General features: G+C 43.3%; 1 protein-coding gene across 1 annotated transcript; it reads left to right on the top strand.

The window, feature by feature from the left end:
* The first annotated feature begins 26,837 nt into the window (after nt 1-26,837).
* Nucleotides 26,838-69,649, top strand: LOC126424898 (GILT-like protein 1). Its single transcript, XM_050087731.1, has 6 exons — nt 26,838-26,989; nt 33,761-33,910; nt 46,329-46,499; nt 59,473-59,619; nt 66,865-66,924; nt 69,503-69,649. The coding sequence occupies exons 1-6, from the start codon at nt 26,930-26,932 to the stop codon at nt 69,551-69,553; spliced, it is 639 nt and encodes a 212-aa protein (XP_049943688.1). The 5' UTR covers nt 26,838-26,929; the 3' UTR covers nt 69,554-69,649.
* Nucleotides 69,650-72,089: the final 2,440 nt, after the last annotated feature.

Genomic DNA, 72,089 nt, shown 5'->3' with positions numbered 1-72,089 from the left:
GGGATGACGAATACACGCTTCCGCTGTGCGTTCACAGTGATGTCGCCAAACACGGATGCGACCATCATGATGCTGTAAACAGAACCTGGATTCATCCGAAAAAATGTCGTTTTGCCATTCGTGCACCCAGGTTCGTCGAGTACACCATCGCAGGAGCTCCTGTATGTGATGCAGCGTCTACGATAACCGCAGCCATGGTCTCCGGGCTGATTGTCCATGCTGCTGCAAATATCGTCGAACTGTTCGTGCACATGACTGTTGTCTTGAAAACGTCCCCATCTGTTGACTCTGGGATCGAGACGTGGCTGCACGATCCGTTACAGCCATGCGGATAAAATGCCTGTCATCTCGACTGCTAGTGATACGAGGCCGTTGGGATCCAGCACGGCGTTCCGTATTACCCTCCTCAACCCACTGATTCCATATGCTGTTAACAGTCATTGGATCTCGACCAACGCGAGCAGCAATGTCGCGATACGATAAACCGCAATCGCGATAGGCTACAATCCGACCTTTATCGAAGTCGGAAACGTGATGGTACGCATTTCTCCTCCTTACACCAGGCATCACAACGATGTTTCATCAGGCAACGCTTGTCAACTGCTGTTTGTGTATGAGAAATCGGTTGCAAACTTTCCTCATGTCAGCACATTGTAGGTGTCGCCACCGACGCCAACCTTGTGTGAATGCTCTGAAAAGCTAATCATTTGCACTTCACAGCATCTTCTTCCTGTCGGTTAAATTTCGCGTCTGTAGCACGTCATCTTCGTGGTATAGCAATTTTAATGGTCAGTAGTGTATTTAAATCACTAATGACACAGTTGCAAGCTTTCCAAACACATCGATTATAACAAATGAAATTAAGAAATGGGATTTCTTAAATGAGTATCACGTATGCAGATATGAGGGGCCGCACTTTCACGAGCTCAGATCGGAATGATTGTGCTCCTTTTCTCAAATAATTTTCGTTGTTCTTTATGTCCTCACGCTACGGATCACGAAGCAAATTCTGGTGAACAGTTTGAGTTTGAAATTAAAATCTTATGGGTTATTAGGCCACGTCATATTTCTACTAAAATGATCGACGTTTCGACCCCTCTGCTGGGATCTTCCTCAGGATCTTTTGGTATCCACTACTGCTAGAACACTGTCAGAGACGAGTGTCGCATCCTCTTATAAAGGGGTTTTCTCGCGTTCGTGCTTGAGAAGTGGTAGTGTTGGTTAAAGTTCATATGGCTACCATTGGTGGGCCATAGTCATAGGCTAATATTCCCGCACTGTTGCAGAAGAAGGGGCGTTGGTGGCTATCTACTGTGGATACCGGTGTGCGAGCGACATAAACAACGCGCTGCAAGTCACCTCGGCGGACAATAATATTTAGGGTAAATATTCCCCCTCCCTTGCTCTGTCCGTTTAGAATTTAGCCAATGATGACGACCAACCAATAGCAGTAGCAGGAATTTCAACCAATACCCCTTCTCCAGCGTAAGTGTGGAATACTGCCTTTCTATTCAATGACGATGGGCCGCCAATGGTATCCACAGGAGATTACCCAACAACGCCCCTTCTTCTGCATCAGAGCGGGAATATTAGCCTATGACTATGGCCCACCAATGGTAGTGCTATGAATTTTAACCAATACTCTCAGACTTCAAGAAGAATATAATAATTCCAATCCCAAAGAAAGCAGGTGTTGACAGATATGAAAATTACCGAACTATCAGTTTAATAAGCCACAGCTGCAAAATACTAACGCGAATTCTTTACCGACGAATGGAAAAACTAGTAGAAGCCGACCTTGGGGAAGATCAGTTTGTATTCCGTAGAAATATTGGAACACGTGAGGCAATACTGACCTTACGACTTATCTTAGAAGAAAGATTAAGGAAAGGCAATCCTACATTTCTAGCATTTGTAGAACTAGTGAAAGATTTTGACAATGTTGACTGGAATACTCTCTTTCAAATTCTAAAGGTGGCAGGGATAAAATACTGGGAACGAAAAGTTATTTACAATTTGTACAGAAACCAGATGGCAGTGATAACAGCCGAGGGACATGAAAGGGAAACAGCGGTTGGGAAGGGAGTGAGATAGGGTTGTACCCTCTCCCCGATGTTATTCAATCTGTATATTGAGCAAGCAGTGAAGGAAACAAAAGAAAAATTCGGAGTAGGTATTAAAATCCATGGAGAAGAAATAAAAACTTTGAGGTTCGCCGATGACATTGTAATTCAATCAGAGACAACAAAGGACTTGGAAGAGCAGTTGAACGGAATGGATAGTGTCTTGAAAGGAGGTTATAAGATGAACATCAACAAAAGCAAAACGAGGATAATGAAATTCAGTCGAATTAAGTCGGGTGATGCTGAGGGAATTAGATTAGGAAATGAGACACTTAAAGTAGTAAAGGAGTTTTTTCTATTTGGGGAACAAAATAACTGATGATGGTCGAAGTAGAGAGGATATAAAATGAAGACTGGCAATGGCAAGGAAAGCGTTTCTGCAGAAGAGAAATTTGTTAACATCGAGTATAGATTTAAGAGTCAGGAAGTCGTTTCTGAAAGTGTTTGTATGGAGTGTAGCCATGTATGGAAGTGAACTAGTTTTGACAAGAAGAGAATAGAAGCTTTCGAAATGTGGTGCTACAGAAGAATGCTGAAGATTAGATGGGTAGATCACATAACTAATGAGGAGGTATTGAATAGAATTGGGAGAAGAGGAGTTTGTGGCACAACTTGACTAGAAGAAGGGACCGGTTGGTAGGACATGTTCTGAGGCATCAAGGGATCACAAATTTAGCATTGGAGGGCAGCGTGGAGGGTAAAAATCGTAGAGGGAGACCAAGAGATGAATACACTAAGCAGATTCAGAAGGATGTAGGTTGCAGTAGGTACTGGGAGATGAAGAAGCTTGCACAGGATAGAGTAGCATGGAGAGCTGCATCAAACCATTCGCAGGACTGAAGATCACAACATCACTTCTCTAGCACGAACGCGAGAAAACTCCCCTTTATATTAGGACGCGACACTCGTCTCTAATAGTAGTGGATACATGAAGATCCTGAGAAAGATCCCAGCAGAGGGGTCGAAACGACGATCATTTTAGTAGAAATATGACTCGGCCTAATAACCCAGAAGATTTTAACTTCAGTGACAACGGCCACGAAAGCCTGCAGAATTACAGCATGAGCTTCTTTCTCATTGTCCACGGTTTCATCCACAATCGTTTCCACTTCTCTTTCTTTCCAGGAAATGCGTTCGCCACCAAGATCTGCTGTTTTACAGGCAATTAACTGTTCAGCATCCGTTCCCGAGCATCTATGACGAAAAATTTAACGTCAATGTAATAGGCCTAGTGAAGTAGCTTGATCAAAGGAGTTTGAGAAATCTGTGGCAAAGACCTTTGTCAAACACTTGTTACAGTGTAATAAAGGCCTTGAGAAGGTAACTTCCAGGAGTACTGGGTGCAAATTTCACAGACTCCTGTTTAGGTGCAAGCTTCAATGAGCGTAGTTCTCACATATCGGTATCCACTTTTCGGACATTAAGAAATATTGCATCTACTTGACCGCCTCGATCTATGGCTTTCAGGATCACATAATCTGTAGGATGGCATGATTTGATTAGATCTGATTTTTATTTGGTTCTGTCAAATTAAATTTTATACAAAGATTTTACCGAAACGTAGGCCAAGTAGATGAATACTATACTGTTGTTGTTGTGGTCTTCAGTCCTGAGACTGGTTTGATGCAGCTCTCCATGCTACTCTATCCTGTGCAAGCTTTTTCATCTCCCAGTACCTACTGCAACCTACATCCTTCTGAATCTGCTTAGTGTATTCATCTCTTGGTCTCCCTCTACGATTTTTACCCTCCACGCTGCCCTCCAATACTAAATTGGTGATCCCTTGATGCCTCAGAACATGTCCTACCAACCGATCCCTTCTTCTGGTCAATTTGTGCCACAAACTTCTCTTCTCCCCAATCCTATTCAATACTTCCTCATTAGTTATGTGATCTACCCATCTAATCTTCAGCATTCTTCTGTAGCACCACATTTCGAAAGCTTCTATTCTCTTCTTGTCCAAACTATTTATCGTCCATGTTTCACTTCCATACATGGCTACACTCCATACGAATACTTTCAGAAATGACTTCCTGACACTTAAATCTATACTGGATGTTAACAAATTTCTCTTCTTCAGAAACGCTTTCCTTGCCATTGCCAGCCTACATTTTATATCCTCTCTACTTCGACCATCATCAGTTATTTTGCACCCCAAATAGCAAAACTCCTTTACTACTTTAAGTGCCTCATTTCCTAATCTAATTCCCTCAGCATCACCCGACTTAATTAGACTACATTCCATTATCCTTGTTTTGCTTTTGTTGATGTTCATCTTATATCCTCCTTTCAAGACACTGTCCATTCCATTCAACTGCTCTTCCAAGTCCTTTGCTGTCTCCGACAGAATTACAATGTCATCGGCGAACCTCACAGTTTTTATTTCTTCTCCATGAATTTTAATACCTACTCCGAATTTTTCTTTTGTTTCCTTTACTGCTTGCTCAATATACAGATTGAACAACATCGGGGAGAGGCTACAACCCTGTCTTACTCCCTTCCCAACCTCTGCTTCCCTTTCATGTCCCTCGACTCTTATAACTGCCATCTGGTTTCTGTACAAATTGTAAATAGCCTTTCGCTCCCTGTATTTTACCCTGCCACCTTTAGAATTTGAAAGAGAGTATTCCAGTCAACATTGTCAAAAGCTTTCTCTAAGTCTACAAATGCTAGAAACGTAGATTTGCCTTTCCTTAATCTTTCTTCTAAGATAAGTCGTAAGGTCAGTATTGCCTCACGTGTTCCAGTGTTTCTACGGAATCCAAACTGATCTTCCCCGAGGTTGGCTTCTACTAGTTTTTCCATTCGTCTGTAAAGAATTCGTGTTAGTATTTTGCAGCTGTGACTTATTAAGCTGATAGTTCGGTAATTTTCACATCTGTCAACACCTGCTTTCTTTGGGATTGGAATTATTATATTCTTCTTGAAATCTGAGGGTATTTCGCCTGCTTCATATATCTTGCTCACCAGATGATAGAGTTTTGTTAGGACTGGCTCTCCCACGGCCGTCAGTAGTTCCAATGGAATATTGTCTACTCCGGGGGCCTTGTTTCGACTCAGGTCTTTCAGTGCTCTGTCAAACTCTTCACGCAGTATCATATCTCCCATTTCATCTTCATCTACATCCTCTTCCATTTCCATAATATTGTCCTCAAGTACATCGCCCTTGTATAGACCCTCTATATACTCCTTCCACCTTTCTGCTTTCCCTTCTTTGCTTACAACTGGGTTTCCATCTGAGCTCTTGATATTCATACGAGTCGTTCTCTTATCTCGAAAGGTCTCTTTAATTTTCCTGTAGGCGGTATCTATCTTACCCCTAGTGAGATAGGCCTCTACATCCTTACATTTGTCCTCTAGCCATCCCTGCTTAGCCATTTTGCACTTCCTGTCGATCTCATTTTTGAGACGTTTGTATTCCTTTTTGCCTGTTTCACTTACTGCATTTTTATATTTTCTCCTTTCATCAATTAAATTCAATATTTCTTCTGTTACCCAAGGATTTCTACTAGCCCTCGTCTTTTTACCTACTTGATCCTCTGCTGCCTTCACTACTTCATCCCTCAAAGCTACCCATTCTTCTTCTACTGTATTTATTTCCCCCATTCCTGTCAATTGCTCCCTTATGCTCTCCCTGAATCTCTGTACAACCTCTGGTTCTTTTAGTTTATCCAGGTCCCATCTCCTTAAATTCCCACCTTTTTGCAGTTTCTTCAGTTTTAATCTACAGGTCATAACCAATAGATTGTGGTCAGAGTCCACATCTGCCCCTGGAAATGTCTTACAATTTAAAACCTCGTTCCTAAATCTCTGTCTTACCATTATATAATCTATCTGATACCTTTTAGTATCTCCAGGGTTCTTCCATGTATACAACCTTCTTTCATGATTCTTAAACCAAGTGTTAGTTAGGATTATGTTGTGCTCTGTGCAAAATTCGACCAGGCGGCTTCCTCTTTCATTTCTGTCCCCCAATCCATATTCACCTACTATGTTTCCTTCTCTCCCTTTTCCTACTATCGAATTCCAGTCACCCATGACTATTAAATATTCGTCTCCCTTCACAATCTGAATAATTTCTTTTATTTCATCATACATTTCTTTAATTTCTTCGTCATCTGCAGAGCTAGTTGGCATATAAACTTGTACTACTGTAGTAGGCGTGGGCTTCGTATCTATCTTGGCCACAATAATGCGTTCACTATGCTGTTTGTAGTAGCTTACCCGCATTCCTATTTTCCTATTCATTATTAAACCTACTCCTGCATTACCCCTATTTGATTTTGTGTTTATAACCCTGTAGTCACCTGACCAGAAGTCTTGTTCCTCCTGCCACCGAACTTCACTAATTCCCACTATATCTAACTTCAACCTATCCATTTCCCTTATTAAATTTTCTAACCTACCTGCCCGATTAAGGGATCTGACATTCCACGCTCCGATCCGTAGAACGCCAGTTTTCTTTCTCCTGATAACGACATCCTCTTGAGTAGTCCCCGCCCGGAGATCCGAATGGGGGACTATTTTACCTCCGGAATATTTTACCCAAGAGGACGCCATCATCATGTAAGAATACAGTAAAGCTGCATGCCCTCGGGAAAAAGTACGGCTGTAGTTTCCCCTTGCTTTCAGCCGTTCGCAGTACCAGCACAGCAAGGCCGTTTTGGTTATTGTTACAAGGCCAGATCAGTTAATCATCCAGACTGTTGCCCTTGCAACTACTGAAAAGGCTGCTGCCCCTCTTCAGGAATCACACGTTTGTCTGGCCTCTCAACAGATACCCCTCCGTTGTGGTTGCACCTACGGTACGGCTATCTGTATCTTTGAGGCACGCAAGGCTCCCCACCAACGGCAAGGTCCATGGTTCATGGGGGGGGGGGGGGTATATACTATACTATATGGGCAAAAAGACAAGAAGAACAAGCAATACTGTAAATAATACAAATACCAGAAATAGAATACTACATTCAAGGTTTAAAAAAAGGAACTGCAGACAATATACATACAAGATATACAATATTACATACACTGCCACACAAATTACATCATTTATAATATAATACAGATTACGCAAGTATTATAGCTCTAGAATTTCATTTAAATTACGTACTGTATGGTTTATGAGCAGTTGTTTCAATTTCCTCTTGAATACATCAGGATAATGTCCTTTTTTATATTCAGTGGGAGCTTACTGTAAATTCTTATTCCAGTCTGGCCAACGCCTTTTTGTACTATACTGAAATTTAGTATTTGCGAAAACCTTGCTTCTTCCTTGTATTATGATTAGGAATATCGCAGTTAGTTTGGAAAAGATATTTGTTGTTGATTGCAGATATCATCAACAAGTAGTTTATTGACTTGCGAGTGTCAATATCCCCAGTATCTTGAATAGACATCTACAGGGTGTCCGATTTGATACACTACAGATGAACCTAACAGCTCGTTTTTGTATTCTGAAAACGTCTCCGACTCTTACAGCATTTCCCCAGAATATTGCATCATGCGAAGTCAGAGAGTGGGAAAACGAGAGGTATGACAAAATTGTTTCCCTGTAAACACAGGGAAAATAGGTCTTCGTGGAAAACATGTTGAGTTTAGTTTCTTGAGCAGGAAATCAGTATGTTAATTCTATTTTAATTTATTATCCATTTGTATTCCTAGAAATCTTTATGCGAAGTTTCATTTATTTTCTGACCATTGATATCTATTTCAAGGGCTTGAAGCTTGAGCAGGAAAACAATATGTTAATTCTATGTTAATTTATTATCCATTTGTATTCCTAGAAATCTATATGCGAAGTTTCATTTAATTTCTGACTATTGATATCTATTTCAAGGGCTTGAAGCTTGCTATTTAGCATCTGAAACTGCATTAAATTTGTTTTTGAGAGGTTAATGATAGAGTATTTGATGCGAACGATTTGCATACTTGCTGTGTTATTATTTCAGTTGTAATCTACATTGAGGATTTCACGCTCTAGTGTCATCGACGAACATTACTGTATTTGATTTGTTAGTTACTGATGCTGGTAGGTCATTAATGTATACTACGAGGATCAGTGGTCCAAGGCACAAGCCTTGGAGAACGCCGTATTTAACAGTTTCTCATTCTGATTTTATTGTTTGACCCGCACCTGCACGTGCGCCAAGGAGAAAGTGCTCTAAAGAACTCGCTCTCGATCTCTGACTCGCGTACAAATAATCGAAAATCGTTGGAAATACGACTGCAAAAGGACGGAAAGATCAGCAGAACAACTCTTGGCCCACCTAAGCTTGGTCACCCCTACAGCTCTTCGCGCCGCCGCCACGCGAAAATTGCACCTTTGTGCACCCCTGAAGCACGTCCCTCGCTGGCCGCTGTCTTTCCCCGTCCTCGGCTGCCTTCATTGATCTGCCTGCGAGCAGAAGAATTGAAGGAGAAGGACTTGTAGCAGCCGGCCTGGGGGAAGGTCGGTGTGGATTCCGTAGAAATGAGAGAACACCCGATGCAATACTGACCCGACGTCTTAAGAGATAGAATGAAGAAAGACAAACGTACGTTTATAGCATTACTTCAGACACTAAGTCCCTTAGGAAATCTCCGGTAACGTTTGGCACTAATAAATTTACTCTTGTCTTGTTCGCCATGTTCAAAAATAGTTCAAATGGCTCTAAGCACTATGGGACTTAACATCTGAGGTCATCAGTGCCAGAGATTTAGAAACTACTTAAACCTACCTAAGGACATCACACACATCCATGCCCGAGGCAGCATTCGAACCCGCGATCGCAGCAGGCACGCGATTCCGGACCGAAGCGCCTGGAACCGCTCGGCCACAGCGGCCGGCTTTATTTCTGTTTGTAACTTCTTTTCGCTCTCAGCATCGGCAGATCACTGTGACACAACATATAACATAAGAAAAAACGAATCTCCTATAAAGTGACGCAGTATACAGTGTGGTCCATTGATCGTGACCGGGCCAAATATCTCACGAAATAAGCGCCAAACGAAAAAACTACAAAGAACGAAACTTGTCTAGCTTGAAGGGGAAAAGCAGATAGCGCTATGGTTGGCCAGCTAGTTGGCGCTGCCATAGGTCAAACTGCGTTTTTTTTAAATAGCAAACCCCATTTTTATTACATATTCGTGTAGTACGTAAATATGAATATGAATGTTTTAGTTGGACCACTTTCTTCGCTTTGTGATAGATGGCGCTGTAATAGTCACAAACATATGAGTCACAATTTTAGACGAACAGTTGGTAAAAGGTAGTTTATTTAAATTAAAATACAGGCGTAGGTACGTTTGAACATTGTATTTCGGTTGTTCCAATGTGCTACATATAATAATTTTAGACGAACAGTTGGTAAAAGGTAGGTTTTTTAAATTAAAATCAGAACGTAGGTACGTTTAAACATTGTATTTCGGTTGTTCCAATGTGATACATATACCTTTGTGAACTTATCATTTCTGAGAACGCATGCTGTTACAGCGTGATTACCTGTAAATACTACATTAATGCAATAAATGCTCAAAATGATGTCCGTCAACCTCAATGCATTTGGCAATACGTGTAACGACATTCCTCTCAACAGCGAGTAGTTCGCCTTCCGTAATGTTCGCACATGCATTGGCAATGCGCTGACGCATGTTGTCAGGCGTTGTCGGTGGATCACGATAGCAAATATCCGTCAACTTTCCCCACAGAAAGAAATCCGGGGACGTCATATCCGGTGAACGTGCGGGCCATGGTATGGTGCTTCGACGACCCATCTACCTGCAATGAAATATGCTATTCAATACCGCTTCAACCGCACGCGATCGATGTGCCGGACAGCCATCATGTTGGAAGTACATCGCCATTCTGTCATGCGGTAAAACATCTTGTAGTAACATCGGTAGAACATTACGTAGGAAATCAGCATACATTGCACCATTTAGATCGCCATCGATAAAATGGGGGCCAATTATACTTCCTCCCATAATGCTGCACCATACATTAACTCGCCAAGGTCGCTTATGTTCCACTTGTCGCAGCCACCGTGGATTTCCCGTTGCCCAGTAGTGCATATTATGCCGGTTTACGTTACCGCTGTTGGTGAGGCTTCGTCGCTAAATAGAACGCGTGCAAAAAATCTGTCATCGTCCCGTAATTTCTCTCGTGCCCAGTGGCGCAACTGTACACGACGTTCAAAGTCGTCGCCATGCAATTCCTGGTGCATAGAAATATGGTACGGGTGCAATCTATGTTGATGTAGCATTCTCAACACCGACGTTTTTGAGATTCCCGATTCTCGCGGAATGTGTCTGCTACTGATGTGCGGATTAGCCGCTAAAACACCTACTTGGGCATCATAATTTGTTGCAGGTTGTGGCTGACGTTCCACATGTGGCTGAACACTTCCTGTTTCCTTAAATAACGTAACTATCTTGCGAACGGTCCGGACACTTGGATGATGTCGACCATGATACCGAGCAGCAGACATAGCACACGCCCGTTGGGCATTTTGATCACAATAGCCATACATCAACACGATATCGACCTTTTTCGCAATTGGTAAACGGCTCATTTTAGCACGGGTAATGTATCACGAAGTAAATACGGTCCGCAATGGCGGAATGTTACGTGATACCACCTACTTACACGTTTGTGACTATTACAGCGCTATCTATCACAAAGCGAAAAAAGTGGTCCAACAAAAACGTTCATATTTCTTTACGTACTACACGAATGTGTAATAAAAATGGGGTGTCTTATTTTAAAAAACGCAGTTGTATCCGTTTGATCTATAGCAGCGCCATCTAGCGGGCCAACCATAGCGCCATCTGGTTTCCCCCTTCAAGCTAGACGAGTTTCGTTCTTTGTAGTTTTTTCGTTTGACGCTTATTATGTGAGATATTTGGCCCGGTCACTATTAATGGACCACCCTGTATACAACTTAACGGAAGAGCAGGTGGAGAACAGTTGTCTGTACATGACGCAATCAGCTGAGTCACGTCCCCAATGGACACACAGTATCTAGTCAACTCTAAAACGCTGTTCCTTAACATCAGAGGTCAAACGGGATCTTGCAGTACGGCATATTACAAAATAGGCATCCTTCGCCAACAAAATGAAAAATGCTCCTATCGTACCCCAAGAAAAGGCGAATATGCCCAGAACAGAGCTTTTCGACTTATCTCGCAAGATTCAAAGACATTCAAATCAAAACATCTTGACATATTTCACGCTGTTTTACAAGTTAACCCTACTTCCCTGCCGGCCGCGGTGGTCGTGCGGTTCTAGGCGCTCCAGTCCGGAGCCGCGCTGCTGCTACGGTCGCAGGTTCGAATCCTGCCCCGGGCATGGATGTGTGTGATGTCCTTAGGTTACTTAGGTTTAATTAGTTCTAAGTTCTAGGGGACTGATGACCACAGCAGTTGAGTCCCATAGTGCTCAGAGCCATTTGAACCATTTGAACCTACTTCCCTAGTGCAGTGACCTCTCTTAGCTGCGGTACCATCAGCTGAGCATTAATTTGAGCCCCAATTTAAATCATTTGCAAAAGGAATTAATCGATTCGCACAATCTGCATACACCCTAAAACTTGAATGACACTGCCCGACATGATAAATGCGATGTTGGATGATATGACGGTATGTGTCATGTTTTACGACGTGACATCATGTAGCACGTTACTCTACTTAACGTGACGTGGCTACTAATACTAACAAGTAAAGAAGCGCGAATACGTCAAGATATTTTGATTTAAGTGTCTTTGTAGCTCCCAGATAAGTCGAAAAGCTGGTTCCCTCCTTTTACATCCCTAAAGCTGACGAGGACGTATATAACTTTTTGTGGTACGGTAGGAGCATTTTTTATTCTGATTCCCGGCTTACCATAATTTTGACATTAGACCGCCATAGCTTGGCAACCGCTGTGGATTTTTGTTGACTCAGGCCACCATTGATCTGACATAAGGTTTTACAATTGTCTTTCGAACCATGTTGCTTATATCGTGGCAACGGATAAAGCTTTCACAAAACAACAGGAGTCCCGTGTGGAGTTGCTGATCTCCCATTGGGTGCCTCACCAGGTGGCGGATAGGGTAATGCTCTCCAGATATGAAATAAAATACCTGTGGTGGACCAAAATCAGCAACTGTTGCCTTGTACCGTGATATTGACTTATCAAAGGCTTAAGGAAGGAAACCTTGAGAATAAATTACCTGGTCCTCCAGGTTGGGGGTTGTGCAGTGGGCCAGCTCCTCACTCACGTGAAAAAATTAAAATGCTGGAAACCTAACAATATGCCTCGGAAAAACTAGAATCTCGGACGACGAACTGGCAAGGAAAAAAGGAAAATGACGTTTTGATGCTGGAATGTGCAAGGTATCTCCACAATATATAACCAACAGGACCTGACAGTTTCAGAATAGATGTTGTTGTACTCTCTGAGACCAAGAGGAAAGGCAAAGGAGAAGAAGGTAATCATGTACATATCTGGAGTAGGGTCTCCAAAGCAGTAAGAGCCAAAGCAGGAGTCTCCATCATGATAAACAAAGCATGGAAAAAGAGAATCACAAATTGAAAATTTATTAAGGAACGTATTATTGTGGTAGAAATGACTCTGTTTGCCAGGGAAGTTGTAATTACTGGTATACATGCACCCACAAATGAAGCAAGAGACCAGGAGAAGGGTACTTTCTGGACAATCCTTAGGGAGACTATGGAAAAAATCCCAATGCGGTAGGAACCGATTATCATGGTGGATATGAACGGCAGAGTAGGAATTAGAGAATCATGTCCGATAGTGGGAGAACATGGAGAGACAGAATATAATGACAATGGAGAACGACTGATTGAAATTTGTGAACAGTTTGCGCTGAAAATTACCAACACGTTTTTTGAACACAGGGGTATTCATAAATATACTTGGCAACAGAATGCTAGAGTACTTCGTTCTGAAATAGAGTATATTATCATTAGGCAGACAAGTAGTTGCAAGGGGGCAGGCCCATATCGTCAACGTCGATATGCAGCAGGATTTTAGAACATATATTGTGTTCTAACATTATGAATTATCTCGAAGAAAACGGTCTATTGCCACACAGTCAACATGGGTTTAGAAAATATCGTTCCTGTGAAACACAACTATCTCTTTATTCACATGAAGTGTTGAGTGCTATTGACAAGGGATTTCAGATCGAGTCCGTATTTCTGGATTTCCAGAAGGCTTTTGACACTGTACCACACAAGTGGCTCGTGGTGAAATTGCGTGCTTATGGAATATCGTCTCAGTTATGTGACTGGATCTGTAATTTCCTGTCAGAGAGGTCACAGTTCGTAGTAATTGACGGAAAGTCATCGAGTAAAACAGAAGTGATTTCTGGCGTTCCCCAAGGTAGTGCTATAGGCCCTTGAAAGGTGGCTACACTGAGCCACTGCGCCAGAGATTGCGCCAAAGAGTATTATTAAGCCGCCTCCACAGTGCCTGTTAAGAACTCGTAGAAGTCAGTGCGTGGGCAGAGCTCGTAGAAGACAGTTCGTGTTGAGATGTGCTAGTGGGCAAGGCTTGTCGAGATGTTGTAGTAAGGAGTGTTTGTTCCATGTTTTATCCAGTTATTTGATGGGAGAGATAGCAGATGTTATTGTAATGATCAGAGTGCATTTCGTCAATATATGAGGGTAAAAACCACAATGTTCTTTTATTATTTGTGTGTCTGAAATAATGCGTCATTACAGGTTCAGTCAACAAAGCATCTGGCTTGTGTTCTTGTATTAGAGTGAATTCTGGTTTTCTTACGCAATTATCGTATTGTAATTTTCTTTTTTCACGTCAGTAAATGGTATTTGAAATTTCTTGTCTTGTTGAAGAAGAATCGTGCCAGATGTGTGCGTTTAGTCACACTCCCACACACAGAACAATTACATTTGTGCTTTGGTTTTGTAGGTTTTATAGTTGCTGGGGACTTAATTAATTTACTGTGTTAACGAAAAATTTCATTTCATTCTTGTTGTTGTTTTTTGCAGTCAGATTGCGTAATAATACTAGTCAGGGCCAACCGATTACGAAACAGTGTAATCGGACATAACAGCTACTAAAACTATTTTCAATCATATTTAATTAAGACCCCATGCACCCTTTGCTGTTCCTTATCTATATAAACGATTTGGGAGAAATCTGAGCAGCCGTCTTCGGTTGTTTGCAGATGACGCTGTCGTTTATCGACTAATAAAGTCATCAGAAGATCAAAACAAACTGCAAAACGATTTAGAAGAAATATCGAAATGGTGTGAAAAGTGGCAGTTGACATTAAATAATGAAAAGGATGAGATCATCCACATGAGTGCTAAAAGGTTAATCTTCGGTTACACTATAAATCAGTCTAATCTAAAAGCCGTAAATTCAACTATATTAAAATAACGAACAACTTAAGTTGGAAGGAACACATAAAAACACCAAAGACTGCGTTTTATTGGCAGTACACTTAGAAAATGAAATGTAACAGACCTACTAAGGAGACTGTCTACACTACGCTTGTCCGTCCTCTTTTAGGATACTGCTGCGCGGTGTGGGATCCTTACCAGATAGGACAGACGGAGTACATCGAAAAGTTCAAAGAAAGGCAGCACGTTTTATATTATCGCGAAATATGGGAGAGAGTGTCACAGAAATGATACAGGATTTGGGCTGGACATCATTACACGAAAGGCGTTTTTCGTTGCGACGGAATCTTCTCAGGAAATTCCATTCACCAACTTTCTCCTCCGAATGCGAAAATATTTTGTTGAGACCGACGTACATAGGGAGAAACGTTCACTAAGATAAAATAAGGGAAATCAGAGCTCGTGCGGAACGATACAGGTGTTCGTTCTTTCCGCGCGCTATACGAGATCGGAATAATAGAGAGTTGTGAAGGTGGTTCGATGAACCCTCTGCCAGGCACTTAAATGTGATTTGCAGAGTATACATGTAGATGTAGATGTAGATATCCTCTCTACTTCGATCATCATCAGTTATTTTGCTCCCTAAATAGCAAAACTCATTTACTACTTTGTCTCATTTCCTAATCTGAACACTATACCACTTAAGGAGTGTATAACGTCAAACGGGCCGACTTGGAGCAGGAGAGGCACCACAGGACTTTTTATTTTACACTGGTTGTACTTTTACAAATAAATTCATAAAACTTTGTCAGCATGACCAGGAAGGATTCAGAATTCAAATTCATGGCAGTGGAAGTTCAAAAACATAACGGAACAATTTTTTTTACATGTGAAATTTCATCATTTTTTCACTTACTATTCGCTGCATTTGTTGCTATAGGTACACTTTTCTTCATAAGTAAAAGAGATTCTTCTATGAATTTTGAACAGCATTCAAACCATAATTACAGGTGTATGAAACTCTAGAATTTTACAAACCTATTAAAAACTGTGGTAAAAATTGAGGTGATTGATTATAAAATTTGAGTCTTTTCTAAATACGAAATTTAAAATGTAACAGCTCAATTATTTTTTCATAAATTAAATAATTTCTATAGTTTCATACACCCGTCGGTATGGCTTGTATTCTGTGCCAAATTCATCGAAGAATCTCTTTTATTTATAAAGAAAATTGTACCTATAGCAACAAATGCAGCGAATAATAAGTGAAAAAATGATGACATTTCACATGTAAAAAGATTATTTTATTACGTTTTAGAACTTCCAGTGATATGAGTGTGAATCCTGAATCCTTCTTGGTCATACTGACATAGTTTTATGAATTTATTTGTAAAAGTATAGACAGTGGAAATTAAAATATCCTGTGGTGCCTCCCCTGCTCCAAGTCGGACCGTTTGACGTCCTACCCACTTAATAACAAGATGTGTGATGTGCCCAAAACAGAGTAGTGAACAGACATGCAACACGTCAATAACAGAACGAGTGCCCGATTCAGATCAACGAGTAGACAAAAATCTTACATAACAACGTCGAGAAATCAGCTTGCTAGAGGTAGTGAAACTTCCTTTCATGGGCAAGTGCTCTACCATCTGAGCTACCGAAGCACGACTCACGCCCGCTTCTCACAGCTTTACTTCTGCCAGTATCTCGTCTCCTACCTTCCAAACTTTACAGAAGCTCTCCTGCGAACCTTGCAGAACTAGCACTCCTGAAAGAAAGGATACTGTGGAGACATGGCTTAGCCACAGCCTAGGGGATGTTTCCAGAATGAGATTTTCACTCTGCAGCGGAGTGTGTGCTGATATGAAACTTCCTGGCAGATTAAAACTGTGTGCCCGACCGAGACTCGAACTCGGGACCTTTGCCTAAAGTTTGGAAGGTAGGAGACGAAATACTGGCAGAAGTACAGCTGTGAGGACTGGGCGTGAGTCGTGCTTCGGTAGCTCAGATGGTAGAGCACTTGCCCGCGGAAGGCAAAGGTCCCGAGTTCGAGTCTCGGTCGGGCACACAGTTTTAATCTGCCAGGAAGTTTCATATCAGCGCACACTCCGCTGCAGAGTGAAAATCTCATTCTGCTAGAGGTAGTGTTTGTTTGAGTCTCCTTTTTGCTGTGAACTGGATAGACATCAGTTCTGTTGGCTGGTACTACATTACGGCTGAAATCCTGTCCATTGGTCTGTATTTGGCACTTAACACATCATGTTACCACACTACGTGATCAAAAGTATCCGGACACCTGGCTGAAAAGGACTTGCAAGTTCGTGGCGCCCTCCATCGGTAACGCTGGAATTCAATATGGCGCTGGCCCACCCTTAGCCTTGATGACAGCTTCCACTCTCGCTGGCATACGTTCAATCAGCTGCTGGAAGGTTTCTTGCCGAATGGCAGCCCGTTCTTCACGGAGTGCTGCACTGACGAGGTGTATCGATGTCGATCGGTGAGGCCTGGCACGAAGTCGGCGTTGCAAAACGTCCCAAAGGTGTTCTGTAGGATTCAGGTCAGGACTCTCTGCAGGCCAGTCCATTACAAGAATGTTATTGTTGTGTAACCACTACGCCACAGGCCGTGCATTATGAACAGGTGCTCGAGCCTGTTGAAAGACACAACACCATCACCGAATTGCTCTTCAACCGTGGGAAGCAAGAAAGGGCTTAAAACATCAATGTAGGCCTGTGCTGTGCTATGCCACGCAAAACAACGAGGGTGAAAGCCCCCTCCATGAAAAACAGGACTACACGATAACTACACCGCCTCCGAATTTTGCTGCTGGAACTACACACGCTGGCAGATGACGCTTACGGGGCATTCGCCATACCCACATCCTACCATCGGATCGCCACATTGAGTACCGTGATTCGTCACTCCACACAACGTTTTTCCGCTGTTCAATCGTCCGATGTTTATGCTCCTTACACCAAGCGAGGCGTCGTTTGGCATTTGCAGTCGTGATGTGTGGCTTATGAGCAACCGCTTGCCCATGAAATTCAAGTTTTCTCACCTCCCGCCTGATTGTTATAGTACTTGCAGTTTGGAATTCCTGTGTGATGGTCTGGATAGATTTCTGCCTGTTACACATTACGACCCTCTTCAGCTGTCGGCAGTATCTGTCAGTCAGCAGATGAGACCTCATGTGTTGACTGTATGGTTTTGTGCTGTACATGTCCCTTCACGTTTCCACTTGACTATCACATCGAAAACAGTCGACCAAGGGATGTTCAGGAGTGTGGAAATCTCGCGTACAGACATATGACACAAGTGACACCCAATCACCTGACCACTTTCGAAGTACGTGAGTACTGCGGAGCGTCTCATTCTGCTCTCTCACGATGTGTAATGACCACCGAGGTCACTGATATGGAGTACCTGGCAGTAGGTGGTAGCACAATGCACCTAATATGAAAAACGTATGTTTTAGGGGGTGTCCGGATACTTTTGATCACATAGTGTAAGTGATACAATGTTACTATACAATCTTCATGATTCTCTTACGTGTTCGAATAAGGAAGGTATGCAAAACGTTTCCTGTGGTCACTTCTGTGCACAAACATGTGTAATATTGATGACAATGTGTCATCATCCAATCTTGTGATTAGATACTGCTCTTATTTTATTAACTGATCTGAAGGTGGCTGATTGCTCAGCGGAAACTACTCATCAGTGACTGTCAAGATACTGAGATCTGGACCACTAAAGGGTGTTATATGTAGAGTATTTAACGTTTAACATTTATTATTACCCACGAAAATGTTATTTGTATTGCCTAGGTTAGCTTCCCCCTGTAATTACCAGGTGTAGAAGTATGAAATCGAGATTTCCCTATAGATGGTGCTAGGCGTCAGTCCAGGGCGCGTGAGACCGTGTCTGCAGCGCCATCTGCTTCCTGTAATGGCTGACGACGAATGTCAGCACACAGTAACCCAAGTTCCATTCATTGGCATCTGTTTCAAACCCGTAAACATGTCGAGTTTTTGCCTGCGAACTGCGATTTGCCGACCGTATTGGTTATCTGTTGCCAGTTGAAGAAAACTGCTGCAGAAAAACACAATGTTTCGAGAGGTTCAAAAAATTCAAAACTGGTGATTCTGACGTTGAGAAATGACGAGCGCGGGAAACCACCGAAGAAGTTCGAAGACAATGATTTGCTAGCCTTATTGGATGAAGATGATCATCATCATCAGTTATCTGCTATATTAGCAGGTCCTTTGCCTCTCCATTTTCTGCGATCCATTGCTTCCTTCTTAAGGCTGCTGTATGTTGTACCGTCCATCACGTCATCCAGTATCTGGAATCTCTTCCTTCCTCGCTTCCTTTTCCCTTCTACATAACCTTCTAAAACTGTTTTTATCAGTCCGTCATTCTTTCTTAATATATGCCCAATCCAATTTCTTTTTCTTCTCTTTATTACATCTAGTAACTGCCTTTTCTCTTCCACTCTTCTCAGTACCTCTTCATTTTTTACTCTGTCCATCCAACTTATTCCTTCCATCTTCCGCCATGTCCAGATCTCAAAAGCCTCCAGCCTTTCTCTGTCTTTTTTCCTCATAGTCCATGTTTCAGCACCATATAGAAGAACACTCCATACAAGACATTTTATGAGTATCTTTCTGAGTTCTCTGTCCATACCGCTGCAGAAGATTCTCCTTTTCTTATAAAACGCCTCTTTTGCCATTGTTATCCTTGTTTTAATTTCTGTGGTGCACTTCCAGTCGGTGTCTATCCTGCTTCCAAGATACTTAAAATTTTGCACCTGTTCTAGTTTTTCTCCATTCAGCACAATTTTTAGTTCCTTACTTCCTCCTATTGCCAAAACTTTTGTTTTATTTGTGTTAATTTTCATTCCATATTTTTTTCCGTTAGTTGCAATGGTGTCCACCAAATCCTGTAATTCTTTTTCCCCTGTGGCTAGAAGGACCATGTCATCAGCAAATCTCAAGCACCCTACTCTTCTTCCTCCAATTTCTACTCCTTTGTCATCTAATGAGCATTGGTCAATCATATTTTCCAAGTACAGGTTGAAAAGAGTAGGTGATAAACAGCATCCTTGTCTTACTCCTTTCCCTAGTCTGATCCAGTTTGTACTTTCTCCTCTCACATTAACTGAAACTTTTTGATTAAGGTACAATGAGTTTATAAGTCTTTTGGTTTTCCAGTCCACTCTATTTTCCCTCATAATAGTCGCCAGCTTGTCCCAAACCACATTGTCAAATGCCTTTTCTAAATCGATGAAGGACATATATAGGTCTCTTCCTTTTTCAATAAACCTTTCTCCTAAGATTCGTAGGAGCCCTATTGCATCTCTGGTGCCCGTATTCCGTCTAAAGCCAAACTGCTCCTCGCCGAGATTCTCCTCTATTACTTTTTCAAGTCTTTTATTAATTATTCTTAACATCACTTTGGCTGCATGTGAAATGAGGCTGATTGTCCTGTGCTCGCTGCATTTCTTGGTTCCTTGTTTTTTCGGTAATGGAATCATTACTGTTGTCAAAAAGTCCTCAGGCCATTCACCACTGTCATATATTTTATTACATAAACTCAATATTTCTCTTATTCCATTGTGTTTCAAGCATTTTAGTATCTCTCCCGGTATTGTATCTGTACCTACTGCTTTGCCATTTTTCATTGCAGCAATAGCAGACTTTACTTCTTCCATTATGATGGTTGGTCCTTTCTCTTCATCACTTACACTGTTGTGTGATTCAAGTTCCAGAGTTTCTGGTTTGCTATTTGTGTCATATAGCTCTTTTATATATTCTTCCCATCTCTGGAGGACATCGTCACGATCTTTATACACTACCTCTTCGTCTTTACTCAAAATTTCCATAGTAGCACTTCCTGCTCTGTTTTGTTCCCATGTCATAGTCTTTACTCTGTTGTATAGTAAGTCGTATCTTCCTTTCCTGTCCAGTTCTTCAATTTCATCACATTCCTCTTTTAGCCATTTTTTCCTAGCCTGCTCTGTTTCTCTTCGCAGTTCGTTATTTAACCTTCGGTATATCTTTCTTGCATCTTCAGTGTTCTTGTTTTTCAATTTTCTTCTCTCCTCCATCTTGGAAATCATTTCTTGTGTGACCCATGGTTTTTTTGACCTTTTCCCTTTTACATATCCTATATTTTGCTGTCCTGCTTTAATGATTCCTTCTTTCAGCATATTCCAGTACTCGTTGGCATTATCAGGTGCTTCTTTGTCTCGTAATGTGTTTAGAAAGTCCCGAGACAGCATTTCTGTAATTTGTTCTTTGTTGGACCTTATCTTCTCTAGATCCCATTTCTTCACCATTGTCGCCTTTTTCAGTTTTTTCATTCTTATTTCTATTTCTGCCATAAGTAAGTTGTGGTCACTATTAATATCTGCACCTGGTAATGTGTGCACCTTCTTGATTCCATTCCTGTATCTTTCTTCTACCAGTATAAAATCGATTTGGTTTCTATATTTATCCCCTGGTGATTTCCAAGTGTAGAGCCTCCTCTTATGGTTCTTGAACCATGTGTTTGCCACTATCAGCTGCCTTTCCCTGCAGAAGTCAATTAACCATTCACCTCTGTCATTTCTCTTTCCAAGACCATGACTGCCTACTATGTTTCCCTCTTTCCCTTCTCCCACAATGGCGTTCCAGTCTCCCATTACTATTTTGCAGCATTTTTTATTTTCGTCCATTATTCTCTCTATTACATTGTACGTTTCCTCTACAATTTGGTCATCATGTTCTGAAGTTGGCATATACACCTGGACAATCAGTAAATCTTTTTGTGCTCCTTTCAGCCTTACACCAATAACCCGGTCATTTGCATAGTCTACATATTCCACACATTTAGCCAATTCCTTTGTCATAATCATTCCTACTCCATTAATTCCTTTTACTTCTCCTCCTGAGTAGTAGAATACATATTCATCTGACTGCAACTCTCCATGTCCATTCCATCTTACTTCAGCAACTCCTACGAGGTCCATATGATTCTTTTCCATCTCTCTTTTAAGGTTTTCTAATTTTCCCGCTTGTAGCAGAGTTCTGACATTCCAGGTACCAATTCTCGTTTTGATTTTTTGCCTCCTTTCAAGTTGTCCCCCCCGGAGATCCGAATGGGGGACTATTTTACCTCCGGACACTGATTTAACATGAGAGGAAGCCATTTTTTGTGCATAAAATGGAGACTGCAATCTGAGTATCATCTTCTCCATTTTATGAAGATGATACTCAGATTCATTATGAACTCGTGGAGTAATTGAATGTGACGCAGAAAGCCGTTTCTCTTCGGTTGAAAGCTATGGAAAAGGTGCAAAAATCCCGAAAATGGGTTCCGCACGAACAATGAAAGACAGCAAGCAAATCGAAAGACCACTTGTGAAATGCTGCTCGCCAGTTACAAAAGAGTTTCTCCAATGAATAGTGACAGGTGATGAAAAATGGATATATTTTGAGAATCCTAAGAGTTCGGCTGGTCCCGGCGGAGGTTCGAGTCCTCCCTCGGGCATGGGTGTGTGTGTTTGTCCTTAGGATAATTTAGGTTAAGCAGTGGGTACGCTAAGGGACTAATGAACTTAGCAGTTAAGTCCTATAAGATTTCACACACATTTCAACATTTTTTTTCCTAAGAGTTGTAAACCATGGGTGAATCCAGGCAGACCATCGACATCCACCACAAGACCAAATCGCTTTGGAAAGATGACAATGCTTTGTGTTTGGTGCGATCAGAAGGGTGTCATCTATTATGAGCTGCTAAAAGCAGGTGAAACCGTTAACACTGATCGCTACCAACAGCAAATGATCGGTTTAAATCGAGCATTAAGTGAAAAACGACCGGAATATGGAAAAAAGGCAACACAGTCATGTTGCTCCATGATGACGCCCCATCACACGCAGCAAAACGGGCCAGGAAAACGAGCGAAGCGTGCAGGTGGGAAATACTAGGGCATTCGGCTCATTCTCCAGACTTGGGTCCGTCCAGTTATCATCTATTTGCATCACCTGGACACGCTCTCGCTAAACAACGCTTCAATTCGTATGAAAATGTACGAAAATGGCTCGCTGACTGGTTCACTTCAAAAGAAGAACTGTTTTGTTGGCGTGGCAATGGAGATTATTTTGAGTAAAGTTTCAAACAACAGACATGTAATTATTGCAACTAAATTCCGGTTTCATACTTCTACACTTGGTATGAAGAACAAATATAAAAATTAAGACAAGAAATAAATAAATAAATTCTGGTACCGCGCGCCGCGGAATTTGAATCCGCGCCAGACGTCATGGACGTTGAAAACCCACCGTAAGCTGTGGCGGCGCGCGCCTCCTGGCCCGCTTTATATAAGCACTATCAGGTGTGTAGGATATGTGTGTTTCGTGCTATTATAATTACTTTAAGCAAAGATCTTAAAGTCAGCGACAGTTTGTAATGGTACTTGAATTACGTAACCATTACGGCACCTCAACTCAACCTCTCGATACCAGCAATATTCTACTGTGTTTCTGTAAAATAGTTAACGTTTTTCTGTGACAACATTCAGATTCGATTTCATTAATGTAGAGGTACTTCCATACATCGATATGTATGTATTGCAATGATATTATTCTTATGTGTATTTTTTCTTTTGTCACTACGATCACTGACGTACTTGTAACTCTGATTTTTGGGCGCGTAAGCGGTTATTAGAGTCAAGTTTTGGTCGTCATGTTAAAAAGACGCAAATTGTAGTCAATTTATGAAATGTGAACTTTAACAGTGAAGAAGATATTTTCAATTATGTTTTATATTGTGAAGTGATATTTTGGAGCGAGTTACGTGATATTGCAACAAAAGTAATAAAAAAAAGAAGTGTAACTTAAGTTCGGAGTGCTGATTACTTTTTTACATCACCATTGTCCTAACTTGCAAAAGTTTAATCTTCAAGAATGGTTTATGAAACACATCTATAAAACTTTTGAAAGTCGCAGAATAGCACCTAGGCCTCTTTGCATCCGAGCTTGGAATCATCACTACCTCGATTTTCGACGATTGAGCCATGAGCTCACAACGAGACCAGGGTGGGAAACACGGAAAGATGAGTGCCTAGTTTATCCATTACTTCAAGAAATGACTTTATTAACTGTGCTCTAATGACACCTGCCACATAATATAACTTTCTTGTTGCCCGAAAATGCAATATTTAGCAGCGTGAGCAACACTACAATCATAATTAATTTTTGATCTTTGTTATGGTAGGGTTGTTAGAAGTTGCAACGTAAAGTTAAAGCAATAAACATCCCTCGGTCGCAAAATGAAGTCTTTTTAACCTAGGTTTCGGCCACTTCTAAGAGTGCCTTCATCATAAATAAAACATTGAAACTGGCCTGTAACATAAGTACAAAGTTCTAGGGAAAAAAATGTTTTTTACAAGTGTAAATACTGACTAGCAGTATAAAAAGAAAAGGCATAGTACTTACATGTCACGTATAACTATCAAGCGATAAAGCTTTAGTCATAGAATTTTAAAATAGAAAACATAGAAGGCAACTAACTGTGCGCTGCTCACAGCTGTCGAGCTGCAGTAGCACCAGACTGAGGCGCCCGGCAGGTGAACATTACGCCAAAAGTACCATCTAGTAGCCGCAAATACAAACAGGCTACTTAACAGTGAAAATATAGACAGGCGAATATTGTGATGAACATTATCTGATAGATGAAGTAAGAGGCAATACTTTATCTGTCAGCAGCAGACATGGTAACAATTTGTCTACATAAGAGCTTACAAGTACTGTTCAAAGGCTGAAATCGCCATTACAGATTTACAAAGGGAGCTGAATAACTCAGCGAGTAGAAATAACGATATAATATGGAATGTAGATAATATAAACCATTTAATGAACAAGAAATTATAAATTGACTTAGAAAAAACATTTCGGTAACTGCACGAAGGAACACGAAATCAAATATCAAGCAACGGCTTCATACCGTTGAAGAAGCTTCTATTACGTAGTTGTAGCTGCTCATGAAGAAGGAGGCCATCATTTCGAGAAAGATGTTTAAAAATTTTCATTAACTCTCTAAAAGTAAAGCTCTTCAACCGTTTCTCAGCTACAGCGATAGGCATTCTCTCTTATTTCAGATATGTCGATGATATTTTAGTCATCTACAAAGGAGTTTTTGATGGCATTAACCGTATTTTCAATCTCTTCAAAGAACTTGAACGAGAAAATATCCTTCACCAGCGAATTCGAAAACGAGGCCCTTCAATTGAATTTTCTTGACTTGACGCTTACGGTAGAAGAAAGTAAAATCTCAGTTAATATTTTTCGTAAAGAAACATAAACCGATCGGATCGTACCTGGGTCTTCTATGCACCCACAATCTCATAAGAACGCTTTCTTTGACCCAGCTATTCACGGAGCTGCTTCTGTTCTATTGCCGAAAGAAAAATTCGAGGAAGAAATTAATTTAATCAAAACGATAGCAGTTAATAACGAATACGAACCTGCCATAGTGAATAGCATTCTTAAAAAGAAAACTGTTAAAAGAGTTACTACACTCGGCACCTCTATCATTGAGTCCAGTCTAAAGAAGAAGTTTTTCTCTATTCCTTTCTTGGGGTCCATCTTCTGTCAGATACAACGCCTTCGTAATAAATAAAACTGTAATGTTGCCTTTTCAACCAATAATAGTTTGAAAACAAAATGTGTTCATAATTTAAAATCGACCCGTTCCCCTTTGAAAGACTCTGGTGTCTATAAAATTCTTTGCGACACCTGCTCTTCTTACTACGTAGGACAAACAAGACGTGCTTTCACTCAGAATTAGTCTTTTGCCGACCACCTTCTGATTACAGGTCACTCGCCTAAGCTGTTCACGATATCAACATTCTGCACACTGAGAAGAAAGCCGTAGATTAAATATTCTCGAAGAATTAGAAAGTTTTTAAACATCTTTCTCGAAATGGCTTCCTTCCTAATGAGCAGCTACAACTACGTAATAGAAACTTCTTCAACGGTATAAAGCCGTTGCTTGATATTTGATTTCGTGTTCCTTCGTGCAGTTACCGAAATATTTTTTCTAAGTCGATTTATAATTTCTTGTTCATTAAATGGTTTATATTATCTACATTCCATATTATATCGTTATTTCTACTCGCTGAGTTATTCAGCTCCCTTTGTAATTCTTTAATGGCGTTTTCAGCCTTTAAACTGTACTTCTAAGCTCTTATGTAGACAAATTGTTACCATGTCTGCTGCTGACAGATAAAGTATTGCCTCTTACTTCATATATTAAATAATGTTCATCACAATATTCGCCTGTCTATGTTTCGAATGTTAAGAAGCCTGTTTGTATTTGCGGCTACTAGATGGTACTTTTGGCGTAATGTTCACCTGCCGGGCGCCTAAGTCTGATGCTACTGCAGCTCGATAGGTGTGAGCAGCGTACAGTGGGTTGCCTTCTATGTTTTCTATTTTAGAATTCTGTGACTAAAGCTTTATCGCTTAATATTTACTTTATACGTGACATGTAAGTAATATGCCTTTTCTTTTTATACTGCTAGTCAGTATTTACACTTGTAAAAAACATTTTTTTCCCTAGAACTTTGTACTTACGTTACAGGCCAGTTTCAATGTTTTATTTCTGATGAAGATACTCTTAGAAGTGGCCGAAACCTAGGTCAAATAATTTTGCGACCGAGCGCTGTTTATTGGTTTAATTTTAAGGAGAGAGTTCTTTGCACCGTTGATTGGAAAATGTAATGATACACTGACATCATTGAGTAATGCATAATTTTCCTCGTCTGGTACTGATATCTTGTTACTTTGTTTCTCTCTGTTAAGATGTCACCCGTGGCAGAACGCAAACTTCTCTATGGAAATGACACAGACCAGTGTCTTTTTATGATCGAGTGTTATTCTGTGGTTTTTGCGAGCTTCCGTTCTGGCTTGCCTAAAGGACGGTGCGGTCTTTGGTCGCGTGAGTCTGCCAGTTATCCGCTCCGCAATGGAATAAGTCTGCAGACCTCTGTAGCGGGGTGTGTTATCGCCTGCCGGCCGTGGTGGTCTCGCGGTTCTATGCGCGCAGTCCGGAACCGTGCGACTGCTACGGTCGCAGGTTCGAATCCTGCCTAGGACATGGATGTGTGTGATGTCCTTAGGTTAGTTAGGTTTAAATAGTTCTAAGTTCTAGGGGACTGATGACCACAGCAGTTGAGTCCCATAGTACTCAGAGCCATTTTTTTTGTTATCGCCTCGCGAAAAATTACAGGTTTTCCTGCTTGACACGATGTCACCTCGTCGCAGCTGCGAGTCGCGGGTCAGCGTCTGCACCCGCGTTACTACGCAACACCCGTCGGTGACGTTTTGTTTACTTTCCGACGCACACCAGCCGGCGGGCAGCGTATAAATGGACAGAGCTGCCGTTCCCTGGACTGTCGCCGCCGTCACACCTCCAAGATGTTTCTGCCACGGGGTGTTCTCTCTGCGTTCGGTTTCGCCATCTTGTTTCATGCACAAGTAAGTACCTCCCAATGTCTTCCTTCGTTCCTTAGCAGGAAATTCGAGGATCACTGTAAAAGTGATGGGCGCTTGTTTCTCCATACAATTTTATCAAGACAATGAAAAAAAAATTTACAAGATACTTGATGCCTAACAAACGGGTCCTCATGGAATCGCATAATCAAATTTACTTCCTATAGAATTAGATTAGTGCCCATAGATCTATTTTCTAATGCAGTATGCAACAGATCTTAAATGAATAAGTTCACTACTGGCCATTAAAATTGCTACACCAAGAAGAAATGCAGATGATAAACGGGTATTCACTGGACAAAAATATTATACTAGAACTGACATGTGATTACATTTTCACGCAATTTGGGTGCGTAGATCCTGAGAAATCAGTACCCAGAACAACCACCTCTGGCCGTAATAACGGCCTTGATACGCCTGGGCATTGAGTCAAACAGAGCTTGGATGGCGTGTACAGGTACAACTGCCCATGCAGCTTCAACGCGATACCACAGTTCATCAAGAGTAGCGACTGGCGTATTGTGACGAGCCAGTTGCTCGGCCACCATTGACCAGACGTTTTCAGTTGGTGAGAGATCTGGAGAATGTGCTGGCCAGGGCAGCAGTCGAACATTTTCAGTATCCAGAAAGGCCCGTACAGGACCTGCAACATGAGGTCGTGCATTATCCTGCCGAAATGTAGGGTTTCGCAGGGATCGAATTAAGGGTAGAGTCACGGGTCGTAACACATCTGAAATGTAACGTCTACTGTTCAAAGTGCCGTCAATGCGAACAAGAGGTGTGCGAGACGTGTAACCAATGGCACCCCATACCATCACGCCAGGTGATACGCCAGTACGGCGATGACGAATACGCGCTTCCAATGTGCGTTCACCGCGATGTCGCCAAACACGGATGCGACCATCGTGATGCTGTAAACAGAACCTGGATTCATCCGGAAAAATGACGTTTTGCCATTCGTGCACCCTGGTTCGTCGTTGAGTACACCACCGCAGGCGCTCCTGTCTGTTCGAATGGTTCAAATGGCTCTGAGCACTATGGGACCTAACATCTGTGGTCATCAGTCCCCTAGAACTTAAAACTACTTAAACCTAACTAACCTAAGGACATCACACACATCCATGCCCGAGGCAGGATTCGAACCTGCGACCGTAGCGGTCACGCGGTTCCAGACTGAAGCGCCTAGAACCGCACGGCCACACCGGCCGGCGCTCCTGTCTGTGATGCAGCGTCAAGGGTAACCGCAGCTGTGGTCTCCGAGTTGATAGTCCATGGTGCTGCAAACATCGTCGATCTGTTCGTGCAGATGGCTGTTGTCTTGTAAACGTCCCCATCTGTAGAATCAGGGATCGAGACGTGGCTGCACCATCCGTTACAGCCATGCAGATAAGATGCCTGTCATCTCCACTGCTAGTGATACGAGGCCGTTGGGATCCAGCACGGCGTTCCGAATTACTCTCCTGATCCCACCGATTCCATATTCTGCTAACAGTCATTGGATCCAGACCAACGCGAGCAGCAATGTCGCGATACGATAAACCGCAATCGCGATAGGCTACAATCCGACCTTTATCAAAGTCGGAAACGTGATGGTACGCATTTCTCCTCCTTACACCAGGCATCACAACAACGTTTCACCAGGCAACGCCGGTCAACTGTTGTTTGTGTATGAGAAATCGGTTGAAAACTTTCCTCATGTCAGCACGTTGTAGGTGTCGCCACCGGGTCCAACCTTGTGTAAATGCTCTGAAAAGCTAATCATTTGCATATCACAGCATCTTCTTCCTGCCGGTTAAATTTCGCATCTGTAGCACGTCAACTATGTGGTGTAGCAATTTTAATGGTCAGTAGTGAAAAAAAAGGAAGTAAAATGAAAGTATGGAAAAGTCGGAATTGAAGATTAAAAGATTTCCTATCACTGCTAAGTATCCAGCAACCAAAATTGGCGATTGGTTTCGTGATCAGAAATAAAGAAATACGTGTTTTAGCAATTGTGGAAATTTAACTCCTATGGAGGTAAATGGAACCGTCGTGTTGCTAGGGCCTCCCGTGGGTTAGACAGGTCGTCTGGTGCAAGTCTTTTGAGTTGACGCCGGTCCGGCGATTTGCGCGTCGATGGGGATTAGATGACGATGATAGAGACAACACAACACCCAGTCCCTGAGCGGACAAGATCTCTGACACAGGCGGGAATCGAACCCAGGCTCCTTGGTATGACAGTCCGTTGCGCTGACCACCCAGTTAACGGGGCGGATTTCGTATGGAGGTCTAACAGTGAATGAAAGCTTTCTTGAAATTAAATCATTATTAACCCATTTCTCGCCAAAACCCTATCGGATCATTTTTTGCAAACTTTTATACAAAAGTGCGTTACATTGAGTGATTAATTGAATAAAAAGTTGTTTTGGAAATTTTCAGTTTATTAGAACAAAAACTACAAATCGTCCCATTTTTGGGACATTGGCCAAATGCGCTATGCAAATTCACAACCTTATTCTCCATGGATAATATTGTAAGAATCAACACAAACAATAAATAAAGAATGTTTTAATATTATTGAATGTCTGTTCAGTATGAAATGAAGCAAAACACTTCCAGTGTACACCAACATTGCACCTATCACAATTTTTTTTTCTTGCAGTAAGCACATCTCTTCTGTGTTTTACTCTCTTCTGTGTTTTACTTGACACAATGAAATGATTTCGTGGATCTAGTCGTACATCTGTGCTCACCCGTCCTCCCATCAATTTGCTTCCTTGTGGTCCTCTGCGTTTTTGTACTGATCCTATTTTCTTTGATAGGCGAAACATCACTATTCTCTGTCAGGTATCCAAAAGTGAGAGCTCCTCTCTAAAGTACCGTCTACATCTTGTACATCAGACTCATTGTTCAGTACATTTTCGTCAATGTCTTCTTCATCTGTTATTACATCTGCATCGGGTGGAATAATCGCCGATTTTACGTCATCATCTTCATCGCCACTCTCTTGATGGTTCGCTAGTTCTGCTAGAATTTCTTCAAGTGTAAGTCCACGTGGCATGCTTTTATCCTGTTGGAATCTTAAAATTCGAATAGAACATGAAAAAAAGCAGATCCAAAGAACGTAAAATGCAAATCTTCTCTGTATAATACATGTATTCAAGAATAGGCCACATCAACAATAAATGATAGTGTAACATGCCATTGTCCCATTATTGGGACGCATAAAATATATCGATATTGCTCTTACTTGAAAAAATCTGAAGTATACTTAATCTTACATGGCCATCCATATGTTCATAACAAACACGCCCAGACAACTAAATCACAGCTCATTGTCGTCCAGGAACTACCAGCAGACATACTGTGCTGCCAAGTGCGAGAACAAAAAATCGGCGAGTTTATAATTTTCCTGACGTGAAGTACTTAGAAAAAAGTTATTTATTTTACATTTACAGGCATTATAGCAGTTAGTTGAACCTACAGGTAAGCAAAGCTTACGTAGAAATAAGTAAAATATAACGCGTCCCAAAAAAGGGACAATGGCCAGTAATGGGTTAAAGAAGTACTAGAGCAATTTAAATCAATGAAAATTGGAGTTTGACTTGTAAGTTAGAACTAAAAAATAAGTGATTCTGTCTTTTTAGAAATACAACCCCTAAGCTTTTATGGAAATAAAGCGTGTCATTATGAAAACATTTTCAATGCTAGAGCTGTGAAAATTTGTATTGCGCTTGTCAGTTACAAATAAAAAAATATGTGTTTCAGAGTTTTTTTTGGAAATACAACCTCTGACACATAGTGATATAGGGGATGACATTTTTATGAAAGTATTTCGTCATATAAAAAATTTTCTTTTAATTTAAATTTATGAAAATCGGTTTGTGACTTGTAAGAAAACGTATGTTAGGGGATGACACTTTCTATGCAAGTGCCACCACGAGAACTCTAGCTACCAGAACCGCTTTTTGGTCAGAAGTACATCCGGAAAAGACTCCGCTTCTATGGCCTTAATTAGCGTGGAAAGTTTAGGTGATGTTGCGTTTTGTGAAAAACATAATTCCATTAAATAAAAAAAAAACTGTTGAGACCATACAGTCTACATAAGCAAAGCAGCGGGTGGTAAGCTAGTTTACTATAAAATAGAAATTTCAACCAAAGATATTGTGTCATAATCGTCTAAATGAAGCCGTACGGAGTGGCCGCGTGGTTTGAGGCGCCGTGTCACGGTTTACACAGCCTCTCCCGCCGGAGGTTCGAGTTCTCCATCGGGTATGTGTGTGTGTATGTGTGTGTGTATGTGTGTGTGTGTGTGTGTGTGTGTGTGTGTGTGTTGTTCATAGCATAAGTTAGTTTAAGTAGTGTGTAAGCCTAGAGACCAATGACCTCAGCAGTTTGGTCCCTTAGAAATTCACACACATTTGAACTTTTTTGTCTAAATGAAAATAAAATGTTTTTGTTTCCACTCACTAATCGCATGAAAATGAACTACAATTTGCAGAGAGATAAGAAACGATATATCCTGAAAAACGTAGGTACATAAAGAAATAAAAAAAAGCATTTTTTCTATTTGATCTTACACGTTTTGGTAAGGAATTTTAATTTGTTTTAACGACTTGCATTTTCATACAGTTAATAACTGAAATTGACGAAATGTTTTGTTTATTAAAAATGATTCAAGAATATGAAGAAATCGTATTACGTAACAATTTGATCTCCTTTACAGTATGGTCTATTTTGGTCGAAGATCATGTTCCAGCACAGACTCCTACGAACAGTCTAACATTCTCCGTGGTGTCTGTCTGTTCTAAGTCGTGTCTCCCTACCACTTTCGCGCAACGACGCTCTGAGCGTGTTTTTTAGGGAATTGACTAGTTTGAACATGGGACCTGTTGCTGGTAAGGAGACGCCAGACCACACATGACATGTAGAGTTCAGAAGAGTTCAGTGAGACTAGCGATGATATAATCAAATACTTAATGATTTCAGCGTCAGCTCCACTGCACTCCATGTAAAAGAATCTTAATACTAACTAAATTTAGTGGAAGGGGTTCAACGCTTTCCTATTTTTAGTTAGCTGGTAAAATAACGTCGAAAAAGCAGTTAAGTTTACCATTGGAATTTTTATTCTACTCACAAAACATTGTTTATAAATTGCGCTATTGATAAAAGGAAATATTTTAATACAGGATGATAAAAACCAACTGCATTCAACAAAAATGTGAACGAATATTCCCTGAATGGGTTTCCAAGTTCTACAATGGATCGAAGGATGACCTATACCATATCACATCTATAATCTAGGTTTAAGTTAAGTTTCATAAAAGAGAAAACTATCAAAACGGTCTACAGTGACCCTCAATTATCTTTAATTACTTATTTAACTTGGCGTAAATTACAGTGGCTGATGTGGCTTCTCAATAATTATATAACAGAAAAATCATCGGGTTTCAGATTTTAACTTCTAGTAGCAAATGTGAATACCATGAGCTTTAATTGACGATCGACATTAGTATTACGCAAAAAGGGGATGTAACAGATGAGACTTGCGCAGTTCTGAGTGAATCCTTACGACTCTTATGCGGCATCACGTGTGTTCATTACCTTGTCGTTGGTTAGGCAGCGTCAGGGGGCTGGGGGCGGCACAGCTCCACACCCCTCGCCGTCTCGGAAGCAACTCTCTCTAACTTCTCCTTACTACAATTTACTGAAGTTGATTTAAGAAAAGCTATCTGGCTACCCAGCATGTAATATCACGAAAAATATAAGGCTCTCATCAACACTCCCTTAGTGTGTGTGTGTGTGTGTGTGTGTGTGTGTGTGTGTGTGTGTGTACTGTGCCGCGCGGGATTAGCCGAGCGGTCTTGGGCGCTGCAGTCATGGACTGTGCAGCTGGTCCCGGCGGAGGTTCGAGTCCTCCCTCGGGCATGGGTGTGTGTGGTTGTCCTTGGGATAATTTAGGTTAAGTTGTGTGTAAGCTTAGGGACTGATTACCTTAGCAATTAAGTCCCATAAAATTTCACACACATTTGAACATTTGTGTGTATTGTGTCTGTTGAACAGGGATCTAGAAACAATGGAGAGGCTCCGTTGCACCATAACCCGCAGTGGTCCACAACCCCACAACAGTCCACCCACCCTACTGCCGCCCTACACCAAACCGAGGGTTATTGTGTCGTTCCGCCTTCGGCCCCCTTTGGACACCCCATTCCCGGGAACGTTTCATACCAGACGAGTGTAGCCCCAAATGTTTGCTTGGTAGTGTACCTATGGTGTGCGCATACGTGGAGAGAGTGTTTGCGCAACAATCGCCGACATAGTTTAACTGCGGCGGAATAACGAGAACCAGCCCGCATTCGCCGCAGATGGAAAACCGCCTTAAAAACAATCCACAGGCTGGCCGGCACGCCGGACCTCGACACAAATCCGCCGGGCGGATTCGTACCGGGGACCGGCATGCCCTCCCGCTCGGGAAGCAGCGCAATAGACCGCGTGGCTAGCCGGGTGGGCTCCCTTAGGGTACTTCCACATCTAATAATTTTGCTCCGTTTAGAGCGCCGTGCAAAGTTGTATCCGCTAATAAGTCCTGAATCGATCACAAATCTGGCCGACATTCTTATTTTGTTCACTAAGCGACTGCCGTACACGGCTTTTACCTACGCCAGGGAATTCACAACCAGACCCTTGCCTTTGTCCGTCTTCAGTGCGTTTTATCGTGTAAGGCAGCTTCATCATGTATGTGTACTGCCAGTCGTTACGGAAGATATTATGTTACAGGTATTTGCTGATAACACAGCGACAGTTGGCGTCTACTATGAAACGCTGAACCTAACGTGCAAAGGATTCTTCATAGACCAGCTGCTTCCGGCTTATAACCAGGCTCCAGATCGTATCACCGTTAAACTGGTCCCATTTGGCAAAACTGTGGTAAGTAACACTTTCTCTCTACTTTCTACTGTTTAAGATGATTTAAACACAGTAAACTACACGTAAAGCTTTATTTCACACCACTCATCAGTGTTACATTATACGCACACACACACACACACACCTGCTGCAGAGGACAGCACATTCTACTCTATACATCTACATCTACATTTACATCTACATACATAGCCTGCCAACCACCCTACGGTGCATGGCGGAAGGTATCTTGTACCACTAGTACTCGTTTCCTTTGCTGTTCCACCCGCAGACAGAGCGCTAGAAAAACGACTGCCTATATGCCTTATAGTATTCACAAAATGAAAAAATTCGACACATTTCAGTCCTAGCATCATAGAAAGAGCTCATTCCTTAACAAGATCAAGCTTACGCCTGAAACAGGCATCTTAAATAACACTTGCTAGGAAATCAGCTGGAACGTTTTGTATTTCCTTTTCCTTTTTAAAAAAATGAAGGTAACATATATCTTCATATCACAGCTTAAAAGGCACTTCCTAAAATACACAGCGAACAGCGCCACAAGTAAAAGCGTAAGGAATTGCAAAGCATGAAATTGGGTATTACCCACATAATCAGCCATCTTCCCAATACCAAAACACCTGACTAGTCAAGAAATAAATTACTGTCCAAGGCAAAAGTGGATCCAAACCATTTTCCACAGCACAGCGACGCTCCAGGAGGCTCTACGGAGGGACGACCACTAGCCCAGACACAACTCACTTCAGCCTGGCGAATGCCAAATCCAGCTGCCCGGCTGTACGAAGAAGCACTCCCTGTGTCTAACCACTTAGCGTCGAATGGCGTTGCCACAGTGGTAACATCGGTTCCCACCGAATCACCGAAGCTTAGCGCTGTCGGACTTGGCTACCACTTGGGTGGGTGACCATTTGGGGTCTGTCGAACACTGTTGGTAAAACAGTGTGCAATCAGCCTGTGAGGCCAGTGTGGTGTGCGTACTGTAAGACCTTCGGTACACACACCATCAGATTATTTGACTTGTCGCTCTAACGAAGTAGGCGAGTGTCAGCAATATATCTCGTGGTCTTATCGTTGCACGTTTATCTTCTGCCGTTAGGTCAGACGATAGAAATGCCACTAGCACGCTTAGAGTAGCAGATTGACAGTGACCAACTTTAAACAGAACTTGATTAATTTTCACACACATTTATTAAAATAATAAAAAGCATAGACATTACGTAACTTGATTCTGGATGCTGTTTACAATTGACAATCTGAAGTTCCTTTGGTCTTGGTACGTTAATCTTATTCTCACATATCTCTGATACTTGACAAAAGTGTCTATTCATTTATCTTCATAGCTATGTACAGGAATATGGGTAATCTTATTAGGCACAGACTGAAACTTGACTATAGACTGGTACAGACTGGTGCAGACAAATGCAGACTGGTACAGACTGACTAATCGGAGGTCTGTACACTCGTTATAATACCTCACGCGTTCATGTATCACTGCGCGAGTGTGATCCGTGAGGAGAAAAGGTTCTACGTTAGCAGTAATCTCATTGGCTGCGTTACATATTAATACACGGATCGACGGAAGCAGAATTTGGTCCATCTCTAAGGCAGCGCCATCTCGTAGTGCGGAGACGGTCGAGCGCTGCGCCTGCGCTGTTGTGCTTAGCGGGGCGCGCTCTAGTGGGAAAGTTGTGTACGCGCTGACTACACGGAACTATGTACACAACAGCCAGTTTAAGAGCTGCTTGACTGAGAAGTAGCGGCTCTCGTCACGAAAGCTCACAACGGCCGGGAGAGCGGTGTGCTGACCAAATGCCGCTCCACATCCGCTTCCAGTAACGCCTAACGTCTGAGGATGACACGGCGGTCGGTCGGTGCTGCTGTGCCTCGAGAGGCATTTTCATACGAAGTTAGAGGTTATTCGCACCCGCCACCCGTACTCGCCATCTTCCTGTATATCAGCAAACAGCTGTTAATTGCTGCTCACCCTGTTCGTCGGGACGTTTTTGTGTGTGGAGAATAAGAGTGGTCCACCTACTCTTCCATGGGGGACTCCTGACCATACCCTCGTCTCTGACGATTCGAGAAGCTGGACGTTCCTTCTGCGATAGTTCAGCCACTGTACATAATTACTGGCAGCGCTGGTCACGAGAATGTACGACCATGCTCTGGACAGCCACTTGGCACTACCGAGAGGGAAGACCATCGTGTTTGGAGTATGGCTCTGGCGCATCGTACTGCATCTGCAGCAGCAACTGCTGGTTGGCACAACAGTGAGACAACAAACCGTTACAGATCGGTTACTTGAAGGACAGATCCGATCCCGACGCCCTGTAGCGTGCATTCCACTGAAAACCACCACCATCTGCGACTTCAGTGGTGCCAAGTGAGTACTCATTCGAGGGCAGGGTGGAGGTCTGTTGTGTTTTTCGATGAAAGCTGGTTCTCTCTCTCGGTGCCAGCGATGGCCATTCGTTCGTTAGGAGGAGGCCAATGGAGGACTTTCAACCAGACTGTCTGCGAGCTAGGCACACTTGACATACACCTGGAGTTACGGTCTGGGGTTCGATTTCAAATGACAGCAGGAGCACTCTCGGGGTCATCCCACGCACCCTGACTGCAATTTGTACGCAGCCTGGTGATTCGGCCTGTCATGCTGTCATTAATGAACAGCATTCCAGAGAGTGTTTTCCAACAGGACAACGCTCGCCCACATACCGCTCTTGTAAACAAACATGCTGTACAAAATGTCGACATGTGCCTTGACCTGCTCGAACACCAGATCTGTCTCCAGTCCAGCACAAACGAGACATGATGGGGCAGCAACTCCAGTGTTACCCACAAATAGCATTAAGTGTTCCTATATGGAACGACCAAGTGTAAAACTGGCGTGTAACTCCATCCTACAAACTGACAACCGCACCTATACAACACAATGCATGCATGTTTGCTTACTTGCGTTGAACATTCTTGCAGTTACACCTGTTGTTCATGCACCTGCTTTCACAGTTATAATGGCTTATCTCGCGCTTATATTACCTGTGATCTAGCAATGTTAATCACTTAAATTGTTACCCATACAAATGTGTTCCCGAAATTTCATTACTCTATTTTCATCATCATCATCATCATTTAAGACTGATTATGCCTTTCAGCGTTCAGTCTGGAGCATAGCCCCCCTTATAAAATTCCTCTATGATCCCCTATTCAGTGCTAACATTGGTGCCTCTTCTGATGTTAAACCTATTACTTCAAAATCATTCTTAACCGAATCCAGGTACCTTCTCCTTGGTCTGTCCCGACTCCTCCTACCCTCTACTGCTGAACCCATGAGTCTCTTGGGTAACCTTGCTTCTCCCATGCGTGTAACATGACCCCACCATCTAAGCCTGTTCGCCCTGACTGCTACATCTATAGAGTTCATTCCCAGTTTTTCTTTGATTTCCTCTTTGTGGACACCCTCCTGCCATTGTTCCCATCTACTAGTACCTGCAATCATCCTAGCTACTTTCATATCCGTAACCTCAACCTTGTTGATAAGGTAACATGAGTCCACCCAGCTTTCGCTCCCATACAACAAAGTTGGTCGAAAGATTGAACGGTGCACAGGTAACTTAGTCTTGGTACTGACTTCCTTCTTGCAGAAGAGAGTAGATCGTAGCTGAGCGCTCACTGCATTAGCTTTGCTACACCTCGCTTCCAGTTCTTTCACTATGTTGCCATCCTGTGAGAATATGCATCGTAAGTACTTGAAACCGTCCACCTGTTCTAACTTTGTTCCTCCTATTTGGCACTCAATCCGTTTATATTTCTTTCCCACTGACATTACTTTCGTTTTGGAGATGCTAATCTTCATACCATGTTCCTTACATTTCTGATCTAGCTCTGAAATATTACTCTGCAAACTTTCAATTAAATCTGCCATCACAACTAAGTCATCCGCACATGCAAGACTGCTTATTTTGTGTTCACATATCTTAATCTCACCCAGCCAGTCTATTGTTTTCAACATATGATCCATAAATAATATGAACAACAGTGGAGACAGGTTGCAGCCTTGTCTTACCCCTGAAACTGCTCTGAACCATGAACTCAATTTACCGTCAACTCTAACTGCTGCCTGACTAGCCGTCTAAAGACCTTTAATTGCTTGCAAATACTCTATTTTTTGAGTTCTAATTTTTTTCCACCAATGTATCGTCGTGGACAGTGGTAGATAAAACTTCACGATCGGTGGAGATTTCTTCTGTCTTTAAAGTCAACTTCACCAAAGATATCCGTGCATATTGATATCCGCTCAGACATCAAATCACTTGTTTGTGACCTGGTGTCTGGTGTAAACCAAATGACATATAGGAAACTTATAACAGTTACGTAACGGTCTTGCCGCAGCGGATACACCGGTTCACGTGAGATCACCGAAGTTAAGCGCTGCCGGGCGTGGCCAGCACTTGGATGGGTGACCATCCCGGCCGCCATACGCTGTTGCCATTTTTGGGATGCACTCAGCCTCGTGATGCCAATTGAGGCGCTACTCGACCGAATAGTAGCAGCTCCGGTCGGAGAAAACAATCATAACGACCGGGAGAGCGGTGTGCTGACCACACGCCCCTCCTATCCGCATCCTCACCAGATGATGACACGGCGGTCAGGTGGTCCCGATGGGCCACTTGTGACCTGAAGATGGAGTGCTATGCTATAACAGTTACGACAGGCGAAAACTGTTTTCCGACCATAAATTTATCAATTAATTTTATTAACTTTTTAATTAATTAAGCCATAGGCCTGTAACTACATAACTGAGATCGTTAGTATGTATGCAGTAAGAATCCGCGATTGGGAACAAGGTGTTTATTTTCTTAAACTCTCTTTCTTTGTTAAGTGTCCCGAGTGGAGAGAAGCTGAGGCCTTTCCACGCGGTTTATACGCCTGAGGTATGTCTGCGTTTCACACGCCGACTTCGTTTACTGCATGTAATTCATTACCACATGAGTGGACAAACGCTCTTCCTCTTTTAAAGACAGGAAAGTGGGAAATCAGCTGTCTCAGTCCTCATCCCATCTTCCTGCCCAAAATTTTTGACAGATGAATGCATTCTCACTCTTTTAACAAGAACATTGTAAATCATTTAACCCAGTCTCTCTTTGTAGTTAAGCGTTCGTACAAAGCCTCTCCCTCTAACTGCCACTATCCACATATGCCCCTTTCCCACTGTTTCCTTTACCTCCCATTGATTTACAGTATATCCCACTATCACTCCTATTTCTCTCTCTCCCTCTTACAATGTCTCCTCCTGTCTTTCTTTCCCACTACTATTGTCTCCACCATAAGTTGGTAGCTTAATAATTCTGAGTAGTCCAGCTCCTGCACATGCATCTTTAAATTTTCGGTCCAAAATGCGTCCTCCCCTATTTTACTCCCCAATTTGCCGGCCTGGGAGCGTCCAGACCCCCAAGACTATGGATGATCGACCCATCTGTATTTTTAAGTTCCACTGTCTGTTGTCTCTTTCGGTCCCAGTGCACCTATCTCCATCTATTTCTCGTTCTCTTTCATTGACGTCTTTTTGTCCTCCTTTCCCTTCCTCTCACCCTGCCACTGCCACCTCTCTCTGCCACCGCCACCGTCTCTTTGCTGCTGTGTTCCAGCACAAAAAGTTTTGGGAGGAAGACGGAATACCTGTCAGTCTTTCCGAGAGGAACATATCCGCCATATTTGTGCTCTGATAGGAGTATTTTTCTGCTACTCCCCTTCTTTTCCTTGCTATAGTAGTGTGTGCTGCTTATATAAAACGAATTATGTACGTCACCAAAGTTTTGACTGTTTGTTTATGTGCTTGGAAATACTGTATACTTTGATACATTCAAATAACAAAAAAGTTCGCATCGTAAGAGAGTAAGACAAAATAGTTTGCTTTGTATTTCTTCCGAATACTTTGCTCGCCGATCGCATTTCATCGAAAATTCGCAGTTAATGATTTGTAAAAATGTTATTAGGAATATTTCACTGAATTTTCAGTCATGCCAATTTTATAAAATCTCTGACATTGATTTTAAGTTCAGTTTGGTACGTTAAGACCTTTTTCAGCACATTTTTTTCAGCACTACGCTCGGCATATTTGTGAAGGCATGAAGTGTCCACCTTAGAGACAGCAAGTCACAAGGTTTTATTCGTGAGAAGATGCCGACTGAAAACTTAGTTTGGTGACGTCAGAACTACACTCCTGGAAATTGAAATGAGAACACCGTGAATTCATTGTCCCAGGAAGGGGAAACTTTATTGACACATTCCTGGGGTCAGATACATCACATGATCACACTGACAGAACCACAGGCACATAGACACAGGCAACAGAGCATGCACAATGTCGGCACTAGTACAGTGTGTATCCACCTTTCGCAGCAATGCAGGCTGCTATTCTCCCGTGGAGACGATCGTAGAGATGCTGGATGTAGTCCTGTGGAACGGCTTGCCATGCCATTTCCACCTGGCGCCTCAGTTGGACCAGCGTTCGTGCTGGACGTGCAGACCGCGTGAGACGACGCTTCATCCAGTCCCAAACATGCTCAATGGGGGACAGATCCGGAGATCTTGCTGGCCAGGGTAGTTGACTTACACCTTCTAGAGCACGTTGGGTGGCACGGGATACATGCGGACGTGCATTGTCCTGTTGGAACAGCAAGTTCCCTTGTCGGTCTAGGAATGGTAGAACGATGGGTTCGATGACGGTTTGGATGTACCGTGCACTATTCAGTGTCCCCTCGACGATCACCAGTGGTGTACGGCCAGTGTAGGAGATCGCTCCCCACACCATGATGCCGGGTGTTGGCCCTGTGTGCCTCGGTCGTATGCAGTCCTGATTGTGGCGCTCACCTGCACGGCGCCAAACACGCATACGACCATCATTGGCACCAAGGCAGAAGCGACTCTCATCGCTGAAGACGACACGTCTCCATTCGTCCCTCCATTCACGCCTGTCGCGACACCACTGGAGGCGGGCTGCACGATGTTGGGGCGTGAGCGGAAGACGGCCTAACGGTGTGCGGGACCGTAGCCCAGCTTCATGGAGACGGTTGCGAATGGTTCTCGCCGATACCCCAGGAGCAACAGTGTCCCTAATTTGCTGGGAAGTGGCGGTGCGGTCCCCTACGGCACTGCGTAGGATCCTACGGTCTTGGCGTGCATCCGTGCGTCGCTGCGGTCCGGTCCCAGGTCGACGGGCACGTGCACCTTCCGCCGACCACTGGCGAGAACATCGATGTACTGTGGAGACCTCACGCCCCACGTGTTGAGCAATTCGGCGGTACGTCCACCCGGCCTCCCGCATGCCCACTATACGCCCTCGCTCAAAGTCCGTCAACTGCACATACGGTTCACGTCCACGCTGTCGCGGCATGCTACCAGTGTTAAAGACTGCGATGGAGCTCCGTATGCCACGGCAAACTGGCTGACACTGACGGCGGCGGTGCACAAATGCTGCACAGCTAGCGCCATTCGACGGCCAACACCGCGGTTCCTGGTGTGTCCGCTGTGCCGTGCATGTGATCATTGCTTGTACAGCCCTCTCGCAGTGTCCGGAGCAAGTATGGTGGGTCTGACACACCGGTGTCAATGTGTTCTTTTTTCCATTTCCAGGAGTGTATTTCGATGAGCCTATAGTCCCTGCCATGTGTTCACTATGTCAGTTAAAATTACATTTACGCCTAAGACCGAATATCAGGCGCATTTTTATGTGTGTTAGGTCTGTAACATAGACCTTGATAACGGATAATGATTTCGAAAAAAGTTTCAAGGTCCTCAGAAAATTGTCTTAAAGATTTATGGTACAAATTTCGACGATCTGCTATGAATATAAATCATAAAAGTTACCATTCCCACAATTGGTACTTTTCGTACTCAAAAATCATGTTTTTTTTAGTAGTTTCCTCACGTACCGCTGATGAACAAATAGAGCCTAAGGTCGGTGTTAGACCGCTCCTAACGCAGAAGAATCAACTGATCTGCCCAATTTGGCTGGACCGGAGGACGTATGTAATGTTTAAATTTTGTCCCTGTAATGCAGGACACCTGCAGTATGCCCGTTTTTCAGATATAGATACAAACGGTCGTTAGGCAAAGGGTTCTCCAAAACATATGACCACTTACCTCTGTTATGAATAGGAGCCAAGATATGAGACCTTGAAAAGTCGCATCTTCCCGCACAGACGGATAAGTACACTAGCGGAAAAAAAAAATTAGTACACCCTTTCAGGGATTTCCAATTGACTCAAGATTTATTGTTGCAACACTGTATATGGAGTACACGAAATGATTACATTTACACATCAATAGCACAGGCGGTTCTGAGGTGTGAGGTATCGAGCCATGCTGGAACACCCATATTAGTACGTGGTGTAGCGTCCACAGGCGGCTATGCAGGCTCTGAATCTGGCATCCAGTCGATCGTACGAAGGGAAACGTTATGCCACGACTGCTCGGCGTGTTCACGTAGTTCTGTAATAGTTGTTGGTTGATGAGCCGCACCAGTCACTCCTCGTCCCATCGTAGCCCACACGTGCTCGTTTGGAGACAAGTCCGCAGATCGTAGTGGCCAGGGAAGCTGCGGCGCGTCTTGCACAACACGGGCAGCGTGTGGGCGGGCATTATCTTGTTGGAGCAATACGTTACCTTTCTTTTTCAAAGAAGGCAGAAGAATGGGTATAACAACATACTGCAAGTACCGAGCGCTGATTAACGTCCCCTCCAAAAACAGCACATGTGAGCGACAGTTGTAGCTTAGTGCACGCCACACCATAAGGCCTGGGTTTGGGTCAGTATATCTTGGACGAATGCACTCTAAGAGACAGCACTGACCAGGTCTACGTCGTACGCGCAAGCGACCATCACTTGCGTGCAGGTAGAACCTCAACATCTACGTATATACTCCGCTAGCCACCAAGCGGTGTGTGGCAGAGGGCACAATTCGCGCCAAAGTCATATTCCGCCCTCTCTGTTCCACTCGCGGATCGCGCGGCGGAAAAACGACTGTCTGAACGCCTCAGTACGAGCTCTAGTTTTCCTTATCTTTGAATGGTGATCATTGTGCGATTTGAAAGTTGGTGGTAATAATATATGCTCTACATACTCGGTGAAGATCGGATTTCGGAATTTAGTGGGCAGCCCCTTCCGTTTAGCGCGCCTTCTATCTGCAAGTGTGTCCTACTTCAAAGTTTCTATGAGATCTGTAACGTTCTCGCGATAGATAAATGTACCAGTAACGAATCTTGCCGCTCTTCTTTGAACCTTCTCAAACTCTTGAATCAGATCCCACTGGTAAGGGTCCCATACAGACAAATAATAATCTAAGACTGGACGAACTAACGTATTGTCCTTGTTGAAGGACTGCATCGCTTCAGGATTCTACCAATAAACCGCAAACTAGAGTTCGCCTTACCCGTTACTTGTGTAATCTGATCATTCCATTTGAGATCATTTCGAATAGTCACACCCAGATACTTGACGGATGTTACCGCTTCCAAAGACTGGGCATTTATTTTGTACCCGTACATTAATGGGGATTTTCGCCTTGTTATACGCAGTAGGTTACGCGTACTAATATTGAGAGATAACTGCCAGTCATTACACCACGCATTTATTTTCTGCAAATCCTCATTGATAAGTTCACAACTTTCGTTTGATACTACTTTCCTGTAGACTACAGCATCATCGGCAAACAGTCAATTCCATCAACCAGATCGTTTATGTAAACCGCGAAAAGCAGCGAACCTATTACGCTGCCCCGGGGCACACCTGAAGTTACCCTTGTTTCTGTTGAAGTCTCCCCGATCAGGACGATATACTGCTCCCTGTCTGTTAGAAAACGTTCTATCCAATCTCATATCTGATCGGATAGACCGTAAGCGCGCACTTTTTGGAGGAAGCGACAGTGCGGAACTGAGTAGAACGCCTTTTGAAAGTCGAGAAATATGGTATCAACCTGGGAGCCGGTATCTAGAGCCTGTTGTATATCACGCACAAAGAGGTCCAGCTGTGTCTCGCATGACCGTTTTTTCCTAAAACCGTACTGGTTTCTGCAGATCAGCTTCTCAGAGTCTATAAAGGTCACTATGTCTGAACACAAGAAATCGATGTCAGTGAAATGGGCCATTAATTATGTGCATCCGATTTTCTACCCTTTCTTATAGATTGCTATGATTGGGCCTTCTTCCAGTGCCATGGAACATTCATTGCTCAAGACCACGGCGCACAATTTCCTCTCCCGAGCGATCTTCTGACGACACCATGCGAATCGTGTACCTGTCCCCACTGCTAATAAACAGTTCGCAATAGTTCTTGTTGACACGTCTGGGCTCACAAGCTTTCTCATGAGCCACTTGGTAGCTGTACCATTCGCCTCTGCTGCCCTTGCAATACCACGATCCTGGTAGGCGTCTGTGCTGCGTCAACGTCCAGAACGTCACCTACGGTTCATGAGAACGTTCACGTGACTGCTGATCTCAGCATCGTTACACAACTGACGCAGCACGTCCAACGTGTGTGGTAATTCTCCAAAAGAACCTCCCCGCCACAATCTGATCCCTGTCACTCACGCTCATTTGGCTGTAGGTGGCACGAGTGCCTGTCCGTGGCATGGTTGCCTGCCTGCTTCACACTTTTGCACCATACTGAGCCTTCTGTGTGGGAGCATTCCCGATTAAAGTGCAGACACAGACGGCGCTCTCGTAGCTACGCCACTTGCTGTGGGATGACATTCAGTGTCGGTACATCTACACTCACGCTCATAAATTAAGAATAACTGAAGGATGTGGTGCCACACAACGTGGCATTAACGCAAAACTGGCGCTGATAGCATAGGCACATAGGGAATACACACCACACAGATCTGTAAGTCCACGGTATGATAAGTTGAGAAAACTGTCCAGAAACTCATGTGCTACAAAACGCCACTGTTTCCTGCGCATGTACCCCGACATCAATATGGGATATGACCACCATGCATACTACACAGGCCGCACAACGGGTTGACGTACTCTGGATCGGGTGGACGAGCAGCTGCTGGGGTGTAGCATCTCATTCTTGCACCAGTGCCTGTCGGAGCTCCGGAAGCGTCGTAGGGGTTTGAAGACGTGCAGCGATACGTCGACCGAGAGCATCCCAGACGTGCTCGATGGGGTTTAGAACAGGCTGGCCACTCCATTCGCCTGATATCTTCTGTTTCAAGGTATTCCTCCACGATGGCAGCTCCGTGGGGCCGTGCGTTATCATCCATCAGGAGGAAGGTGGGACCCACTGCACTCCTGAAAAGGCGGACATACTGGTGCAAAATGACGTCCCTATACACCTGACCTGTCACAGCTTCTCTGTCAAAGACATGCAGGGGTGTACGTGCACCAATCATAATCCCACCCCACATCATCAAGCCACGACCTCCATAAAGGTCCCTTTCAAGGACATTAAGGGGTTGGTATTTACTTCCTGGTTCACGCCAGATGAAAAGCCAGCGAGAATCACTGTTCAGACTATACCTGATCTCGTCCGTGAACATAACCTGGGACCACTGTTCCAGTGACCTTGTACGGTGTTCTTGACACCAGGGGACAGTGGAATGCACCTTGTAGGTCTCTGGGCGAATAAATTATGTCTGTTCACTCTTCTGTAGACTGTGTGTCTGGAGACAACTGTTCCAGTGGCTGCGGTAAGGTTCTGAGCAAGGCTACCTGCAGTTCTCCGTGGCCGTCTGCGTGCACTGATGGTGAGATATTGGTCTTCTTGTACACTGTGGACGTCCCGTACTGTAGCGCCTGGACATGTTTCCTGTCTGCTGGAATCGTTGCCATAATCTTGACATCACACTTTGTCGCACACAGACGGCCTGTGCTACGACCTGCTGTGTTTGACCCCTCCTAATGTCATCAATATGTGCTCTTTGAGCCATTTTCAGCACACAGTCACCATTAGCACGTCTGAAAACGTCTGCACACTTATTCGCTGCACCGTACTCTGACACGCACCAAGACACCTCTGCGTATGTGGACTTCTGCCAGCGCCATCGTGCGACGACCGCAGGTCAAATGCACCGCATGGTCTTATCCGGAGGTGATTTAAACCCGCAAAGCGCCCACCAGAGCGTTGTTTCATCATGTATCAGCATTATCTTCAATTTATGAGCATGAGTGTATCCCAGGTCTCATATGCCGTCATGGATGGAAATCGACGTCGTCTTTCTAGGTGTGTGAATTTTTTTCTTTTTTGTTTTTTTAGCAGTGTACAGATACTCAGCTACAGATTCGATGACTTGTTACTAATTAATGAAAAGCACCAAGAAATGACGGAAGATTCTCTTAACTTTGTTACTAACTTATACAGTTTTTACTTGCTTGTGTTTATTACAGACTGTGTGTGTCAATTGCTTTTACTTTCACAGGTTAATAGCACGGTTCCTCTCACTTTCACATGCGAGCACGGTGAAAGGGAGTGTGAAGGACTCAAAATCCACTCGTGTGCCATAGCCCACGTCCAAGACCAGACCTCGCTGCTAAACCTGGCGGAGTGCACCATCCGCAACCAGACAGACCCACAAGCAAGACTGACTGAGGTAAGCCAGCCGTGAATTCTGACTGAGGTAAGCCAGCCGTGAATTCTGACTGAGGTAAGCCAGCCGTGAATTCGTATCGATTATTGTTCAGTCGACTCATATTAGCTGAGCTCGGGCGGTGAGAACGACTTAACCAAGCGCTCCCCGCCTTTGTAGCCTTGCAGATATTACTTCTTATTTTTATAGTTTTTTATCTTCTTATTAACCAGCTGTGGACACGTAATAAATTCAGACCCTCTCCTTTCCTTGTATTCTGTTATTGCAGTAGTCCTTCACCTTCTCCCTATGTTGCCTTCTCCTTTCTTCTTTCCATGTTGTTCCGAATTTCTTATTTTATCTCCACTGCAAGCCTTCTGAATGTAGTATTTTATTGTTAAAAAGATTTCGTTCTGCTATTTCCGATTTTTTATTCTAATTTTTTTCTACTCCTTTCCTTATTTCTATAATTCATGCTGTTGTGATTTCTTCTTCTAGAAATACAGAAACATTTACTTCGCGAGCCTGTTCTCATTTATTCGGTAGAGGTGTCCAAAAAAGATTAATCTTCTTGTAACCATTGCTTCTGATATTTCCTTTGTGTTTTTGTCTATCTCCTCACTATTTATCATTTTCCAGGTATCTGTAGTTTGTATTGCGTCCATCATTTTTTTTCAACAATGCATCTTCCAGGGACCTCTATCCTATCCAGCTTATAGTTCATTGTTAGGCATTCAGATCCATATAATATTCTGGTAGTATTATTGTGGTAATGTATTTTAGTTTTGTTTTTCTAGATATTTATTTCTTGTTGTAAGTATTCTTTGTCAGATCATATGCTCCCTCCTTATCTTTACCTCTTACATATATTTAAAAATTTTCTAGTCCCTTCTGTTGTATAGCTTCTCCAAGATACACTCCTGGAAATGGAAAAAAGAACACATTGACACCGGTGTGTCAGACCCACCATACTTGCTCCGGACACTGCGAGAGGGCTGTACAAGCAATGATCACACGCACGGCACAGCGGACACACCAGGAACCGCGGTGTTGGCCGTCGAATGGCGCTAGCTGCGCAGCATTTGTGCACCGCCGCCGTCAGTGTCAGCCAGTTTGCCGTGGCATACGGAGCTCCATCGCAGTCTTTAACACTGGTAGCATGCCGCGACAGCGTGGACGTGAACCTTATGCGCAGTTGACGGACTTTGAGCGAGGGCGTATAGTGGGCATGCGGGAGGCCGGGTGGACATACCGCCGAATTGCTCAACACGTGGGGCGTGAGGTCTCCACAGTACATCGATGTTGTCGCCAGTGGTCGGCGGAAGGTGCACGTGCCCGTCGACCTGGGACCGGACCGCAGCGACGCACGGATGCACGCCAAGACCGTAGGATCCTACGCAGTGCCGTAGGGGACTGCACCGCCACTTCCCAGCAAATTAGGGACACTGTTGCTCCTGGGGTATCGGCGAGGACCATTCGCAACCGTCTCCATGAAGCTGGGCTACGGTCCCGCACACCGTTAGGCCGTCTTCCGCTCACGCCCCAACATCGTGCAGCCCGCCTCCAGTGGTGTCGCGACAGGCGTGAATGGAGGGACGAATGGAGACGTGTCGTCTTCAGCGATGGGAGTCGCTTCTGCCTTGGTGCCAATGATGGTCGTATGCGTGTTTGGCGCCGTGCAGGTGAGCGCCACAATCAGGACTGCATACGACCGAGGCACACAGTGCCAACACCCGGCATCATGGTGTGGGGAGCGATCTCCTACACTGGCCGTACACCACTGGTAATCGTCGAGGGGACACTGAATAGTGCACGGTACATCCAAACCGTCATCGAACCCATCGTTCTACCATTCCTAGACCGGCTAGGGAACTTGCTGTTCCAACAGGATAATGCACGTCCGCATGTATCCCGTGCCACCCAACGTGCTCTAGAAGGTGTAAGTCAACTACCCTGGCCAGCAAGATCTCCGGATCTGTCCCCCATTGAGCATGTTTGGGACTGGATGAAGCGTCGTCTCACGCGGTCTGCACGTCCAGCACGAACGCTGGTCCAACTGAGGCGCCAGGTGGAAATGGCATGGCAAGCCGTTCCACAGCACTACATCCAGCATCTCTACGATCGTCTCCATGGGAGAATAGCAGCCTGCATTGCTGCGAAAGGTGGATATACACTGTACTAGTGCCGACATTGTGCATGCTCTGTTGCCTGTGTCTATGTGCCTGTGGTTCTGTCAGTGTGATCATGTGATGTACCTGACCCCAGGAATGTGTCAATAAAGTTTCCCCTTCCTGGGACAATGAATTCACGGTGTTCTTATTTCAATTTCCAGGAGTGTATTTAAATTTACTAACTCGCTCTATTTTACCTACCAGTTTTTCTATGAATTTTTTTGCATTTTTTTATATTTGTCATGAATTTGGTTTTTTTTTCAGCTAAAATTTTGAGACCAGATTTTTCACTATTTCTTCCAAAAGATTTATTTGAATAACTGCGTCTCTTGTGTTCCAAATTGGGCTCCAAAAGCCAGGCAGTTTACCTTAATACCATTTGTCTTCCTTCGTGGAATTATTGATTCAATTTTGTGATCTTTCTAGCTCCCAATTCCAGATCCTTACTACACTACTGGCCATTAAAATCGCTACACCAAGAAGAAATGCAGATGATAAACGGGTATTCGTTGGACAAATATGTTACACTAGAACTGACATGTGATTATATTCTCTCGCAATTTGGGTTCATAGATCCTGAGAAATCAGTACCCAGAACAACCACCTCTGGCCTTAATAACGGCCTTGATACGCCTGGGCATTGAGTAAAACATAGCTTGGATGGCGTGTACAGGTACAGCTGCCCACGCAGCTTCAACACGATACCACAGTTCATCAAGAGTAGTGACTGGCGTATTGTGACGAGCCAGTTGCTCGGTCACCATTGACCGGACGTTTTCAATTGGTGAGAGATCTGAAGAATGTACTGGCTAGGGCAGCAGTCGAACATTTTCTGTATCCAGAAAGGCGCGTGCAGGACCTGCAACATGCGGTCGTGCATTATCCTGCTGAAATGTAGGGTTTCGCAGGGATCAAATTAAGGGTAGAGTCACGGGTCGTAACACACTGAAATGTAACGTGCACTGTTCAAAGTGCCGTCAGTGCGAACAAGAGGTGACCGAGACGTGTAACCAATGGCACCCCATACCATCACGCCGGCTGATACGCCAGTATGGCGATGACGAATACACGCTTCCAATGTGCGTTCACCGCGATGTCGCCAAACGCGGATGCAACCATCATGATACTGTAAACAGAACCTGGATTCATCCGAAAAAATGACGTTTAGCCATTTGTGCACCCAGGTTCGTCATTGAGTACACCATCGCAGGCGCTCCTGTTTGTGATGCAGCGTCAAGGGTAGCCGCAGCCATGGTCTCCGAGGTAATGGTCCACGCTGCTGCAAACGTCGTCGAACTGTTCGTGCAGATGGTTGTTGTCTTGCAAAAGTCCCCATCTGTTGACTCAGGGATCGAGACGTGGCTGCACGATCCGTTACAGCCATGCAGATAAGATGCCTGTCATCTCGAGTGCTAGTGATACGAGGCCGTTGGGATCCAGCACGGCGTTCCGAATTTCTTTCCTGACCCCACCGATTCCATATTCTGCTAACAGTCATTTGATCTCGACCAACGCGAGCAGCAATGTCGCGATACGATAAACCGCAATCGCGATAGGCTACAATGCGACCTTTATCAAAGTTGGAAACGTGATGGTACGCGTTTCTCCTCCTCACACGAGGCATCACGACAACGTTTCACCAGGCAACGCCGGTCAACTGCTGTTTGTGTATGAGAAATCGGTTGGAAACGTTCCTCATGTCAGCACGATGTAGGTGTCGCCACCGGCGCCAACCTTGTGTGAATGCTCTGAAAAGTTAATCATTTGCAAATCACTGCATCTCCTTCCTGTCGGTTAAATTTCGCGTCTGTAGCACGTCATCTTAGTGGTGTAGCAATATTAATCACCAGTAGTGTATTTTTCCTAGAACGCAGTGAAACAGTAAACGGGATGAACCGTCCCCTTGTCTAATAGCAACTTTTATTTCAAATGGCCGAGGTAGTGCTCCTACAAATTTATCTTTAGATATCGTCAGTGTTAAAGAATTGTGTTTGCTGATTTTGCCTTATAGTTTGTTGACTTAATTTTTTGAAAACTCAATTTCTTGACTAATGTAATCATTTGAAGGATGGTTTGATAGTGAAAAGTTTGTATCAAAAGTTGTATAACATCGTAGTTCATTGTATTTTAGTACAATAAAAGAATCGGGGAAAAAATAACTCGCTAACGCACACCAGTTGGGCGGCACTCCGCTCGGAAGTAAGCCGATTCAAATCCTAGAGGTGGATGAAATTTTAATTGCCAGTATCTGGTGGGCAGTAAAGGGGAGGACAGGTCGTCGCGTAAATTTTCTGATCATCAGAGTTTGCGCCAATGTCCGATATTAAATTCCAAAACCGTGTGTAGTGTCTTATCAAGTGAGGGCATGTCACTCTGTTGATGGTACAAAGACTTCTTTTCGTTGTGTAACCACAACTGCATATGCCCATTTTCTCAGAATGGAGTAAAATCGCAACAGTTGGTGAACCAGTAATATTTTGTTGTTTATTGCGAACAATAAAATAATACTGGGTTAGATAGAGCAGCAATCAGTCGTAGAATTAAGTCGCTTTAATATGATATTTATAGTCACAACGCAGATCAGATTTCGACCTGTGTCAGGTCATTATCAATGCTAAAAACAAATACAAGAGTATATATTACAAAGCGATTTACAAAAGTTACAAGTCCATCACATCGCTGTCTTTTGATGTTAACATTACATACCAGTGCGGAATTGTAGCAGTTGTTCGTGCTCAAATGAATGCTTACGCAGTTCAACCATTACTGTCGTAAAATTATATGTTGGTTTCACAGTGCACATCGGATTAGCGTATGGCGCCCTCTATGAGCTGCGCCTCAAGTTTACAGTTTTGACGACATTTTTTGTAATATTTATGTTGTATAATAACTAAGTAGTAACATGAAATTATTATGAATAAAACTATGTAAAATTACAAATCTTACTTTTTCTCATGTCTGTAATGTGCTAGATGTTTAAAATTACTGTAGCACGTAACAGTGACATTTTACGCCTCATGGGCTAAAATTAATTATAAAACTGCTATGGCTTCGTAAAGTACGTTATAGGAAGTATTGCATATTTTGTCGTGTTGGGACCTGTCTTAATTTAATTAGGTGTTACTTAACGAAAGATATAACGTGAACTTATTTACAAAATGCACTTTGTTGGCGCTAGGAGCGCTTGTAAACTTCATTTCAATATGTCTCACTTAGTGGCCGAGAAATAAAAACAATATGATAAAGCGTGATCTTTTGAACACTTATTTTGAAAAGTGACAGTTTTACGTATTAATTGTTACTAATAGTTACCTCTATCTAACCCAATATAACGACAGTCGTTGCGTGCACCCACCCCATGGAGGGCAACCTGATGAAAATAATACTGGTTTAACAACTGTTATGGTTTTCGCTGTTGAATGTGATCCGCCCCTGAGATAACGACGTCAACACTTCTGCTACCGGGATTATTTTACACCATAGGGATACCAAGGGGTAATACACTAAAGTGACAAAAGTCACACTGTACCTCCTAATATTGTGTCGGACCTCTTTCGCCCGGCGTATTACAGCAACTCGATGTGGTATGTACTAAACAAGTCGTTGGAAGACACCTGCAGAATTAATGAGCAATGCTGCGTCTGTAGCAGTCCATACTTCCTAAAGTGTTGCCGGTGCAGGATACTGTGCACGAACTGACCTCTCGATTGTGCCCCATAAATGTGCGATGGGATTCACGTTGGGAGATCTAGGTGGCCAAACCGTTCGCTCGAATTTTCCAGAATTTCCTCCACACCAATTGCTAACAATTGTGGCCCAGTGACAGGGCGCATTATCACGGAAACATGAAGTCCGTGTATGGCTACAAAGGGTTTCTAAGTAGCCGAACATACCCATTTACACTCAACGATTGGTTCAGTTGGACCGGGGGACCCAGTTCATTCTATGTAAATACAGTGCAAGACATTGTGGGGCCAACACCAGCTTGCACAGTGCCCTATTTTGTCTAACAAAACAAGGCCCATGGCTTTGTGTGGTCTGCGCTACACTCGAACCCTGTCATCAGGTCTCAGAAACTGAAATCGGAACTTACCAGACAGGGTCACGGTTTCCTAGTCGTCTAGGATCCAACTGATATTATCACAAGGCCAGGAGAGACACTGTAGGCCGTGTCGTGCTGTTAGCAAAGGCACTCGCGTGTGTGTGTGTGTGTGTTTGTGTGTGTGTGTGTATGATTTGAGGTTTTCGGTCGCTAAACAGCATGGTCATCAGCGACCAAACGCATAGAAACAGGAACACATGCGGGCAAGGGACGAAGACGGACATCGGACAAGGAGAACGGCTAAAAGACACAGACCTGACGCAGTTCCAAATCCTCACATACAGAGGCAAAACAAGAGGAGAAGAAACGCACTAAAAAAGGAAAGGAGACACAAGGAAAAGAGAACAGAAACCGAAGGGAAACAAGTAGATAATCGTGACTGGCGGACCTCTTACCTAAAACCTGGGTGAGCCAGTCACCCAGCAGCACATTAAAATCCTCTCCCTAAAATCCGAGGCAACAAATTGGACAGGACACAAAACCGTAAGACCTTAACCACAGTCGTTGCGTCGTCTTGCAAAATAGAGGGCAAATCCGGTGGCAAGGAAACCACCACCCTTTGGTCAGAGAATAAAGGACAGTCAAGTAAAATGTGGCGGACAGTAATCTGAACGCCACAAGCACTGCAGATTGGGGGGTCCTCTCGCCAGAGTAAAAAACCATGCGTTAAGGGACTGTGCCCGATGCGGAGGCGAGTGAGGAGAACCTCATCCCGCAGGCATGACTGGTAGGACGTACGCCATGGCCGCGTGGTAGCCTTGACCAGACGCAGCTTATTTTCACTGACTGCCAGCCACTTCTCTTCCCACTGACGCATAACACGAAAACGCAAAAGGGAGGTAACAGCATGGAGGGGGACGACACATTCAACAACGTGAGGGAGGGAACATGCATCTTTGGCAGCCACATCCGCCAGTTCTTTTCCCATAATACCCACGTGCCCCGGCACCCAGCAGAAGGAAACCTCCTTCCCCTGCCGTTGCAGGTGGAGTAGGGCATCATGGATGTTCTGGACGACCGTATCCGCTGGGTACAAATGTTGCATAGTCTGAAGGGCACTCAGGGAGTCAGAACAGATGAGAAACTTAAGACTGGGAACACATCTCATCTGCTCCAACGTCCGCAAGATCGCAAACAATTTGGCATCAAAGATGGTAAACGCCGCAGGAAGCCGTAACTTGACGACTCGATCACGGAAAACAACAGCACAACCAACAGAGTCCCCCAGTTTAGAGCCATCCGTAAATACTGGTACATGGTCGGGACGCTGGTGTAAAATATCGTAAAATAAGGAGGTAAAAACAAACGCAGGAGTGCAGCTCCTCCGGTACTCTGACAAGTCTAGAAGGACGCTGGGCTTCTGGAGCAACCAGAGAGGCAGGCGGGTAAAACCCTGGAGTTGGGGTGCCACACGCTCCACACCAAGGGAGTCAAGCAAATGTTTGGCACGAATCCCAAATGGTCTCGTGGACCTGGGGCGACTAGAAAAGAGAAGTTCCATAGGCGGTCGGGCAACGGTAGGGTACGCAGGGGAGGTAGGACAGGCAAGGAATTGGCACACCCGTCGCACCATGAGGAGGCTTACTCACGCAAGGCACTCACGTTCGTCGCCTGCTGCCATAGCCCATTAACGCCAAATTTCACCAGAGACGGGATTCGTGACTCCCTGTCCGACGAGAATGATGATGGCGTAGTGGTCTGCCTAGTGAGCAGCAGACCTGGATTCGAATCCAAGTCTTGGTATAAAATTTTCATTCGTCGCTTCAGTCTGCATATCTGAGATGGATATCAAGAATGGACCTCTTATCGGAGAAGCAAAATTCTCGGCGCGAGCGAAAACGTTCTACAATGTCTAAAAAATCCGCTTCTGTAGTTTTGTGTTTTACAGTAATTCACTTCATTCTGCACATGCTCGTGTCGACTTGAATGTTGTTCGTATCCTACAGGAGTGAACAACAGCATTGAATGCAATAGATATGAATCTTCTGAAAACAGATCTTCCGTCGTTATGTGGAAATAACACCGGAAAAAGACACTTTATTTTTTTTTAAATCTCGTAGCTGGGTATGTAATGCCTCACAAAGTTCCATATCCGAAGTTTCAAAGGCATTTTAAGGAACTCAGAGTAGCTTTGTATAAAAAAGAACGTATTGTGATTACACTGGCGCCAAAGAAGACAAATAGTTCCTTGTTATATGAGAGTTATCAGTGCCTACAGATGTTGCCAGTTTATAGTTGGTCATAACACAGAATAATAACATCAAAATTTTGTCAAAAAAGGCAGCACAGCATTGACTAATTTCTCTTATCTGGAACCAGTTTACTTGGTTTTAAAATTATGTATAGTGTAATTTGCTATAGGTCTGAATGGGCTGACCACATAATGTGTAACGTTATCTTAAAAACTCCATACCATTTGCCAAAGGACGTTTCAAGGGTAATATATGTGCAGAAGTTGTTTCTTAAGTATGTCAAACAATGGTAATAAAGTGATACTTTAAAACTCGTTATCTCAAAACACCTATTGCCGCAACAAACATTCAACCTGTCACAACTCACTCCATATTTCTTACAAATTGTTCAGAATTTGATTAACTTCTCATGGTTGGGATTCACAGTCATATAATATTTCTTAAAAGACATCATAGTCGCCGTTGACTGTATAAAATATTTATTGTTACTATTGCAATTTCGGCCTTATGGCCATTTTCAAGTAACACTGCAAAGTCACCTAAACACAAAAATACAAAAGTGAAGCACAGGGTGTATATACATAATTAAGCAAACATTTCATTAATAAAGTAGCTCAATTACAAAAATTGGAGAGAGATATACATTACTTACATTCTGTCAGAATGTCGTCGTTTCCCTTCTTTATCGTGATTTCATTACCCTGTCCCATATGGGCAGGGGAGGGCTGTCAGCGGCACAATCTGCCGCTCTTCAGCCGAGTAACATGGCAACTTAAAATAAGAATAAAATGTTATATACATAAGGCGATAAAGGGGAACTTAAAACAGAATAATGGGAGAAAATGGAGGTAAAAAATAGACTAACACGGAGACGTTCATGGGGGACAGTTAAAAAAAAGGTCACCAGAAAGTTAAAAAACACAGTTGGCGATTCTTCAAAACTCAGAGAAGACACTGAATGGACATGCACACGTTAAAAGTCGGCCACAGTAGTAAAAACACTCTGGAATAACACACTTAAAACCCATTTGGAGCACACACGATGAAGAATAAAACTGCCAGGCAGGACCTGCCGAGGGAAAGGGCAGAGAGGATGGAAAAGGAGGGGAGAGCAAGGGGCAGCAGGGGAAGCGGCAGGATGAAGAGAGGAGGGGCATCAGTGGTACACGAAGAGGCAGGAGACACGTGGGGCAGGAGATGAAGAGGGAAGACAGGGCAGGAGAGAGTGCAGAGATACTGAAAGGAGGCAGAAGAGATGGAGGAGAAGTAGGAGGGGCAAGCCGCTCAGGAGGAGGGAGGGGGAGGAGAGGGAGCCCTGAGGAGGAGGCAGGAAGTTAGTTGGTAGGAAGAGTAGATGTCAGGGCGAAGCTTATCATCCGGGAGGGGGAGATGGTGGAAATTGCGTTGGGAAAGGAGATGAAGGGTGTGGAGATGGAGAGAGTGAAGGGCACAATGGGAAAGGAGCGGCAACTGGATGGGGGTGGAGAGGAAGGGAGACACCAGGGGGTGAGGGGGATCAAGGCGGCGGACAGTATATAGTGTGCGGATGTGTTCAAGGAGAAGGAGAAGGTGGGGGAAGGGGATGAGGTCGTGGGGGACGGAAGGCAGATGCGGAAGGCGAGGTGGAGCGCATGGCATTCGAGGATTTGGAGGGCTTTATAGAACCGGGGCGGAAATCCAAGCTACGCTGGCATAACAGAGGATGGGTCGGATCAAGGATTTGTAGGTGTGAAGGATGGTGGAAGGATGCAGACCCCACATCCGGCTGGACAGGAGTTTCAGGAGGCGGAGGTGGTTGCCAGCTTTGTTTTGGATGGTAAGGAGATGGGGAGTCCAGGTGAGGTGGCGGTCGAGTGTGAGGCCAAGGTATTTGAGGGTAGGAGTGAGGTGGATAGGGCAGCCGTAAATGGTGAGGTAGAAATCACGGAGGCGGAAGGAGCGGGTGGTGTGACCTATGATGATCGCCTGGGTCTTGGAGGGATTAACACGGAGGAACCACTGGTTGCACCAAGCGGTGAATTGGTCAAGGTAGGTTTGGAGGGTACGTTGGGACCGTTGAAGGGTAGGATAAAGGGCTAGGAAGGCGGTGTCATCAGCGAACTGGAGAAGATGAACAGGAGGGGGAGGTTTGGGCATATCAGCAGTGGACAGGAGATAGAGGAGAGGGGAAAGGACAGAACCTTGGGGCACGCCGGCAGAGGGAAAGATAGTCACATAGGAGGGACGATGGGAGAGGAAGGAAGCAACGAGATGGACGAAGTTGATGGGGAGAGCATAGGTCTGGAGTTTGAAGAGAAGCCCGGGATGCCACACACGGTCATAGGCGTTCTGGAGATCAAGGGAAACAAAGACACCAGAGCGACGGGAGTTGTTGGAGGGAAAGACATGTCGTCAAAATGAAGCCTTTTGATTGAGAGTCCCACAAAGTCCGATGAGTACGACACTTATTACATCGTAATATGTTGTTAAATATATACTGAACTGTCTATGTTACCATCGTTCTAATAATCGAACACACATACAAGTTCAGGTGCACTGACAACATGTGGAGCTAAGTCAGTTGGCGCGAAAATACATTTACTAAAGATACTGCCTGTGCACGTAGCAAAGATAGTGCACAACAAGGATACAACTTATAAGCTTTATATCGTAAAGTCTTTTCATCTGTCGACATCATACAGCTTACTAAATAGTGCTATGATTGTAATGGGCGGTAGGATAGGATGGGAATATTTATTTATAACATAATAGAGGATAATACATGTGTTATCTGCTAATACGCTCTCACATTGACTTAAGTGCCCGTAAATGAGATGAAGACAAAGCTCTGATATACAGGGTGTTACAAAAAGGTACGACCAAACTTCCAGGAAACATTCCTCACACACAAATAAAGAAAATATGTTATGTGAACATGTGTCCGGAAACGCTTAATTTCCATGTTAGAGCTCATTTTAGTTTCGTCAGTATGTACTGTACTTCCTCGATTCACCGCCAGTTGGCCCAATTGAAGGAAGGTAATGTTCACTTCGGTGCTTGTGTTGACATGCGACTCATTGCTCTACAGTACTAGCATCAAGCACATCAGTACGTATCATCAACAGGTTAGTGTTCATCACGAATGTGGTTTTGCAGTCAGTGCAATGTTTACAAATGCGGAGTTGGCAGATGCCCATTTGATGTATGGATTAGCACGGGGCAATAGCCGTGGCGCGGTGCGTATGTATCGAGACAGATTTCCAGAACGAAGGTGTCCCGACAGGAAGAAGTTCGAAGCAATTGATCGGCGTCTTAGGGAGCACGGAACATTCCAGCCTATGACTCGCGACTGGGGAAGACCTAGAACGACGAGGACACCTGCAATGGACGAGGAAATTCTTCGTGCAGTTGACGATAACCCTAATGTCAGCGTCAGAGAAGTTGCTACTGTACAATGTAACGTTGACCACGTCACTGTATGGCGAGTCATACGGGAGAACCAGTTGTTTCCGTACCATGTACAGCGTGTGCAGGCACTATCAGCAGCTGATTGGCCTCCACGGGTACACTTCTGCGAATGGTTCAGCCAACAACGTGTCAATCCTCATTTCAGTGCAAATGTTCTCTTTACGGATGAGGGTTCATTCCAACGTGATCAAATTGTAAATTTTCACAATCAACATGTGTGGGCTGACGAGAATCCGCATGCAATTGTGCAATCTCGTCATCAACACAGATTTTCTGTGAACGTTTGCCAGGTATTGTTCATGATGTCTTGATTGGGCCCCATGTTCTTCCACCTACGCTCAATGGAGCACATTATCATGATTTGATAGGGATACTGTGCTGCTAGAACATGTGCCTTTACAAGTACGACACAACATGTGGTTCATGCACGATGGAGCTCCTGCACATTGCAGTCGAAGTGTTCGTACGCTTCTCAACAACAGATTCGGTGACCGATGGATTGGTAGAGGCGAACCAATTCCATGGCCTCCACGTTCTCCTGACTTCAACCCTCCTGACTTTCATTTATGGGGGCATTTGAAAGCTCTTGTCTACGCAACCCTGGTACCACATGTAGAGACTCTTCGTGCTCGTATTGTGGACGGCTGTGATACCACACCCCTTCTCCAGGGCTGCATCAGCGCATCAGGGATTCCATGCGACGGAGGGTGGATGCATGTATTCTCGCTAACGGAGGACATTTTGAACATTTGCTGTAACAAAGTGTTTGAAGTCACGCTGGTACGTTCAGTTGCTGTGTGTTTCCATTCCATGATTAATGTGATTTGAAGACAAATAATAAAATGAGCTCTAAATTGGAAAGTGAGCGTTTCCGGACACATGTCCACATAACATATTTTCTTTCTTTGTGTGTGAGGAATGTTTCCTGAAAGTTTGGCCGTACCTTTTTGTAACACCCTGTATAATACTTTGTATGCGTATAAATTCATCACGAGCTATACTTTGTAAATCCATGTGGATTTGTACATAAACGCTTTTGCCCCTCAAAAAAATTTATTGTTGTTTATTGTTGGGCTTGTTTTCAGTGTGCCACGTACCTGGGGATCGAAGTGAGTCCGATAGAGGACTGCGCCATGTCGACGAATGGCAGCCAACTGTTGAAACTCAACGGAGACAAAACTAAAGAGCTGAATCCGCCACTTACGGACTTACCCACCATCACGTTGAACGGGGTGAGTGGGTGACCGACCTCGACGGAAATTATCCTTTTTATTAGCCTATTTGAACGAGGTTTTACTGTCGGTGAAATTGCTTGGTTACGATGATTACAACGATCATGTGTTCTGCTAATTAGGCAGGTCTATCACCGCACAACACAGCATTCTTTAAGGTTGAAACACCTGTTTGGGGAGATAATGCTGCGGAAAGGGACTTCCGCCGGGAATGGGGCTCTCGTCCCATAAGCGGCTTTTCGCAGATGGCACGTTATTGTCCGGATCTTCAGTCCCAAGAATGATTTGATGCAGCTCTCCAAGCTTCTCCATCCTATGCAAGCATCTTCATTTCCAAATAACTGCTGCAACCTACATCCTTCTGAATCTGCTTACTGTATTCACCTTTTGTCTCCCTCTACGATATTTACGCCCCCTCCCCAATTCCCCCCCCCCCCCCCCCCCCACACACACACACAAACACATTCCCCTCCAGTACAAAATTCGTAATCGATTAATGTCTCATAATGTTCCCTATCAATTCATCCCTTCTTCCAGTCAAGCTGTGCCAAAAATTTCTTGTCTCCCCAATTCTATTCAATACCTCCATATCAGTTACATGATGTCCGCCCCGATAGCTGATTGGTCAGCGTGACGGATTGCCGTCCTACGGGCCAGGGCTCGATTCCCGGCTGGGTAGGAGATTTTCTCCTCTCAGGGACTGGGTGTTGTGTTGTCTCATCATCATTTCATCCCCATGTTAATATGTTTACTGATTCTGCTGTAACACCAAATTCGATTGTGATTTTATCTGTTGTTTCTCTATCTTGAAATGGTTTCTAGAAATTATTTATTATAAAGTCATTTCTCATGCAGTGGCCTAGCCAATTTCTTTTGGTCCTCTAAACTGTTTCCAATATTTGTCTTTTCTCGTTCAGCTTTTGTAACACAATAACACTCTTTGCTACATCTGCCCATTCCACACCGCCCATTCATCTCCACTTCTACATGTCACAAGCTTCTACGTATTTCTACTCTCTTCACCGTATTGTTCATTTTTCGTCACCATAGACGATAGCACTCCATCTAAAACACATATCTTTTCTTTAACTGTTTATTTAAAGGACCATGGAAAATACACCTCCTTGTGTAAGACACAATTCTGCAGTAGCAATCCTTAATTTTATTTCTTGATTAAAAATCATGTTTCTAGCAATTTTGCAACCTATGTACCGAAGTTATCAACTTGTTCCACTACCTCATCACTAATTTTTACTTTTAATTTTCGTTGATTGCCTTGTAAAAATCATTGGCTTAGTCTTCTTCACATTAATCTTCATCCATATTCCACACAGCTGGTGCCTAGCCTTTTTACTGCTCCAGAGCTGGCGCTGACTGTTGTGGACACCCTGCACATTAAAAACCGGTCATATTACTGATTTTCATAACTGTCTTAAACTCCTGTTATCTTTCTATCCACCAGCTGTGTAAATAATTAAAGTGGAATGCATTAAATTTCATATATCATCCAGTGGAGCGGTGCCTTCATTGAAAATACGGAAGCGTCCGATCCCGCCCGTCTGCTTTGACTCATGACGTCACAAATATGGCGGAAACGACCATAAACCACGAGTCCAATATGGCGCATATAAAGTCGTTACGTACACATTATGAGGACGAAAATACATCGAAAAACAAACACACACACGTTCCACAAAACGCCTAATGACACTAACGGTACAAGCGCGGGAAATAGGGGGTTTTAGGGTGGGGACATACTAAATATAAACAAATTTAGACACCCACCCCCACGCAAAACGACGAAAAAAACCGACATCACAAAACTCCCCAAATACCACTAAACACATCATCATCTGGAATCGGACACTTCCCTTGATCTATATAGCTCAACAGCAGCTCCCGATACCAATACCAACATTCGCAGCCACACATTGGGATCGAACACTTCCCTTGACCTGTTATCCTTACGTCATCTCCACATACCGCCGCCCCTTGTCCGAGACGCCGGAACTTTAAGTAAGCCCCATTTCTTCACGACAAACTGAACACGACTTCATCCAAAAATTCGAATAGTTGAAGAAATTTTATTAGAGACAACGCACTGTCCCCCATCATAGCCGACAACCGAAAACTGTTGACCCTGTCAGTCATATCCATACCTACCACAGACATAAAAAGAATCAATTTACCAAAATTCACACACGACACCACATTCGCAAACTAAACCAAAAACATCACCTAACGCACCACCAGAGAGAACCACCGATCGTATCAAAACGACACCTACAAACACGCCACTCTCACAAACTAAATTCCACGCCGTCGTGACGTCACACACCACAACAGCCTTACGTTACTGCTCAAAGCCGACAGGTGGGATCGGACGCTTCGGTCGACCCCCTTCATTTTACAGCGTCTTTAAAGTTCGATCTAACATACCTTCTTACATGCATGCATTTCTAGAGGAGCAGCCATATTAAACTATGAAATGCATTCGCCAATGGAGAACACGATTGTACAATGGCTATACGATTTTCTAGTAACATGTGAAATTTTGTACCAGACAGAAACATGAACCCCGATCTCCCACTACACGCAAGCGGTCACCTTAACCACCTACGCTGTCTGAGGACATCTACAGGACCGAAATAACTTCCATGTGTCTTGGTGTCTACGTCCCTTGGTGCTCGCACACAAATCGTGTGATTCCCACACAGGGAGAGAATCTGTTTTTCGTCAGGCTGCTTGCTTTGCCATGAAATACAGTAGGTCAGTGTCTGTATTTTACATTGTCTGTATATTTTGACGCAATTTTACCAGTTCCATAGTGATATTACGAAATACAAAAATAACTCTGTCTTTTGTTTTCACGACTAAACTGCTGATCCAGTTCGATGAAATTTGATATCTTGATAGCATACAACAGTCTAATCCTAAGAGGGTGAAGTAGGCAATGGAATATCTTTCTTATATTAGTGAAGGTAAACCATGTTAAAAAATTATTAAATTTGTTGTATAAAGCGCTGTGTACTCCGTAGCTACTTCAATAGCACAATGCATAGACGTGCATTCCTGCCCCTAACCCCCTGCATACACTGGTCGGCAGCGACGACGTACGTGCTACCACGCCACGTGTTAGATCAGTTGACTGGGTGGGGGTGGGGGGATGCACAGGACAAGCCATGCTCACCTGAGCGGGGAAACACTTGAGGACAGCTGACGTCACTGCACGTACAACTGCTCACTTACTCACCATCACTCGCCATAACGAAACTACTAATGTGGGAGTGCAGCTATAGGTGACAGCAGGTTCCAAATCTTGTTTCATTGCAGACAGCTGATGGTGTTTTACATGAATAAAACTAAATGCAAATTTTGTTTTAATTACACACACAGAATTCAAACAACTTTAGTAAGGTTGTTTCTCGCCCCCCCCCCCCCCCTCACCCATGAACCGCAGACCTTGCTGTTGGTGGGGAGGCTTGCGTGCCTCCTCGATACAGATAGCCGTACCGTAGGTGCAACCACAACGGAGGGGTATCTGTTGAGAGGCCAGACAAACGTGTGGTTCCTGAAGAGGGGCAGCAGCCTTTTCAATAGTTGCAGGGGCAACAGTCTGGATGGTTGACTGATCTGGCCTTGTAACACTAACCAAAACGGCCTTGCTGTGCTGGTACTGCGAACGGCTGAAAGCAAGGGGAAATTACAGCCGTAATTTTTCCCGAGGACATGCAGCTTTACTGTATGGTTAAATAATGATGGCGCCTCTTGGGTAAAATATTCCGGAGGTAAAATAGTCCCCCACTGGGATCTCCGGGCGGGGACTACTCAAGAGGACGTCGTTATCAGGAGAAAGAAAACTGGCGTTCTACGGATCGGAGCGTGGAATGTCAGATCACTTAACCGGGCAAGTAGGTTAGAAAATTTAAAAAGGGAAATGGATAGGTTAAAGTTGGATATAGTGGGAATTAATGAAGTTCGGTGGCAGGAGGAACAAGACTTTTGGTCAGGTGAATACAGGGTTATAAATATAAAATCAAATTGGGGTAATGCAGGAGTAGGTTTACTAATGAATAAAAAAACAGGAGTGCGGGTAAGCTACTACAAACAGCATAGTGAACGCATTATTGTGGCCAAGATAGACACGAAGCCCACGCCTACTACAGTAGTACAAGTTTATATGCCAACTAGGTCTGCAGATGACGAAGAAGTTGAAGAAATATACGATCAGATAACAGAAATTATTCGGACGGTGAAGGGAGACGAAAATTTAATAGTCATGGGTGACTGGAATTCGATAGTAGGAAAAGGAAGAGAAGTAAATGTAGTGAGTGTATATGGACTGGGGGTAAGAAACGAAGCCGCCTGGTAGAACTTTGCACACAGCATAACTTAATCATAGCCAACACTTGGTTCAAGAATCATAAAAGAAGGTTGTATACATAGAAGAAGCCTGGAGATACTGACAGGTTTCAGATAGATTACATAATGGTAAGACAGAGATTTAGGAACCAGGTTTTAAATTGTAAGACATTTCCAGGGGCAGATGCCGACTCTCACCACAATCTATTGGTTATGAACTGTAGATTAAAACTGAAGAAACTGCAAAAAGGTGGGAATTTGAGGAGATTGGACCTGGATAAACTGAAAGAACCAGATGTAGAGAGCTTCAGGGAGAGCATTAAGGAACGATTGACACGAATGTGGGAAAGAAATACAGTAGAAGAAGAATGACTACCTTTAAGAGATGACATAGTGAAAGTAGCAGAAGATTAAGTAGGTAGAAAGACGAGGGCTAATAGCAATCCTTGGATAACAGAAGAGATATTGAATTTCACTGATGAAAGGAGAAATATAAAAATGCAGTAAATGAAGCAGGCAAAAAGGAATACAAACGTCTCAAATATGAGATCGACAGGAAGTGCAAAATGGCTAAGCAGGGATGGCTAGATGACAAATGTAAGGATGTAGAGGCGCAAATCACTAGGGGTAAGATAGATACTGCCTACAGGAAAATTAAAGAGACCTTTGGAGAAAAGAGAACCACTTGTATGAATATCAAGAGCTCAGATGGAAACCCAGCTCTAAGCAAAGAAGGGAAAGCAGAAAGGTGGAAAGGGTATATAGAGGGTCTATACAAGGGCAATGTTCTTGAGCACAATATTATAGAAATGGAAGGGAATGTAGATGAAGATGAAATAGGAGATATGATACAGCGTGAAGAATTCGACAGAGCACTGAAAGACCTCAGTCGAAACAAGGCCCCGGGAGTAGACAACATTCCATTAGAACTATTGACAGCCTTGGGAGAGCCAGGCCTAACAGAACTCTACCATCTAGAGAGCAAGATATACGAGACAGGCGAAATACCCTCAGACTTCAAGCAGAATATAATAATTCCAATCCCAAAGAAAGCAGGGGTTGACAGATGTGAAAATTACCGAACTATCAGTCTAATAAGTCACGGCTGCAAAATACTAACGCGAATTCTTTACAGGCGTATGGAAAAACTGGTAGAAGCCGACCTTGGGGAAGATCAGTTTGTATTCCGTAGAAATATTGGAACACGTGAGGCAATACTGACCTTACGACTTATCTTAGAAGCTAGATTAAGAAAAGGCAAACCTATGTTTCTAGCATTTGTAGACTTAGAGAAAGCTTTCTACAATGTTGACTGGAGTACTCTCAAATTCTGAAGGTGGCAGGGCTAAAATACAGGTAGCGAAAGGCTATTTACAATTTGTACAGAAACCAGATGGCAGTTATAAGAGTCGAGGGACATGAATGGGAAACAGTGGTTGGGAATGGAGTGAGACAGGGTTGTAGCCTCTCCCAGATGTTCTTCAATCTGTATATTGGGCAAGCAATAAAGGAAACAAAAGAAAAGTTCGGAGTAGGTATTAAAATCCTTGGAGAAGAAATAAAAACTTTGAGGTTCGCCGATGATATTGTAATTCTGTCAGATACAGCAAAGGACTTGGAAGAGCAGTTGAACGGAATGGACAGTGTCTTGAAAGGAGGATATAAGATGAACATCAACAAAAGCAAAACGAGGATAATGGAATGTAGTCAAGTTAACTCGGGTGATGCTGACGGAATTAGATTAGGGAATGAGATATTTAAAGTAGTAACGTAGATTTCCTACTTGGGGAGAAAAATAACTGATGATGGTCGAAGTAGAGAGGATATAAAATGTAGACTGGCAATGGCAAGGAAAGCGTTTCTGAACAAGAGAAATCTGTTAACATCGAGTATAGATTTAAGTGTCAGGAAGTCGTTACTGAGTGTATTTGTATGGAGTGTAGCCATGTATGGAAGTGAAACATGGACGATAAATAGTTCGTACAAGAAGAGAATAGAAGGTTTCGAAATGTGGTGCTACAGACGAATGCTGACCATTAGATGGGTAGATCACATAACTAATGAGGAGGTACTGAATAGAATTGGGGAGAAGAGGAGTTTGTGGCACAACTTGACTAGAAGAAGGGATCGGTTGGTAGGACATGTTCTGAGGCATCAAGGGATCACCAATTTAGTATTGGAGGGCAGCGTGGAGGGTAAAATCGAAGAGGGAGACCAAGAGATTAATACACTGAGCAGATTCAGAAGGATGTAGGCTGCAGTACGTACTGGGAGATGAAGTAGCTTGCACTGGATAGAGTAGCATGGAGAGCTGCATCAAACCAGTCTCAGGACTGAAGACCACAACAACAACAATAAGGTTGTTCCACACAGCTCATTCTACTGGTGTGTGAAATGTCATTTCTAATATCGTGGCCGGCCGTTGTGGACGAGCGGTTCTAGGCGCTTCAGTCCGGACGTGCGCTGCTGCTACGGTCGCAGGTTCGAATCCTGCCTCGGGATGTCCTTAGGTTAGTTAGCTTTAAGTAGTTCTTAGTTGTAGGGGACTGATGACCTCAGATGTTAAGTCCTATAGTGCTTGGAGCCATTTGAACCATCAAATATCGTATTTGAAGTTTCCCCTACTTCAGTATTTGTCATTCTTTCGATTTTAGGCCGACACTATGCTTTCGTGGCCAAAACCCTGTTTCACTTCTGTGAAGCATATACAGCACATATTTTCACATTATGAAAATTATTCATTCCTTTTCTTTCAATTTATTCTTTTTTAAATTAGAAATTGCTGATTTTTGACGGTCGTATATATTTAAATGTAGATTATTAGCTCGACACTAGCGGTGTTTGTAATCATCTTCAACTGACTTCCTGTTTATCTGCTTTCAGCGCCAGGACGAACAACAACAATTACTCACAAACCTCTGGAATGAGATTTGTAAAGTGTTGGTAAGTACTATATAAGAAATAATATCAGTGAACACTTGTTTCATAACCAAGGTAGATTTCATTTGCTTAAGTTTATATTAGACTTACGTTATATTGCTGAGAATATTTAACTGAAATAGACAAATAACTGTAATAAGTCGATTTTATTGATATTCCCATTATCAAGTGGACTTATTTCGATCAAAATACCAGTATACACACACGCACGCACGCACGCACGCACACACACACACACACACACACACACACACACACACACACACACACACACACATCCTCTTCTTACCCTCTTATCTGCATTAGGGACCAGAAGGTTGTCCTCCAGCGTCAGTGTCAACAAACAGGGAGGATATTCGGATCTGCCTGGTGCAATTGGTGTCATGTAAAGTGGGGTAGGTGGGTGCTGCCACAGAGCTCTGTTCTCGCTAGCGTTTAATGTGAGCACATCGCTTTCGAAGAAAGGATCAAGTCTTAACAGCCACAAAATGCAGTGCACGCATTTTCTGGCACATAGCTCCTGTAAAAGAAAAAAATTATTGTTCCAAGGTGATCAAAGAGTCAGTGAAATCTACCATTTTAAATTCTTAGGACTGTGAATAGATCAAAAATTTACTTGGAACCTTAGGTTCAAGACCTTGCGCAGGTGCCGAATGCTGCAATCTCCACTATGTCTCACACTGAAGCATTCGAGCTCCTTTGCTTAATTTTATTATCATACTATTATTTTCTGTGGTATCAAATGTTCGAACAACTCTGTGCACCCATCAAGACTATTCTTCGGGAAGAAAAATGGTATTCAGATTGGTCTAGTGCGTCAGTTCACGAACTTCACGTAAGACATCGTTCGGGTGCCTCTGAATTATAACTCTACCATCTCTGTACACATATTCCATCACAGGGTTTGTTGTTCACAGTACTGACTTAACTGGGTGAAACTGCAACATGCATTCAGTGAACTCCAGGCACTCAGACAACACTTGCATTTAGATACTTCTTTAAGTACTGTACATAATGCTTTCAGTTTCAATAGCCTTCCAACACAACTGAAAAAATTGAAAAAATTTAATAGTACATCCTAAGCCTTCAGATGTAAGCTGTAAAACTTCCTTGTGAATAACTTCTTCTATTCTGTACAGGAGTTCCTTCTGGTACATATGAACTTTCCTTTGTAATGTCTTGTTTATTTCTCCACTCTCACAATTTTTCTCTGTTTTTCTAATTATTTAATTTTATGAATATTGATATTTGTAAATTTTCAAATCAATATTCTATCGTATACATACTGTTTCATTCCATAACGGTGTGTCATGGTTCACATTGTCCAAGCCACTTTAAAAAAAGGGTCACAAAATAAGTACATAATGTAATATAACTAACAGACCCAGCAACGCAGTTGCTACAGATGTAGGAGAATTCGATACACGTCCTATTCTGCTTCTTCTCCTCTTTCTGTACACCTCCTGCTCCCCCTCTCTCTTTACATTTCCGACTTCCTCCTATTTGTGTCCATTTCCTCCCCCTGCCCTCTCTGTCCACCTCCTATTAACACCTGTCATAGACTCTGAGTCTTGTTTATTGTTATTGAAAGTTCAGATTCCGTAGTAGTATTCTAATCATATGCCGATAAGACATCAATACAAGTTTCCTGTTCTTTGTGAAAACCGAATGTGAGGAGGAAAACAAAACAACAAGTTGTTGTGGGCACAAGTTTTGCTTAAAATATGTATAGCGAGAAAATATATGAACGGGAGAAACATTTTGTTTGATGGTTGAAGCGCCTGCTTTTGTAGTTAAAACTAACTGCTAAAAATAAAACAAAACCACACGTTTTCACAGCAGAGCAGAACACTGCACAACATTCTCTTTCTTGCAGTCGCTTTTAATAGAGTGCCTGTACACTGTTGTTTCAAAAAATTTATTCTATGTTCGACTGAATGATTATTACAGTATCGTGTCAAAATTTTCAGTAAGTCGGTCAAGAACTTCTCGAGAATTTCGGTAGCAACACCTCTGTATAGTTGTATATATTTCATATATATATTTGTATGCCATATACATTTAAAAATATTTAGCTTAGGTCTACCTGAACACTTATTAGACTATTGCGTTAAAATTTGAAGTAAAGCGGTCAAGAACTTTTCGAAATTTTTCATAAAAACATTTCTCCTTTGTGTAGTGCGTTTAACTTTATACACCACATATATTTTAAAATGTGTGAGCTATGTCTGTCCGAACATTTATTAAAATATCATGTAAAAATTTGATGTATATCACTCAAGAACTTTTCCAGATATTTGCTAACAACTTTAAACAACGACTTGTCTTTACATGGTATTATACATAACAATATTAAGAAACGATTAAAAGTGTTTCATATATTTATCAGATTTTTGCCATTGTTACGGAATCGAAGGGTAGATTAGACTGTTAACTCATTAGACTGAATGAATATGTTAACTCCATCAGAATCAGGCAAAGAATCTTGATGTATACACCAAATTTCATTATGTATTGTTATTGTTTGAGAGAACTCTAATGTGTGAAGTACGACTAATTGACAATGTACAAATTGTTCCAGCAACCGAAGCCTTTATCTTGTCCATTACTTGAATCACGCTCCAGTGGCTAACACTAAGGAATAGAAGACGATGGCAGAGCACGGATTCTGATTGTCAGCCCACATTACATTACTGTATAAAATAAAATGTTATTATGAACATATATAGTCACTGTTTCATTCGTTGCTAAATACAGAATTATTCATAAGACCCAAAAACATTTTGTGACCATTCAAATTTTAAATATGATACAAGTAACTGCTTACAATGATCTTAACCAGGACTGAGGAAAGATACCAAACTAAAAAAGAACACACAGAGAATGACAATTGAGCAGTACACCATACAATCCTTTGAAAATGTTACACTGAAATCATTATCAATAGACTAGTTCGACTCACTGGAGCTAAGCCTTAAGTCTCCCTTCACAATTATTACCCTCCCCACTTGCCCAGTGGCACCCACTACCAAACTGTCACATTTTAAAACGCTCCTTCACACCTCAGTATGTGCCCTATCTCTTTGTTTCCCCTTACATTTTAATTTAAGGCCACCCATTCATTATTTTCGAGAAGCACGTGTGAAAACTGCATGCACGCTTAATATACTGAAACTTGTTGAAAAACCTTGAGCATAATACCATGTAACATCACATCCATAACGTCTTGGGAAGTAGCGTCATAAAATTCTTTCTCACTATTTAGATCAGTAGATCTTCTATTGTTTCTCAATGTACATGTATAATCTTCAGTAGCCATATTTAAAACGCTTATGTTGTCATTTTGTTCGTCCTGTTTGCTGTCCTCATTTTACTTAACACGTTAGACTACATTTGGTATTAAAATTACACCTTTAACAAAACATTTTTCATTTATTATTGATGTATACATGTTTGGACACCTATGTGTCATCTTCAGTGGGTCTAGCTTTATTCCTCTAAAATACTTCACAAAAGATTTGACTGGTTTACTGTTTTAAACCTTAAAATATGACTTGTGCATTCCTATCCGAGCAAGATGACATGAGTCTACACACCTGTTACATACATTCAAAAGAGACTTCATAACACATAAACCACACTGCAGTTGTAAGAGTCGAAATACCTTAATGGAAAGCAGTGGCTGAGATGGGAGTGAGTCACGGCTGTGGCCTACCCCTGATGTTATTCACTTTGAACACTGAGCAAGCTGTTCAGGAAACAAAGGAGAAAACTTGGAAACCGAATTAATTTTCTGGCAGAAGTAACAGTGACTTGCAGATTTGCTGATGACATTGCAATTCTGCCAGAGACGCAAAAAGAATTGGAGGAGCGGTTTCACGCAATGGATAGTGTGTAGCAACGGAATGGATAGTGTGTAGCACAGAAAGTTTCCGGCTGCCACGTTTCACGTCCGCTTGAGCCATGGGCTGTTCTCACCGATACACCTGTTGGTTGATTCGGCATTATGTCACTGCAACACGGAGGAGGACATCGACTGTGTTACTGTGACACCACGGGCAGCAGACATCATCTTCCTATCAGTGTGACGTCACTAATCGCACTGCATCGAGATAAATTTCACTTTTTGGCAGATGAACGCATCATCGTTTAATTGTTCTGATAAACCATTGTAAACATTTTGTATGAGTCTTACTACTAGCCATTAAAATTGCTACACCACGAAGATGACGTGCTACAGACGCGAAATTTAACCGACTGGAAGGAGATGCTGTGATATGCAAATGATTAGATTTTCAGAGCATTCACACAAGGTTGGCGCCGGTGGCGACACCTAAAACTTGCTGACATGAGGAAAGTTTCCAACCAGTTTCTCATACACAAACAGCAGTTGACCGGCGTTGCCTGGTGAAACGTTGTGATGCCTCGTGTAAGGAGGAGAAATGCGTACCATCACGTTTCCGACTTTGATAAATGTCGGATTGTAGCCTATCGTGATTGCGGTTTATCGTACAGCGACATTGCTGCTCGCATTGGTCGAGATCCAATGACTATTAGCAGAATACGGAATCGGTGGGTTCAGGAGGGTAAAGCGGAACGCCTGCTGGGTCCCAACGGCCTCGTATCACTAGCAGTCGAGATGACAGGCATCTTATCCGCATGGCTGTAACGGATCGTGCAGCCACGTCTCGATCCCTGAGTCTACAGATGGGGACGTTTGCAAGACGACAACCATCTGCACGAACAGTTCGACGACATTTACAGCAGCATGGACTATCAGCTCGGAGACCATGGCTGCGGTTACCCGTGACGCTGCATCACAGACAGGTGCGCCTGTGATGGTGTACTCAGCGACGAAACTGGGTGTACAAATGGCAAAACGTAGTTTTTTCGGATGAATCCAGGTTCTGTTTACAGCATCACGATGGTCGCATCCGTGTTTGGCAAAAACGCGGTGAACGCACATTGGAAGCGTGTATTCGTCAGCGCCATACTGGCGTGTCAGCCGGTGTGATGGTATGGGGTGCCGTTGGTTACACGTCTCGGTCACCTCTTATTCGCATTGACGGCACTTTCAACAGTGGACGTTACATTTCAGATGTGTTACGAGCCGTGGCTCTATCCCTCATTCGATCCCTGCGAAACCCTACATTTCAGCAGGATAATGC

Source organism: Schistocerca serialis, chromosome 10 (genome assembly GCF_023864345.2).
Source record: "Schistocerca serialis cubense isolate TAMUIC-IGC-003099 chromosome 10, iqSchSeri2.2, whole genome shotgun sequence".
NCBI lineage: Eukaryota > Metazoa > Arthropoda > Insecta > Orthoptera > Acrididae > Schistocerca > Schistocerca serialis.
The sequence above is the reverse complement of the archived record's forward strand: the minus strand, read 5'-3'. Positions and strand labels throughout refer to the sequence as shown.

Coding starts and splice junctions, on each gene's coding strand:
- LOC126424898 (XM_050087731.1), top strand. CDS start 26,930: ATGTTTCTGCCACGGGGTGTTCTCTCTGCGTTCGGTTTCGCCATCTTG. Junction 26,990..33,760: donor CCATCTTGTTTCATGCACAA/GTAAGTACCTCC, acceptor ATTATGTTACAG/GTATTTGCTGATAACACAGC. Junction 59,620..66,864: donor CCACCATCACGTTGAACGGG/GTGAGTGGGTGA, acceptor ATCTGCTTTCAG/CGCCAGGACGAACAACAACA.